We start from the raw sequence: 54,061 nt of genomic DNA on the forward strand, positions 1-54,061 counted from the left end.
CAATCCTTATTCATCAATAGACAAAACATCAGTGTGTTATCAACACTGTCATAGTCACAAATCCAAAACATAGCACCATACAGGCTGCTGTGAAGAATGTTAACTCCATCCCAGCCAGACTGAGTACAATTGATAAAGAAAACATTGAAAAGGAAAGGTTTTATCTATATGTATACAGAGATACCTGTACATAAGTGTGTGTTCTAATGTGTCACCTAAATAAACTGCATTCTTCATCCCTCTAGTACAGCTATTTTTATGATTTTCTTAGAGTCCCAATACAGGAGCCTTTATAGAGTCACAGAGAGATTGGAAGGGACACCTGAAGATCATCTAGTCCAACCTACCCACTTAAGCGGGGTCACCTAGAGCACATTGCACAGGATTGTGTACAGGCGGGTTTTGAATATCTCCAGAGAAGGAGAATCCACAGCCTCTCTGGACAGCCTGTTCCAGTGCTCTCAAATGCATTCTCACAGTAAAGTTTTGCCTCATATTCAGATGGAACTTCCTCTGTTTCAGTTTGTGCCCATTGCCTTCTTATCCTGTTGCTGGTCACCACTGAAATGATTCTGGCCCCATCCTCTTGGTGCCATCCCTTAAGACATTTCTATGCATTGATAAGATCCCCTCTCAGCCTTCTCCAGGCTAAACAGGCCCAGATCTCCCAGCTTTCCTCACAAGAGAGATATTCCAGTTCACTAATCATCTCCATAGCCCTCTGCTAGACTCTCTCCAGTGGCTACAGGTCTCTCTTGTATTGGGGAGCCCAGAACTGGACCCAGGACTTCAGGTGTGGCCTCACCACAGAGTGGTGAACAGAGTGTGAGGATCACCTCCCTTAACCTGATGGCAACACGTTTCCTAATGCAGCCAATAATACCATTGACCTTCTTGGCCACAAGGGCACATTGTTGGCTCATGGTTAAATTCTTGTCCACCAGAACTCCCAAGTCCTTCTGCTCAGAGCTGCTTTCCAACAGTTCAGCCCCCAATCCATACTGCTGTATGGAGTTATTCCTCCCTTGGTGCAACCACTCGTCCCAGTTTTGTATCATCCACATACTTGCTGAGGGTGCACTCTGTCCTTTCATCCACATCGCTGATACATAAGTTGAACAGGACTGGACCCAATATTGATCTCTGGGGGGCACTGCTAGCTACAGACCTTCATTGAGACTGCACATCTGATCAGAACCCTCTGAGCTCTGCCAGTCAGCCATTTCTCAATATTTATACAAAACCACAGAACTCACCTAGCCATGTGGGCTTAAAAGTCTGAGTGTGTTGTTTCAGATAGAGGACTGAGGCCAGTTTTATATTATTCTTAAAAAGAAAAAAAGGAAAAAAAAAATAGACCATCTGATTTATTGGGCATTTATTGGTATTTCATAAGAAACAGAATCAACATAGAGTATGTTTAACTATAGATTTATACTAAGGTCTTTTTATTTACATATGCAATCATTTCAGAATAAATATACACCTTGTATTCATTTATTTTTTAATTACTAGCAGCATTAATTACATGCCTTAGTATGTTTCCACTTAGAAATAATAGGATATTTTTTAAAAGGCTAGAAATAGGAATACTTAGAAAATAAATAAATAAATAAATAAACTTAGAAATAACAGGATAACTTTTAAAAGGTGATTTGTCTATAGATTGATTGTTTTTGCCATAATTTAAAGTAACATTTGATTTTGCTGGGATTTTACTTATATATCTCAGTTGGCAATGCTTTCTCATAAACAAGGACAAAAGTACCCAGTACATTTTTGTGATACTCTGTGATATCTTTTCATTGCTCTTTCAGAATGATGTTCATATTTCAGAGGCATTTAGGGTGATTTCAGAGGTGAAGGGTGATTTAATCCCCTGTCCTTTCCTGACAAGCTAGTTCACGGCTTGTTGGTGTGCCCATGATTTAGAAATCTTTCATATAAACCTAACAGTCTTTCAGTTTTAGGAGTATTCACTTGATAAAAACCTTAATTCAGCTTTGGCTGCTGGGGATAAAAATTAGACTTTTCAAACTGAGGTATGTGCTGATAAATTGGTACTGTAGAATATGTAATCATATAACCATTTTTGTAATGCAGAGAAAGTGTTTTGCTTGTTTTCAACTGTTGGGCATAAGAACTGTGATAGCTCTCTGCACCCATGTATGTTTTTTCCTCTGCAGAGTATATAGTACCTGGAAGGGCAGCGATATTTGGAAGTCTCTTAAATTAATGGAATATTTCACTAGAACGCAACAATCTGATACGTTTTACTAAATTTAAAATAATATGTTCCCATAGTAATGGCTGTTTTTAAGCAACCTTATGCTTGGATCAGCAGTATAACAGTAACTGTTGGAAGACCTTAGGTGTGCTTACTCTACCAAAAAGCAATTTATTATATCTACAAATAAGTATATCAATATTTCTTTGTGCTAATTTTGCAGGAAATAAGACCATATTCTAAAATTATGCTTGGACAATACTACCACATCTATTATGTGAGCTGTAATAAATATATACCTGTGTAAAACATATGATTCAACACTCAGCAGTTCAATTGTTCATGCATTTTTTTTTTATTATTTTTTTTTAACAGTGCATGCATATGAGTGGCCCTTTGCAATACATACAGACATGTATAAGCCAAATATTTCAGGATAACCTGATGAATTTAATGTCTGTGTTTTTGCTGCTCAGCTTCCAGAATCCTTAAAAAAGCAATGCTCAGCACTTGCTCACTTTCAGGACTCTCTCTGATGCAGGACTCTTCATCATCCGGGCAGCCCTGACTGTATATACAGACAGTGAGACAAGAGGCTAGAGAGAAGCCCCATGGTCAATGGCAAGTTGAAGACAAGCCAGCAGTTTGCCCTGGCAGCCAAAAGGGCCAACCATACCCTGGGGTGCATCAGGCCCAGCACTGCCAGCTGGGCGAGGGAAGGGATTGTCCCGCTCTGCTCTGCACTGTGTGGCCTCATGTGGACTGCTGCGTGCAGTTTTGGGTGCCACGATATAAGGACTTAAAATTATTAAAAAGTGTACAAAGGAGGGCTACAAAGATGGTGAAGTGTCTAGAGGGCAAGGTGTATGAGGATTGGCTGGGGTCCCTGGGTTTGTTCAGCCCAGAGCAGAGCAGGCTGAGGGGAGGCCTCATGGCGGCCTGCAGCTCCCTCACGAGGGGAGCGGAGGGGCAGGCGCTGAGCTCTGCTCTCTGGGGACAGCGACAGGACCCGAGGGAACGGCATGGAGCTGGGACAGGGAAGGGTCAGGCTGGGAGTTAGGAACAGGTTCTTCACCCAGAGGGTGATCGGGCACCGAAACAGGCTCCCCAGGGAAGTGGTCATGACACCAAGATTGACAGAGTTCAAGCAGCATTTGGACAACATTCTCTATATGGTTTGTTTTTTGGGTGGCCCATGGTGGAGCCAGAAGTTGGACTTGATGATCCAACTCAGGATATTCAGTGATTCTAATATATTTTCTCCTGTGTCAAACTGAGCATACAAAAATGAAGCACTTAGAAACACGTCACTGTGGGATGTGGCAGTGTTCAACATAGGACTGAACCACCTCCATGGCTTCATACTTGTGTAACATCACTGAGATATTTCACTGGTGAGTCAGGGATGCTAGGAACTAAGGGGTCAGACAGCCCTGTTTTTCTGTCTACTCCTACCTTTCTTCAGCCAGGGGCTTTGCAAAGCAGACCAAGGTTTGTTTCAGCTCATTGCCTTCATTTATGTCTTGCACTCCAAAATTGAGATGTTAGTTTTATACTTTCCAACCTGGTTTTCCATCATCTCTGAAGGTGGCTTCTTTAACCTTTCTCCAATGATATCAGACTCACAGTCATTAAATTCACTGTCTCCTCTCCCACTGTCCTTCACACTCAATTGATCCAAAGCTGAATGGGCACTAAAAACAAAAGGAGACCATTAAGGTTTTCTTTTCCAGGCACCACAAGAATACGAAGTACAATATTTCCAAATGTTAATTTGGAGAAATAGGCATATTTACCTTAAATTGGAAGCAAACTTTTCCTCCAGCTGAAGAGATGAAGGATGGAAAAAGAAAGAACTTGACGTTGTTAGATGAGAAAAATATCATTTCTTATTCTTTTGCATAATTTAAATATCAGTGTGGCATAAACAAGTATCTCAGATTTAAAAAAAAAAAAAAGGTTACAGTACAAGAAATAAAGAAAAGTTCAATAGTAAATGTAAACACGGCACAAATATATGCATAATACTCAGCTGCAGTATAACCTGCATATTTACAGGATGAACAAATCTGTTTCTCAGTTTACAAGTAGAGAAACTGAAACACAGAACAATCAGTCATTCAAATGCTCAGGTGGGGCGAGGGGAGTGGGAATCATGACTCAGAATCGATCAGGAAGGATCAGTCCTTTATGAGCCACTGTCTTCTACTCCTGGCATACCCAGGGCAGACTGTACCAGTTGGGTGTTCAAAGCAAAGAGGGAACAAGTGACCAACCCTTCTCTTCACCCTCTGCTTTACTGATCACTGAGAATCTCTTGGGAAAAACTTGGAAGATTAAAAAACATCAATTAGTACTGCCAGTTAAGGATGCATGTGGAAGAGATTTGCAGAGATATCAAAGAGGGGAAGTTAAAGGCTATGTTATGAAGTCCTCTCTTTTCCTTCTCCCCCTCACCCCCCCTTAGAAAGCAATATGAAGTCAAAAATATTAAAAAAAAAAAAAAGATAAATAAAAAGATGGTATTAAAAGCTAGTGTCTCTCTCAGAGGCTGCGCAGTCACCACCCACCCAAATGACATGTTCCAGTCCTGCTTCTGAGGTCACCACTCAATTTTGGCAAAGTGGCAAAACATAAGGCCCACAAAAGCAGCACAAAAAATGCAGAGAAGCTTTCAGCCTACCCTGATTTCAAAGACAGCTCTCCTTTTGTTTGAACTGAAACACAAACAACCTATAACCAATGGGACTGAAGAGACCAGTCAAAGCCAGAAAGTGGCAGAAACTTTGCTTTATGAAGGGAGGCTAAAAGGAGTTTTGCAGCCCCTCCGTATTTGTCTGCCTAGTTGTGAGTCAGCCTGATTTTATGCACTAGTGCACTTACTGGGAAGCAGTTGCTCTGCTCCACTTGCCGGTCTCTGGTCCTAGCAACAGTGGCAAAATTATCTTTGAACAAATCCTTTTTATAGGAATCATGAATATTTCTTTATCCTATAAGCTCTGTACAGAAAATCTCCCATCTGTGAATGATTTGATTTTCCAATACGTCTTTTTTACTCGGCAGAGACAGGAAGGTTCTTTCTAGCCCACCAGGGCTGACAACTACTGTAGCATTTCAAGATATGCTTTTGACAATGATGTTTTAGCAATTAGAGGCCAACAGTGCATGACTTATCTCTTGGTCTTACTTTTTCATAAACTTAAGGCATAAAGCCTGAGGTAACAATGTTTGCTGTTAACAATTCTGGTAATTTCTTTGATTCTATCCAGGATCATGCTTGCTCTGAGAATCATGCAAGAACCCCGAAAGGGCTGTAGGTGCATGGTCATCCTGTCATTTTCTTCCATGTGCTGTGACCCACCATCTCAGAACAGAGCAGCGTGCGGTAATGAAGGACATTCAGAGTTAAAGAAAGACATTTTCCGAGGCAAGATCAATGCTGCACCCATGAAATGACAGGCAGGCTAGCACAGACACTCTAAATGTGTCCCCTGGGACATCTGACATTGGCTTGATGTGGTTCACACACCCTACAGCTTGCCAGGCCTGCTTTATGCTCCAGGGTGGAACTCCCCATCACAGTCCTGGAGAAGACAGATCTGCTGCCTCTCCCCATGGGGTCATCAGGGAGCTCGCCAAACCCCCCCCCCCCCCGCTCCCCCCCCAAGGTTGTTGCCCGTCTTGCGGGAAGGGTGATGGTCCAGCTGGGCAGAAACAAGGCATGCACACACATAAAAATTATTATTATTATTTTTATTAATAAAATAATAATAAAAAAACACGAGATGCGATGGGAGCAGGGGACAGGGCGATGGATGCCCCTCGGACCGACCCCTCTCCAGCCCCGCCGGCCGCTCGCCCTCCCTCCCTCCTCTTCAGACGAAGCAGCTCCTAGAGCTGTTTCTATTTCTCGGCTTGAACTACAGAGGGAGCCCGGGGCTCTGCTTTTGGAGGGAGCGGAGGCGACGTGAGGTGGGTAGCGAGGAGGGCGCCCGGAGCGGCCGTGAGCTCTGCTCAGCCCCCAGGGATGCGGGAGAGGCTTCACCGGTGCCAACGCCGGGCCACCTGCAGGCACCAGTGGCCAAAAGCCAGGCCCAGGTGGCACCTAACCCTCGGGAACTCAAGCTGCCTTCCTCTCCTCTCCGTTGAAAATTAATAATAATAGTAGTAATAATAATAATAATAATAATAATGAGGAGGAGGAGGCGGCAACATGGCTCCCTAGGCACACCCTGTGAGGCTCCCTAGGCAGACCCTGTGAGAGGCAGGAGGGAGTTGTGATTTATTGTTGATCTGCTGCAGATTTAGTTGTCTCCCCAAGTCTTCTCCAGATCTCATTTTACACGTTTCATAATTGCTACATCTAATCGTGAAGCCATCATTAGCATGCTTTGTGAACAAATGAAACCACAGGGAGGCTGCTTCAGACTCCCCAAATGTGATGCAGCGAGCAGTGAGGACGTTTGTTTTAATGGGAGCATAAACTTTTACAAGACCTTGAAAACTTCTGCTATTTCACTCTTTTGTTTTCCCTATGAGGTAAACAATTTCTGTTTGATTTCATCCCTGTTTCAGACTCCTGTAAAGCCTGAAAACAATCTGCATTTCTCAACTGTCTGCATATTTTGTAGATTTTATGGCAGTGTGTTATCATGTGCAATAGCTTCAAGATTTAAACACGAGGAAATGGAACCATTGAGAAGGCACTGATATATTTGAGAAATAAATCTGAAGGGTAGATTTTGTGGGGTTTTGTTTTAATTTTATAATTGCTCCTTGAAACAGAACCTAAATTAATAATCTAATCCAAAAGCATACAAATGAGATACGTCTTAATGTCATGTTATCTCATATTTTTATTAAACTCTTGGATATTACATTATTTTGTGAGTAAGACCAGAGGGTTCAGACTGCTGAAAAGAAAGATATCAGTAAAAATACTCATCTCTTAATAAAATCTATTCCAAGAAGATAATTCAGGATCACACAGAGCTAAATATGCCATACAGTCAGTACCCTAGTGGCAGGTTAAAATATAGTTGAGGTTACTGAAGCGCAGCAGAGTAGAAACAAATCATCTTTATCAATTCAAAGCCATCTTTTCCTTAACCTGGTAGAAATTAAAGAAGAATCGGAATTAATTGATTTCTCGACTAGATGCAGAAGACTATTTATTGAATTACATCACCTTCCTCTTATCTCTAATCTTTTAAGCCGTTTTTCCCCAAAGCACCTTCTCAGACACATGTTAAACCAACAGCATTATAAGACTGCAACAAGACAATATTTGTTATTCAAATGATTTATAACCAAATACTTTTCTTATTAACAAAGACTAAAACTGGATCCATCAGTCTGGACACAAGTAAATTAGCCATTAACTTTCTGACACCTAGCATAAAACAACCAGTTAGGTCTGGCCATCTAAGTAATTAAAGTTCTCTTTGAGGACACCATGGGGATTATAAGGTGGGCTGAAACTACTCAAGTATCTCAGCTGACTAATTTATATTAAATGCCTATTATTTAGAGTACTGAAGCTAGGGAAAATTAACTCCCCATCATTACAGCATAGTTACAGTTGGAGCCAGTTCCACAGTGTAGGTACATGTCTACCTCCCACTGGTTTCAGTGGGAAGTTAGAAAGTTCCTACAAGCTCCTACATAACACTTTTCATCTTTCAATTGTAAATTATTTTACAAAGGAAAGCATGGACTTAATTTACTTATGGAGAAACTGAGGTACGAAAAGAAATGAAGTCCGCAAAATCCTGGGAAAGTGAATAGGAATTGATTGCTTTCCCTTCCAGGACAGCAACTGGAGGGCATCCAGGGGAACTGGCATATCAGAGGTCCAAAATAGACTGAGGGGGATGCTGCTAAGGAGCAGCAAGTGCTGCTGCACAGCTGAAGGGGAGCTGGAAGTGGAGGGTTGCAGTGAGACAGGCAGGAGCAGTGTTCTCACTGTCAAGGGCACAGTCCCTCGACACCCAAGCAAGATCAACAGAGCGGGTCTAGGGACCAAGGCAGAACAAAGTGCCCAGTGACCACCAGACAGGTTTCCATTACGAGGTCCAAGATAAAGCTGGAAATCTAAAAGCAGCAAGCCAGGATCAGGGAAGAAGTTCTGGTCTTGCACTGTTAAACACTGCACTCCCACCTTCAGTGCACAAAGTCCTGGCACTTTGAATTGGTGTAACCTGAGTCAATTCATTTGGGAAGATGAGTTGCTTACTCATCTTAATACTATAATTTTCCCTAGACCCCTGCCATCAGCTAATCTCAGCAACATGCTGCTGAACCGGTTTGACTGGGCAGAGCCACGACATGGTAAAGCCAGGGGTATGTTCTTTGCACACCTTAGAGGTGGTTGTGTCATGACTCGTGGACCATTATATTTGTCTTCTCTTAAAGAGAACTGCATCGTCAGCAGTCTGCAATTGGGCTTTAATCTTTGTGTTTGCAGGATTTCATCTATTCTACATGAATAATTATAATAATGAAGACGTAACCATAAGTTTATCAGTAAGTATAGTACTCAGGTACTTGAGTACTTCATATGGGTCATTTCAGCCCATATGAATATCTATATGACAACATCTCCACTGAAATAGTATTGAGGGTGTTTCCGTTTTTTTTTGGTTGGTTGGTTGGTTTGGTTTTCAGGGTGTGGCTTTTTATTTTTTTTATTATTTTTATTTTTTTGGTGTTGAAGACTGTTCTGTATGCCTCTGGTGATGACAATTGCACAGACAAATTGCAAGGCCAATATATCTAGAAAAAGAAGGTATATGTGTTTTTTTTTTTTAACCTAAATAAACCAAGTCTTTTTATAATTATGTTCCAATAATACTATCTGCCCATGTAAATACATGTAAGCTGATCGTGGGTGTAGCTTGTCTTTTTGCATTAATTTTATATATATTTTTAGTGTGTGTGTTCTTCTGCCCTTTTCCAGTCCCTTCCAAATCCATTCATCAGTTACAACTATATCTGAGAGCCAACAGACATTATATTCTTATAACAAATAGCGTCTATAAGGACAACTTGAAAGCAGGGTAAAGGCTGCAGTACGAGCATATACACTATTGCACACTAGAGAATAGACCTGGGAGAGCACCATTATGAATGCCCCAGCTGCTGGAGAAGCTTCAGTTGGTGCTCACTCATTAAACCCCAGAGAATACAACTTCATGGAACAAATCCTTTGGAAAACAAGCTTCATTTGCTCTGTTGCTCATGAATTGTCCATCGCTGTTTTAAGCCACCAGAAAATAATCAAAAGTTTGCCTTTGCAGCTTGCTAAACCAAACATCAGTTAGTGTAATCAGCTGAACACCAATGGCTGTAGCAGAGCCATAATCAAGTTGGCTCATCCATCAGTGCTCACAGGGTTTTGGTTCAAGTACGCAGGGCCATAAGGGAATGGGAGAGAAGAAGGACTTTGTCTTCCTTAGTGCTGATTGCCTCATTGCTTCTCTGGTGGCTCTACATTTTTATGAATTTTTGTCATCTAGCAAGAGTAATCAGGGTGTGGTTTTGGTTTTGGTGTTTTTTGTTTGTTTGTTTTGTTTTGTTTTGTTTTCATAGCTTGCCTGATCAAAGGATATTCTGTGTTAGTAAATAGAGATGGAGATTGTAGAGATTGTTTGTAGATGGAGATTCTGCTCCACTTCCTCTCCAGTCACACTAATTTGATAAAAGGTCAAAGCTGTCTTCCTCAAGAGAGACATAATTAACAGAAATCTAACAGATTTAAGTGTTTTATGTATTGTTTATTTCTGAAATCAGAAGAAGAAGAGCTGTTAAAAGATACCTAAGATGCTCTCATCCATTTTGCTGCCAGGGCAAGTTTATTTCCACCACATATTTCCTAGTGCAGTGGTACTCAAATGACAGTGCTTGAAGCCACTTCTGTCACAACCAGGAAACATCAGTCAGTCTTTCAACAATGACACCTTCTGCTCCTTATAGCCCAGAATAAGGCTCTTTCAGGGTTCCCAATGGCTATTTTAACCAAGTAAAATCAAAATAAGTATTTGTCTGCAACACGCGCAGATGCTTCTTGTCTTTTTCTGGTGTTTTTTGTTTTGTTTGATTTTTGTTTATTTTCTGGTGGTTGGTTTTTTTTTCTGTTTTGATTCGTTTTGATGGTTTGAATGGTTGGTTGGTTGGTTTGGTTTGTGGATTTGTTCGTTTGTTTGTTTGTTTGGGGGGAAAAGGTTGGTTTGGGTTTCTTTGAGGTGTATGGCTCCAGTCATGATCAAAACTGGGGATTAACATACATTCTGCAGGACCAAACTTCAGAATGGCCCCAAAAGAGTACATCTAAATGTATGCAGGCCTTAGAGAGAAACAGAATGTTAATAAAATCCTTCACCTGGAAAGCAAGCATATCCAACATGGAACAACAAACTACTTATGTGCTATCCCAGAGTTCCTTTTGGATGTAGAAATGGCAGTATGAATGTTTAAGAATAATACCTAGAGAACACACATGTTTAATAAATGAACATATTAATCTAGTCATGCTCATACTCATAGGAAACCAGTGTTGGTTACCTATGTGTCTTTGAATACTTGCTGGTTTATTTAGAAAATGTTTGTGAGTTCTGAACTTCACATTATTCTTGTTTCTCATTATCAGTTAATTGCCATCATTAATCATTGTTTTCTTGATTAAAAAGTAGCAGTCAGTTCAGTACCATGTGATATGGATGACTAATCACAACTCAGGAGTAATAAAGAGTTGAAATAAATGTTCATGAACAAGTTGTCATCTGTAATTTGTCCTCATAAACTAGTTGGCAAATACTTATGTGCAATGAATACTTCCATACAAATTAAGATGAGCTTGAAAATGATTCATAAACAGGGAAAAATGGTTGAATTCATCTCCTATTTTGTTTGCAATAAATAATTTGGACAAATACAGTTATCAGAGGGGGGGGGGAGGGGCAGAAGACCTTTATGTAAATTGGGTATCTACAATGCAAATGAGTTGAAAATCACCATTGCTATTGCTTTCTGCTCTCAAAATTTTAAAGTGCCAGGTGCTGATGTGATTTCACTCAAAATACTGTTCCATAATCCTAAAATCATCCCCTCTTCAGAAAGTTTTATCAGAATTTTCATTTTCTTAATTATTTAATTTCTCTTTATACAACTCTACCTTTCCCTCATAGCAATAGGGTGGTAGATGCAGACCATACTGCTTGTTGTTTCTATATTCTTGATTCCACCAACCTTAAACACATTTTGAGTAGGGTTGTCATCTATATGAAACCGTCATCCATGGCAGTTTGAGTCACCCTAACATACTCAGGGATGACAGAAGTGATGCAGAACCTGAGGAGAACTCATTGCTTTTTGACGATCTTCATTGTCTGTTACAAATCTCAGGCAGCCTCACCTGCATGCAGAAGCCATCCTTATAAACCTAGAATTTGGTGTTTTAATCTAGAGGTGAACCTAACCAAATTAAATGACATGAAACTCATTCAGAGTTTCTCCATGTTCTCCATGTTCATTCATGTTTTCTCCATGCCATAGCCATTATTCTCATGCAAAAAAAAAATATATATTATTATTATTATTCCATCTTTGCTCTCCATTATCAATATCAGCCAAGTAGCCTCAAGATTATTTGTTACACCTAAATTAGCCATCTAATTGCATCAACTACATGCCTTTTTATTTTGCCTTGAACTAATCACTCTGTTCCATTTTGTCTTTTTCTTGCCTATACATCTGTACTCTCATTTTTCCCTCTATCCACATTCCCCCTGACCACATTTCCTTTCCCATGCTGGCCTGACAAGGTACTGTGGAAAGAGACTCTGTATGTAGTTTCTCAAAAATCTAATGAAGCTATTAAATAGGAGTATGGATAACTGTGAACCAGATGATGCATGGTGCACATCTCTGAATTACAAAAGGAATCTTCTGAAAGCTTTTCCAATATAATATTCTACAGTGAACAAAATAAAATAATTTTGTTGTATGGAACTATGGAATAACCAAGGTTCCATAGCAAGTCAAGGACCCATCTGAGTATTATGATTTTGTAATAGGAAGTGATTTAATCCCATCTGACTTGGATGTCTCAGTTGTACTAATATTTTAATCTTCAGGTGAAGTAGTTTTTTCCATGGGAATTTTCTGTATTCCCCAGAGAACGTGCCAGTTAAGACCTCTAAAGGGATAGCCTTTCCTCCATATAAGCAATTCATTTGGCTGGACTGGATCTGCCCCCTGAAACCTTCAGAGACACTGACTTCTGTCCCTGGAATACACGCAACTCTTTGGAAACATACTGTACCACAACTGAAATAATCACCAAAAAAAAAAAGTTGTGTTGAATTAGAGCATAAATCATGCAAATTCTGTCCCACCTTTCACCTGTGTCTCACAGAGCTTATTTGTATTTACAGTGGGCTGTTATTATCTAGGGAGCAATGGACTGATTTCTCTGAATACATTGGTTTCATTATTTTCACCATTGATACATTTACCATCACAAAAATCAAAAAGTTATGTGATATGCAGCTTTGACATGTTCTTCTCTATAGCATTTGAATTTTCACAAATATGTGTTGTCATTATGAGAGGAAAAGTGTGTGTGTGAGTGTGGGCACAAGTGAGAGTGTGTGAACACATCTGTGTAATTTGTCTAGTTACAAATACCCTGTGCAAAGCTATCCACAGCACCAGAGATTACAAATACAATCCAAAGCATAAATCAAGAGATACAAATAGACAGACACTACCTTGCCCACTTTGAATAGGTACTATAGATGATCTTTTTGTCAGCCTACAAATTACTCAAGTATCCCTAAGGGGATGAGATATATCATCTTTTACTATTAGCTATTATTGTTACATGCCTGAAGTGATGGAGTAGTGTGCTTCTATTTCAATTACAAGGTTTCTTTACTGGATATGGATTGAGCTGATTTTACCCTATAAGAACAAATGCTGTTATTACATTTAATGATTAAAATCCTTCTTGCACTCAGCTAAAATATAAATCAGTAGTTTGGAAGAACAGGCTTCAAGCTAAATAAAATTGCTTTGGGAGACCAAATAACTCAGGGAATTACGAATGGGCTATTCAGGTTTTCACCTCTATAGCAGGTCACTAATTGGATCTAGACCAGGTTCATAGTAGTGACCTGAATTTGGAACCAAAATTATTATGTCTGCTGTGCAGCCTTCAGTGCCTCGTGTCTTCATCCAATTCCTAGAAAGTATCTGTACAGAGATGGACATGACATGAAATGAGTCACCCAGCCATGTTAGTTAGCATAGTAGGAGATGTGTCACATTTATATGCCTATTTCACTCCATTAAATAGGGAAAGTATCTACATTACTAGCCCAGAGTTAAACAGTTTATTTTCAGATAATTGAAGTTAGGGAAAGGTACAGAGCAGTTGGTTGATGAGGGAAATTTTGTTACAGTTATATGAAGAAATTGGCTAAACATACTTTTCCTGGATTTCTAGAGATCACAATTCAGAAACTCTTCACAATATGGAGAAAATAACTGTATGTACAAAAACAGTAATACTGATGTTCTCCTTGTCTCCACAGAAAAATAAATAAACAAATAAACAAACAGATAAATAAATCTGATTCAAAGGCTTTGGGTACTAGTAGAACGATAATATTATCAGACATAACCTTTGGTTTTCATTTTACTTTTAGGCTACATTTAAAAAAAATGACTTGGGGTAGAGATGAGGGCAGAACTTGCCCCTTCAATATTAGAAACACATTTACAGCAGGAGGCAGGTTAGTCGATAATACTAGAAGCTTATTACTTCTTCATCTGTTTTATCAGCAGATATGTCCTATTTTCCTCCTTCAAATCAATACAAACTCATGAGTCAGGAAGAGCCCTGCAGGACTATTTTATCCCAGGGGAGTGCCAGGATTTCATATCATATCTCTTCAATCTCCTTTTGATTATAATTGCTTTGTGATTTCATGCAAAATTTTAGCTCTAATTCTGTATAGTTCGTCATATGAACTTTCATTGGATCTAACCAAATGTATTGTTGTTTGTTTGTTGTTGTTGGGGTTTTTGTTTTTTAACTATCAATATCAACAGCTTTCCTTGGAGGTTTGCATCTTGGATACATGCACATTTCATACTGTGGCAAAAAGGTTCGCTGGGTAATCTGAGCTCACAGGGTGAGAAGGGCACAAATATCATCTGAGCAATACTTAAGTGGGAAACATTTGGTCAATGGCTTGTTTCCTCTCCACAGTCTAAGTCTGCTACTTTTTCCTGCCAGATGGTGTGTGAGATTTATTTCTGAGCTTCTAGACAGAGATGAGGCATTTGAGCTGCTTTGAGGCTGCATCTCTTCTCCAACACTCTTAAACAAGGATTTCGAAAGTCTCTGTTGTAAATTTTGAAGTGGAAGTTTTTCAGAATTCATGCTCACAGAGCATTTTTTTAATTGTCATCCCAACCAAAATAACTTACATTCACAAACACATAAAAAGTACGCTGCACAATGTAAACAAGCACATGTGCACAAGTTCCATGCACATACCCAAAACTCAGTAGCTAGATTGCAGACAGACATTAACTTCTGAGTGAAGAGGTCCAGCTATAGACAGCATCCTGTTCCAAATAAATACAACAATACAGTTCAGCTCTATACAAACATGCCAAACTTTCCTCAGGACTTCTGACAGCAGGGAGCCAATTACTTTGAAAAGAATGGGTTCTGTCTCATGACTGCAGCAACACAAATGCATCTCCCTTGATCCCAACATCAAGGTAGAGCTTTGCATTTCCGATATTTTAATTCAATACAAAGCAGCATTTTCAATGTTATTTATTTATTTATGGTGGGTGGCAGTTTATTGGTTTTTTTCTGCAGTCAGATGTAGCAGCAGCAGGGCTAAAAGAGGCATATAAATAATAGATGGTTTCTCTCACTTAAAGAGGGATCTGTCAATTCTTGCCCTCCTTTTAATTTGGGAAGGGGATATCATTTAAGAGATGACAGATTCTTTCCCATCAAATTAGAAAAGGATAAGGCCTCCAAAAGAACAATGGCTGATGCCACAGCATGACTATCTGACAGGCTTGAAAAGTGACTATAAAGTTGCCAACACAACAAGCCTTTTATCTTTGATGTTAGTATTTGAAGCTTGTGATTTTCATCCAAGGAATAGGAGGTATATGATGTCCTCCCACTACCTCTTTTCATACTGTTTTAATTACCATTATTTAAAATATATAAATATTCACCAAATAGACATCCCTTTTTAAAGAAAAAAAAAAAGCCTCTAAGTGAGTAACAGGAATATCTTCACTACGTTACTGAACTTGACTTTATTCCTTACATAAAACTACATAGCTCTTTTTAAATTGATTTGCCTTTATGTTCATTTTATGGATAAAAAGGTAGCCTTACATCAATTAAATTTGTTTGGAAGCTTAGTTGCAGGTACATTTAATTACTGGGAAGACTAGTTTCATGTTTCTAATACAACTCAGGTTTTGCTATGTAAGATGGCAACCATGGGGGTTTTCCTAAGCAAACTGTAGCCTTCAGCTCTCCAGGGGTTACACTCAAGACCCAATTAAAACCTGCATTTGGGAGTTACAGTAGCTGGAATCCTGACTCATCAGCTGGAGAATTTAGAGGTTAATTCAAATTCTTCCATCCTTTCTGCATGAGAAACAGACCCACGTTGGAAGACCGTACGCGTGTGCATCCAGCTGAGGCAGATTCCATTTGTTCCAAGAAGAGGTCCCTCACAGGAAGCATTGGTAGGGTAAGACTGATGAGCCCTTCCCCAGTCAGATGCATCAGGTGCTTAAATTCCTTCCAAGTAAAGCAAGAGGTAATTTGGTTCCTTCACTGTAGCCAGCTGTGACAGACAAAGCTAAAGGGAGGGATGGATACATTCCAAACATTGCCTCTCGCTTAGACTAGAGCACTTATCTGAAACACTGCTGTGAGCATGCGATTCAGAGCCTGAAACCTGATCCTGGCTTAAGCATTTGGATTTCCCTTGAGGAGAAGACTGACAAGGCAGCTCTCTTTTGCACAACATCTCATTCAGCAAGTGGGAAAGCAGAGTTCAGCGTCTTCCTCAAACTAACAGGGTTTGAATATATACCTCCCAGAAGTAGCGGAGGGTGCATGAACTGCCATCTGTAGGCTCACCTGGGTAGAAAGATGCCTCCACATCTGTTCAAACTGAATTTTTGTACAGCCAGGCATGCAGAATTATGGCACCCAAAAGAAGATCAGCAAAAGAGCCTGAACCTGTACCTGAGAATAGGGACAACAGTATGTACGGCCTTGGTTACAGGACACTGTGTGTGCATCGTGCACATCAGCATTGGAAGGAAAAAAATCATCCAGGGATAAACAAAGAAGCTTTTCTGTTCCCTGCTGACTCTGTAAATTTTTCACCCTTGCCTTAAACAGGAAGGATGTAAGGGATCTTCTTAAGGATATGTCCTTGACTTGTAGCAAGGATATCCTTCTCGGAGGCACAATCCTCTGCTTTAATCTGAACAATGTGAACATTAATTTAAATCCTTGGTCTTCCATTTCATGACCAAGTGCTCCACACAGTAAGTACTCTATAAATGATCATTAACTCCACATGTTCTTAGCTGAAATCAATGTCATCCAAAAAAAAACCACCTTAGACCAAACATGCTTTGTAATTAGATCTTAGGAGAGATTGTGTATATGCTTTCACAAGTGGTCTAAACCAATAGGAAGCCTTGTTGCTCTCAGAAATAGCAGGTTTATCTCATGCTCCACATTTCCGCCCATTAGCACTCAGCCATATGGTTATCATCTTGCTGATCTAGCTACCATACAGCCACATAGATGCTTGTGCTTGCCTAGAGATGTCATGGGACCATGTGCTCAGGATTGGAGTGGGTAGGAGTAGGAACAGACTTCCTCTCGTGTCACTCAGATTCGTTTAAATTGCCCGTGGCCTGTCATTTACTGTAAGACACCAATTGTAACTGCCAGACCTCCAACATAAGAGGTAAGCCCCTAGGGAATTTGCTACAAAATATCAGCGACACTCTGGGGACATATGCAGGAACTTTTCAATCAACCCCAAGCAGCTTAGAAGGGGTTTTCTCTGACTGCTTTCCTGTATTTAGGCTTCCTACATGATATTTTAAATGCCTGGAGCTGTTGTCTTGAATTTGATCCCTCTGTGGAATAAGGAGAGCTAGACGGGATTATTAGCACACGTGGCAGTATGCTGTACTATGTGGTAACAAGAAAAATATATGAAATCTTCCTTTTCCAGTATTAAAAATAACTATTCTCAGGATTAGCTATGATTTTGGTTAAGAGGACATAAGAGTAGTGTCACTGAGTTAGACCAAAGGTGCATCTAACCTAGTCCTTGTTTTTGACAACAGCCAATAGCAAAGGCTTTGCAAAAGGCATTAGAAAGGGAGAAGTACATCAATAGCAAACCTTCCCTGATCCCTCCTGTCAGCAGTTTAGGGTCTTCCTCAGCCACAGGTTATACCAGATCCTCATGTTTAATAGATTTTTCTATTAGAGCTTGAGTAGGCTGTAATAGATAATTTCCCCAAGAGTCTGCCCCCCACCCAATTCTTACTTAAATCTGCGTTCTCAGAGTATCCAGTTACAATGAGTTCCATAATTTATTGATGTGAAAAGTACTTAATGTGCTTGCTAGAAGTTCTCCAGAAAACTTCACTGGACACACCTCCACCTGTGTTATACTAAGTAATTATATTTAATTCACTTTTTCCATTGTTTATGTTTTACTACATCCCTTTTGCCAGTCAGTCTCTCCCCAGACAGAAGTATCTCATTCTACAAAACAGACTGGACAGACCTTTGGTTACCGCAGTCACTCCTGTGAATGTTTTCTACTCTCAACCTCTTTTGCCAAGGGCTGATCATAGTCATTATGCATGAGGAAGGAGCACCATAAACTATCTAGAAGTGAAGCCTCACAATCAAGAGTCCTACCCATCAAAACACAAACTCAGGCTTTCTTTTCTTTTCTCTTCTTTCTCGACCCATGGCTCTTGGATACAAACATTATAAATGCCAGAGAATTTCCCTCTTCATTTCTCTCCCAAGGCCCCGAATGTCTACGTGTAGAATTTAGGGGGACCCTCCTTTGGAGTGAAACATCTTGTTTCCTCTTAAACAGCCTGATGAAGACCTCAGCAGTGCTATCGGTCAGGGTACATCAAGTTCAGTGCTCCTGGACTGCCTTAGGTAGATCTCCAGCTCCTTATTTTAGATACTTTGAGTACGAGGCTACAGGGAGACCAGAAGAGCCTGAAGGCCAGCACAGAGGGGATCAGCCCTGAGCAATATGAGTGCAGGACACTGATGCTGGATTTGACTGTGAGCAGTCCTGCATGTAGACGTTGTTGTGGCCTTGGTTCAGTAGAAAGAGCCCTCCAGGAGTGCTAATTGTTGCTTTTTGTCTGTGAGGCAGCATAGATGTTAATCTCCTGAAATAAAAAACTGAATCCAAGCCTAACAATTCTGAAATTAGTGCTCCAATGTCAAGGTTATTTCTACCACTTTGAGTGCTATATTTTGTCTGAAACCCATCCTGTTGGACAGCTGGCTTAGATCATGTCTGACAGATCAGACAAAGGATGCAACTTCATTTAAAAATCCTAGATAGACTGAGGAAGGAGACGGGCATGTGGAGCTTTTTGGCATCTATGTTAGCAGAATTTAAAGCACCAAGGAACACAGGAAAGCTTGCAGCTCCTTAGAGAGCTAAACAAACCAAGAAGGAGATTGAGGGGTGGTTGAAGATCTCTATCAAGAGTTCAGTGTTAATAATCTAAGTGGACTTTTAGGTGTCTTACTGCTCTTTATGTCTTAGAAACCCTAGAAGTCATTTTTAATTTATGGGTTGTACTTACATGAAGAGGAGGGAAGCACATATGTGTATACTAAGTTACTATGCATGTTGAACATTGAAATATTGAATAAATATTCTGTATTTGTGTGCATGTGATGTATATACATACATAATTATATGTGTATGCATATGTATATATATATGTGGTATATGTGCATACATATGTGAACATACATGTACATGAATAGAATATATTTGCTTGTTCTCACTTGGGTATCTAAGGCAGGATTTTGTGAAGGAAAATTAAGTGCCAGAATCCCACTAAGTTGCCTGTATCCCTTCTTTTGACTTTGAAAGCTCAATGCTCGGCCAACAAATGTGTTCAAAAATCCGTCTATATTACATTTCCAGCACCTCCAGTCACATCTTCCTCAAGTTATTACTGTCACCCTTTAACTTTTTGTTCTTTCATTTTCTCTTTTATTTGCTCATTGTTTCTTGAATTTTCCTACAGATATTTTAGCAAGCTATTATTACTCCTCATTTCTTATCCAGATTATTCTTCACGTCTTCCCCAGAACACTTGCATTTGTGGTGCTGATTTCCACACAGCAGTGGCAGTTTGGGTGTAAACATTGAAAGAACAATCAGAGAGAGAAAAAAGATGGCACAAATGAGAGGAGACATCATTTACATCGTCTGCGCTGGGGATCTCACTCCAGTTGTCTAAGTTATGGGCTTCATCTCCTCAAGCCCTGGAGTCAGTGGAGAGCAGTAAATCCCTGCCTGAGGGAATTCAGGACATTTGCTCTCAAAAAGCCTACCTATTTTCCATGCATATATACCTGACTATCAGAGCCACCAACAGAGTCCTTAGACACCTATGGTGGGATGCCTAAAGCAGAGTCTGAACCCCCTAGACTGACATTTTTTAGCTGTCTTGATGACAGTAATTTTTATTCTGAACTGAAAATCCTAGACTGAAAACAGGTTTAATTAAAACAGTGCAAGCTTGTGTGTAAACCAGCCCTTAGGCACCTTCACAGAGTCGTTTAAATCAGAGGCATATAAGACGCGTTATGTTCCTGAATGCATCTGCCTGTCAGTGAGCCCACCCATGCAGGATATATCGTAGCATTTTTATTCAGCCTAGTTTTAAAAGCCCAAATTATTTCGCCATTTATTCCATCTTGCACAATACACTCAGAGCAAATGCCCTTACTACTTAGGGTCATTTAAAAACCCTACAACACTTTACATAAAAATTGCTACCAGCAGTGTCCTGTTCAATTTATAAATGAGATAATTGCAACACTATCTAAATCATCTTTACAGTTTCATCTGGGTGCAGTGCTTTCTTTATTAGTGGTGCTAACATTTTATAATAACACTTGGAATTTAGGTTCTGCTGTTCATCACAGAAATCTAAATATTTTGCATAGGAAAGTAAGTAGCATCTCTCCTTTGCTGAATGGAGCACTGCTGCCGTGACAGCACTGAATGAGAAATTAATATCAATGCAGCAGTATAGTTAGGATTGAGTATGTCATATCTGGACTCCAAGACTCAGCCTAGACCATTTGTGATGGACATTATGAAGCAGCAGCCATGATAGCATATAGTGATGAATAAGCTAAACCATCCACACAGGAATACCAGTAACATGGAACAAGTGGGAGAGATGTTTCCTTTAAATTCTTCTCTCAGGGAAACACAGACCCAACAGCCAACTGCCTCCCAGGAGATCTGCCAGAGGCTGGAGCCATCTGACCTGTGGGTTTAGGGTCCTCTGCAGCTTCCTGAGCTCCCTCGTCTTTCTCCAGGTCATTGCTACTCAAACACAGATGGAGAGGGAATAAGGAAAAAAAATGCATAGAAACCAAAAAAGATAGAAATGCCATAAAATACCTAATCAGGCACAAGTTCCACAGGATGGAAAGGCTTTCTGCTCAGACACTGGTATAAGCTGAGGCAACTTATGCCACTAGTCTCCACGCACTTCTATACATCCCCTTTTCTGATACAGAACCTAATCCCAACGATTTTACTAGTGGGCATCTTTATGCCTCTATACACAAACTGACCTACAGGACAAAACTGGAACATACCGTATTACTTATCTCACAAGAGTGCAACAAGATTCAACAAATTTCCATTTTTTTTCCATTTGTAAAAGCAAATTTGGGAAAAGAAGCACTGGTGGAAAAAAAAAAAATACTGCTACCATTAGAAAAGATTGCACTGAGGAAAGACGGATGTGAGAAGAGCTGTTTCCAGCAATTGCTTAGTGCCTCTGCCATTTATACTCTTCTCTGTCTTCCTCTCTTTCAAGAGGCAGGTGCCCAAATAGATTTGCTCATGCATTCAGATTCCACATTTCTTTTCAAAATGCTCATCATCTGGCACACACTCACACACACACACACAAGGGGAGGGGGGGGGAGAAGGAGAGGGAGAGAAGAAGAGAAAGAGGAAGGAGAGAAACTGCACCTAGATTTGCACTCACAAAAGGGTTTTCTTTGATAGACAGAGAGGGGATGCTGGAGGGGAGTATTTTTTGAAAAGATAGGATGTACTTCACAGTAGGGCTCATGATAAAAATGGAGGCAGCACAGTCAGAAAGCGAAGAGGAGGCTGTCATGTTGGTGCATCCTACTGCACTGAACTGACACAGAAGCCGTCTCCTTTGCAAGCACTCAGAGAGGAAATTATTCTTGAAAATAAACAGTCTCTGAGCCATGATTTAAGACAGCATGTAAGAACGCATATGTTAGAGTGCAGTCACTCCAGATTTTGCTTTAGTTGCATTGTAGCATATTGCGACCCATATTAAATGTTTTCCGTGCACTGACCACAAAACAAACAGGCTCAAATGACACAGCCAAGCATGCAGACAGCTCAGTTTTGTTGCAAGTGTAGGGCAAAATCATGCTACAGCTTTACTATTTGCCATTTTAGAGCAGTGGTATACACCTGCCATTGTACAGACACACTTGGACATTATTAGCTGTAGGCTGCAGCACCATGAAGGCGGTTGGAGCTCTGTGCTCATTGCTAAAGTCCCAGTCTCAGCTAACTGCCATCCCAAAAATGATACAGTGCCTCATAATGCCATGTAGCATATCAGATGCCAGTGCCTGCTTAAGTGTCTCAGCACCCTTTCTCCAGCATACCTGAGCCTATATGGTCCTACATGTAATATAGTCACACATACAAAGCGCTGCTCAGGAGGCAATAAACCTCTGTACCTGAGTTGGCTTTCATGGACCCAGCTCAGAAATCTCTGGGCAAACAAACTAGTAAACCCTTCAAATGATAGCAGAGAGTACATAGCAGTAACAACAACCTCCAGATACTGCTAAACACATTTTTTCCATAGGAGGACTGCGAAGACCTGAATCGTAAATCCCAGTTTTACAGAAAAGGAACTGAGAGGGCTAAAGCTAATTGATTTTCCACTGTAGCATGGATATACCAAAAATGAAATATAGTTCTTATTATGTTTTTATAATGAAAGGAAAAAAAAAAAAAAAGGATGTGGACATGAATATATAGAGAATAAACTGCATATTTATCTTACAGGCACACACAAACAAATGGGTTGAAAATAAGCTTGTATAAAAGAAATGCCTGTGTAAATTTAGAAAATGTCAGGTCTAAAATTCCTCCTGTGACCTTCTAGCACTCTTAGGATACAGTCTTCCATTACAACAGAAAATGCTGGATTTTTCTCAGATGTGAATAAAAGATTATAACTAGGGTAAATATAGATATAAATACCAGATACATGCAATGGGACAGAAATGATATTACAAGAATAAGCTTAATAATAGTGCTGGCTATTTCTAAATGCTGACCTTTCAGTCTTTTTGTTCTTTAAATGTGTGTGTTAAATATAAACAGGACCACCTTCTGTATTACACAGATGTACTTGACACTCTTCTAAGATAAGTGTTTTTTGGGATAGATTGGAAATACAAGGTCACTAGCAGCTATGTGATACAAAGAAAATCGTTCAGCTGTGTTATTTATCCAAGTATAGATCCAAAATCACCTAAATGTGGTCTGTGGGAGAGTTTGGGTCACTTTCATTATCCAAATGGTCCATCTGACATGCTCTCATCACTCAGGATACCGTATGCCAGGACATGCTTCGAGCACTTGGATCAGATGTTATCAAGCCCTCATGTTCAGTTTGCTTCTGCAAGGTAAAAACAAACACCAGCATGTCCATTTGGACTCAGCTGTGGTATTTCTATTTACCACATTGAAGTCAGGCAGCCATCATAATTAGCATCCTCATGAAGTTTGCACAGCATTTGGCTTCCTCCTGCCTGTATGCCTCTGAGCAAATGGAAGGGCATTTGGTGTGACCGAAGCAGACAGGAAGCAGCTGGGAGAGGTGGCTGCATTAACACCTTAACACATAAGCTCAAAGCTGCCTTTCTCCATCCCACCAGCTCAGTTTATGTGATGACACTGGACCAGATATAGGATGTTTGTGTGAATACTACAGCCTTAACCACCTCCTCTCCTCTCTGCAGTATCAGGTCTCATGCACTACCATGCTCTGGACATTATCTGCAACATCAGACATTTGAATTTACAAGTTTGCTATTTTTTTATTTTTTATTTTTATCTTCAAAAAAGATTGGTTAGAAATCATTGTAATACTGGGGAAATTCCCTCCCTTCTGCTGATGTTTTTCATTAGCCTTCTTAGATGGGTAGCTGAGATCTGGCATCTTAGCGTTGTCCTCCAGACAAGGAAAATGAGAAAGGTACCAATAAACCCCATATAAACAAAGCCTCTTGAGACAGACTTTCCTGTTTCAATGGGCTAGTCTTTGCTGTTTTTCTTAGCAAACAACTGTTCTGCTTGTCCACCAAGGAAAGAATAAAAAGAAGGAATTTTCATTTGCAGCAAAGTTCGTTTAATTTAGCTGTTTAATAATGCATTGAAACTGAAAGACTAGTTCCACATCAGAGTTTTCTGCGTGAGGTGGTTGTAAAATCTAGGGTTTTAAACCTAAATCTAGGGTTTAAAACAGCTGAGCAATTAAGGGTTTATAACAGCTGAGTAGACATTGCTCCTTCACCAAAGGTTTAGGTACACCTCATTCTGCCTTACTGCGGTGAGTGGTAATTAGCAATCTCTTGAGAACCTTTCCAGCCAAATATATCTATCATTTTATCATTTTCCTATCTGTGAGCTTTGTCTGTTTAGCTGATCCTAGTGATTTTGTCATGAAATTTCTACTCTGACACCACCCACCCCTTGTTCCATAATACATTTTAGAACAGAACCCAACACAGTTCAAAGTCACCACTAAAATAAAGCAACTATCTCCTACACAACATCAATGTGAGGAGAAGAAATTCCTAATGAATGCTTCCAAACCCTCCAGGGATGTAAGAAGCAACAACATTAGCCCACTTTTCTTGCAAGCCCACATAAAACATAGAGGCTATGGCTCTGCAGGGAAGTAGAATGGATAGATCTGTCTAACAAGGACAGGCAGACAGTAGAAGGTAGAAGTAAGGAACAAGATATGCTAGCGGCAATGCAATTTGTGAGAAGTCTGTGCTGTCAAGACCTTGAAGAACAACATATGGGGACAGCTTCTCCATGATGCTCTGAGAACTGGAGGGTTAATCAGAAGATTCAATGCAGCTGGTCAGCTAATTACTAAGTATTGCATGCATGGGAGTTTGGGACAGCTTTTCTGATTACAAAAGCCACTGTTAATTTTCAGCAGACAATTTTACAGTAGCTTCCCAAATACCACATGGAACAAATCCAGTATAACCATACCAAAATATTTTGTCACATAGAAAGCCTCCATCTCATTTTTTTTCCTGCCACAACCTGCAACTCCTGGATGCAGAAGCAACTGCAGTCAACAGTCTGTAGATATGTTTTACCTTGTTTAGCACAACATACTCAAGGATGAACACCTTTGCTAGGACCTTGACCTTGAACATCAAAGAAAATGTCATGTCGGAATATTTTACTATTTACATAGAAAATTACTGGATAAGATGAGAATAACATTCAGACTATATGCCTTCTGTCATCAGCAGTAACAGGAGAAGCTGGATAATCCTGCAACATATCTTCAAGGTGAACAAAAGATTTTAAATCTAACAGTAGTGTATTATTGCTTATATAAACCACAGGAGTAAATAAAACAGACCACTTTCCCTTCTTATCTCAAAAGCCAAACTATTTACCAACAACTATCCTATCACTTATACCTATACCTGATGCAGAAGAACTCATTAAAGAAGTTAAGACTGGAGGCAGTCTGGGCTGCAGTGACCACGCCCTGCTTGAGTTTGTGATCTCGAGGAATATTGGCCTGGCAAAGAGCAAAGTCAGGACCCTGAACTTCCAAAGAGCAAACTTCTAGCTATTTAAAGACCTAGTAGATGAGATCCCCTGGAACGCTGTCCTTAGGGACAGAGGAACTGACCAGAGCTGGCAGCTCTTTAAGGATGTTCTCCTTAGAGCACAAGAACTCTCCATCCCCCTGCGTAAGAAAGTGGGCAGGGTGGGCAGACAACTGGGATGGCTGAGCCAGGACCTGCTGGTCAGACTGAGGCGCGAGAAGGAAATGCACAGGCAGGGGTAGCAGGGACACGTGGCCTGGGAAGAGCACCGGGATGTTGTCTGGGTGTGCAGGGATGGGGGCAAGAAAGCCAAGGCATGGATGGAACCGAGCTTGGCGAGGGATGCAAAAAAATAATAAGGAGGGATTCTCTAGGTACATTAACCAGAAAAGAAAGGCCAAGGAAAGTGTGTCCCATCTGATAAATGAGAACTGGTAATGACAGACAAGGAGAAGGCTGAGGTACTCAGCAACTTCTTGGCCTCAGTCTTTGCTGCCAGTCAGGTTTCCCACATCTTTCGAGTCCCTGAACCTCTGGGCGAGGTTTGGCTGGGAGAGCAAAGTCCCTGCCACTGCAAGCAATGCCGTGCATCCCAGGGTCCTGAGGGAACGGGCTGATGAAGTTGGCCTCTCTCCATCCTATTTGAAAAGTCCTGGCAGTGAGGTGAAGTCCCTGGTGACTGGAAAAAGGGAATCACTCCCATTTTTAAAAAGGGAAGAAAGGGAACTTGGGGAAATACAGACCAGTAAGCCTCACCTCTGTGCCTGGGAAGATCATGGAAAAGACAGTCCTGGAAGCAGTGTCGAGGCATATGCAGGACAAGGAGGGTCTCCATGACAACCAGCATGGCTTCACTAAGGGCCAATTATGCCTGACCCAGCCGGTGGCCTTTTATGATGGAGTGACTGTATCAGTTGACAAAGGAAGACTGACTGATGTCATCTACTGGGATTTCTGTAAGGCCTTTGATACGGTCCCACGTGACATCCTGATCTCCAAATTGGAGCAAAATAAGTATTCGAAGGGTGGACTATACAGTGGATAAGGAATTGGCTTGAAGGCTGCACCGAGAGTGGTGGTCAATGGCTCCATATCCAGGTGGAGTCCGGTGAAAAATGGTGTCCCTCAGAGATCTGTCTTGGGACCGATGTTTAATATCTTTATCAGTGGCATAGACAGTGAGAACAAGTGCACCCTTAGCAAGTTTTCAAATGACACCAAGCTGAGTGGTGCAGTTGATACAACAGAAGGAAGGGATGCCATCCAGAGGGACCTGGACAAGCTAGATAAGTTGGCCCACATGAACCTTATAAGGTTCAACAAGGTCAAGTGCAATGTGCTGCACCTGGGTTGGGGCAATCCCAGACATAAGAACACACCAGGAGAAGAACTTACTGAGAGCAGCCCTGCAGAGAAGGACTTGGGGGTTCTAGTGGACAGAAAGCTGGACAGGAGCCAGCAGTGTGTGCCTGCAGCCCAGCAGGCCAACTGCGTCCTGGGCTGCACCACCAGAGGGGTGGGCAGCAGGGAAGGGAGGGGATTGTCCCCTTCTGCTCTGCCCTTGTGAGGCCCCACCTGGAGTGTTGCATCCAGGGCTGGGGCCCCAGCGCAGGAAGGATGTGGACATGTTAGGGCAGGTCCAGAGAAGGGCCACCAAGATGGTCAGAGGGTTGGAGCACCTCTCCTATGAAGACAGGCTGAGAGAGCTGGGGATGCTCAGCCTGGAGAAAAGAAGGCTCTCAGGAGACCTCATGGTGGCCTTGCAGTACTTACAGAGGGGTTATAAAAAGATGGAGAGCAACTTTTTACTTGGGCGGATAACGATAGGACAAGGGGGAATGGTTTTAAACTAAAAGAGGGTACATTTAGATTAGATGTCAGGAGGAAATTCTTCACTCAGAGAGTGATGAGGCACTGAAACAGGTTGCCCAGAGAAGCTGTGGATGCCCCATCCCTGGAAGTGTTGCCCTGGGCAACCTGATCTAGTGGGTGACATCCCTGCCTATGGAAGGGGGGTTGGAACTAGGTGATCTTTAAGGTCCCTTCCAACACAAGCCATTCTATGATTCTATGAACTTTCTTGTTAATCTTACACGCCCTCCAACTTCTGATTCTATTCTATCACTCTGTGATTCAATCAGCCTGTGATTCACCATCCAGCAGCAGAGTCCCATGGTACCCAAGGAAGAAGAAAAAAGTTGAACTGGTGACAGTGGCCTGTTCTGCGTTTAGTGATTGCACATCAAGCCTATAAAGTTGAGTCCAAGGTCAAGACAGGAAGTCAATCAGCAACATGAGGCCAGAAGCTGCAAGATCAGAAATCAACAAAATGTAGGGACTACCATTTAGCTCAGGCAAAAATACAAAGCAAGGACTGAGGTTAAATCATAGGGTCACAAGAGAATTCAGTTTAGGAGAGACTTCAGGAGGTTGTTAGTACAACTTATTGCTCCAAGCAGTGTCAGCTGTGGGGTCAGAACAGGTTGCTCAAAACTGTATCCAGTCATATCTTGAAAGCTTCTAGGGATGGAAATGTTAGTCTCTCATCCAGCCTCTGCCACTGCTGGGCTGTCAGGCAGAAAAGAATTTCTATTTATATCCAGTCTGAACCTACCTTTTCTCACCATATGTCTCTTGTATCTGATCATGTTCCCACACACCACTGTGAAGAGCCTGGCTCTGTCTTCACAATGACCTCCCCATAGGCCCTACTGTGACATCCTCCCTCAGCCATGTCTTCTCCAGACTGAACAAACCCCTCTTCCTCAGCCTCTCCCCAAAGGTAAGTGCTTCACCAACAACCATTGTGGTGGCCCTGCTGAACTTGCTCCAGCTTGTCAATAGTCTTCTTGTACCAGGGACCCCAAACTGGTAGCTGTATCTAGTTAGGGTCTGATGAATGCTGAGTAGGTGGGGATGACAACTTCCCTCCGTTTACTGGCTGTGTTCTTGGTCTTATAGCCTTGGTGGCTTTTTCAATATTTTGCTGCAGGGCTCTTGTGCAGCTTGCTGTCTACCAAGTCTTCCTGGTTCTCTCCACAGAGCTTCCCCAAACCTGATAGTACCCAGCTTGCATCCCTGCAAGGATTTTGTTTGTTTGTTGACTGTTTTTTGTCATTGTTGTTGTTTGTTTGTTTTTTTCCAAGTGCAGTGCTTTGTACTTGTCCCAATCAAATTTCATGAATTTTTGTCAGCCAATTCCTCCAGACTGTCTGGGTCTGTCCGGTTGGCAGCTCTGCCCTTGACTGTATCTACTGGTGCCCCCCAGTCTGGTGTCATCTGCAGATTTGATGAGTTCATCACCTCCTCTAGGTCACTGATAAAGATGTTACAGAGGTCAGGTCTCAGGAAGAGGATTGATCTCACTGCAGATCTGGTGGTGCAGAGAAGAGCCACTCAGGTCAAGGAAATCTGTTTTAGATGATCCCCAGCCTGGAGAGTTCAGGAACTGACTGACAACCAAATGAGAGGAAAGGAATTAAAACAGGGAAACAGAAGCAGAAACAGAAAAAGAAGAAAAAGGAAAAGGAAAAGGAAAAGGAAAAGGAAAAGGAAAAGGAAAAGGAAAAGGAAAAGGAAAAGGAAAAGGAAAAGGAAAAGGAAAAGGAAAAGGAAAAGGAAAAGGAAAAGGAAAAGGAAAAGGAAAAGGAAAAGGAAAAGGAAAAGGAAAAGGAAAAGAAAAAGAAAAAGAAAAAGAAAAAGAAAAAGAAAAAGAAAAAGAAAAAGAAAAAGAAAAAGAAAAAGAAAAAGAAAAAGAAAAAGAAAAAGAAAAAGAAAAAGAAAAAGAAACAGAAACAGAAAAAGAAAAAGAAAAAGAAAAAGAAAGAAAAACAAAGAAAAAGAAAGGAAAAGAAAACACAAAGAAGGAACAGCAGTCAAGAGGGAAGAGTTTAAACTTAAAACTGATAAGAAGTCATAAATAAAGCAGCAGAGTACTTGAAGAGATAGTCAGCCAGGACAAAGAAAACCACTCAGCTTGCCCAGGGCTTTTTGCACTGTACCTGATTCAGTTTGCTTTAACTGAGTTCATATTTGTCCATCACCATGGCTTAAAGGTAGATACAATTGCAAAGCAGAATTTCTTAAATATTCCTGAAAACTGTTGATTTTCATTTGATGGTCACCATCTGAATATAGAGAAAGTAGTGTAACAGTAAAAGATTTCTAAAAATAAAAATAATTATTTTGTATATACCACTGCATGTATGCACGTAGAGGCTGACAGAAGAGTAGGAGAAAAGTCTCCACTGCTCCCAGGTCCATATGAGCCTTTATTTCATTGACTTTATAAAAGTCTAAGTTGGGGTAAGCTCATCATTTGTGACTCCTTTTACAGTCAATAGACAGGAATCAGTACATCCAGAGAGTGATTTATTAGAGCAGTCTTAAATGATGAATCTCCTTGGAGACTTCAATTTCTCTTCATTGACTATAAAGGGAAGGTCATGTGTCTAGCTTAGACTTAGATGCCTAACTCATGGCAGAAAGCAGTAATCCTTCCTCCTGTAATTACACAGACCACTGGGGACACCACCTGAATCTTGCTCAGAACTGTTGATCCTTCTGGGAACAAGAATTTTATTGCATAAGACTGTAATAGGATCTAAATCTTCCTGCCTGCTTTTTCTCATTGCCTTTGGTTGACAGACACTGTTTTAAAAGATTAAGCCTTAGAGACAGTGGAAAAGAGCTTGAGGGGAGATGTTGCTGTGCAAGCAGTGAATTTAGAAAATTAGCAACACAGATCTCACTAAGGCGAAGAAAAAAAAAAATGTTTCTTCATACCACTGCACTAACCTGCTTCAGTCACAAGTGGCATCCTGTGGCTGTGGAGCATGCAGGAAGGCATAAACACTGAAATGACTTTAGAGCTGCTCCAACATGGTTTTCACTTGGTTTTGATTCCGTTTTGGAAGCACCAGAGCACAGACCATAACATGGAGGAGCTGTAAGGCAACAATGCACTGCCTCCTTGGGAACAATATGATTCCCAGGGGTCTGTGAGAGGCGTGTGCCCAGGAGATCAAGAGTGATCCAAATGTGGCATTAAATCCCAGTCTTAGAGCAAGGTTTGGCCACCTAAACAGAAGTGCCTAAATGCCGTAAAAGATGCCACAGCAGCTCCAGCTGCTCCAGAAGAACAAGTGCCTTTCATAAGCTATGCATCACGTCGGCCCCATATGGGCACCTCAGATGGCATTAGACACCTCTGTTTTATAAATTGGGTTGTTTGTTGCAGGCCAACAGAATAACTTCCAGCCCCAGATTACACATAAGCAAGTGCCAGTTCTGGTGTGTATCACTCAGCAAGTGACACATGCTATGTGAACAGCCTGGCACCTCTTCTTGCATGTGCACAAAGGTGAACCATTTTTACAGTGAGCTGCAACAGCTGCAATGATTGTACTCTGACAAGATTACTTTATGTACTCTGCACTAGGTGCTCTTCGCACTTCCATATGCAGTATCACATGGGAGAGGGAAGCATTTGTCCCATCTCATTTTAGAAAACACCAGTACCAATCTGATACAAATATGAATTGTTCACTGGAGAGAAATGGATATTATCTGGGCACGGTTTAGCTTACACATTTTAAATATATTCTTTAAAATGACATCATGCGAACATCAATCAAGATCCAGTCCCACCATTACAGAACACCAGGTGGTAAGAATCTCAGCAGGAAGACTGCCAAGTACATTGTCCATCTCTTGTGGAAATTGACAAAGTTGCTCAGAGAAACTCAGTTTGGAAAGTCTTTAGCAGATAATCTTGCCTATACTTCTGCCACTGCTGGATTGTCCTACAAAGCAGGTCTATCTGCCTCTGTCTGTCACTGAAATGTTTTTACTCAGGTTTTTCAAGTAACACTGTATGAGGATGACAGCTTTTGATGAAGTAATTTGAGAGACAGAAAGATGTGTAATATGTATATGTGTGAACCTGTGCATGTGTCTTCCCTATCACGCCACAGTCCCGCCCTATCGTTCTGCAATGGTCCGTAGTTACAGGACTTTCATCATTTCCATAGGAAAACTATCCTAACATTTATTACTTAAAAAGTTCAATCAATAGTTATTCTGTATCTAGCCTATATTTTATTTCCGTGAGAAATGAAGGTGTACAAGAAGCCAACAGTAAAAAGAGAGGGAAGAAAAAAAAGGGGAGGGGGGGGAGAAAAAAAAAAGGCAAAAAGGTGTAGAGGCATACAAGAAAGAAAGAGCTTATGGCATATGCATGAGCCTAAAACTTCAAGAAAAAAAAAAGTTAAATTAATGAAGGTAGTTCGCTGTTTAAAATTAATTATTTTTGCATTTCTTTTTCTCAGAGGTTCCTCTTCAATATTCCAAATATAAATGGTGGTGGGATTATTTAGAAGTGGAGTACATTATAACTAAGGCCTATAGCAACCTCACTCAGCAGTGAAATTTGTTGTCTCCCTCTGATCCTCAGATTATGGAAATGAGGGGATGAATGTACATCAGTAAGATTCCCTACCGAGATAGCTTTTCACTCTTTTCAGTAAGAAAAAGATCAAAGGCAAAATAGCTAATTAACATACCAAAGGAGACAAAACCCCTAGAGCTTTATCGTTGTTGCAATCCAATAATAAACAGCCAAGTACAAAAAAGATTATTTGATAGTGACACACAGAATTGAAAGCCTTTGAAATGTCAGCTTCTCAAAAAAAAATATTTTTGGAAGGAAAAAATATCCATAATTATACAGAATAGTGCCTAAACATTCGGGAGTAACTCTTCATTCCTGTGAGAGCTTGCTTGTAAAACTACTTTGCTTAAGAACAACAGCTTGGTTTGCCTTTATCTAAAATGAAGTGGAAAGAAAAGGAAAAAAAGGAAAAAGAAAAAAAAAAAAACATACAAAAGGCTTCACATCCCTTCCTGAGTAAACAGTGGACTCTTTTATAAATTAAAAATTAAGTACTGTTGCTCTTGTTCTATGAGAAGATATCGTCAGTCCCCATTCCCAGACCAGCTTCCAGCTTTAACAGACTTGGGGACAGTGGGAGACCAAGGTTTTAAACTACGTCTGTCTGTGCTGGCTAACTTCTATGCCATGTTACAAGTTCTGGGTTCTTTTATAAAGCCAGATACAAAAAGTCAAAACTGTGTAGCAGTAACTTGTATGAAACTGTTCTGTGGGGAAAGCAACTGTTCAGACAACACAGATACATCAATATCAGTAAAAGAAAGTGGACTAGGGAAATGAGCCCAAGCATATTAAACTGTATAAGCATTTTCTCTGGCACACTTTTGGCTCAGAGCAGCTTTTGTTTCACAGCGCTGTGAAGAGATTAACAGTGCTCTGAGGCCATTCCCAACAGATATCTGGCACAGCCAGCCTGGCTTCAAGGGTAGTTGTAGATGTATGGGTGCAAACTGTGACATTCGCAGGGCCAAAGGATGGTCGCTGTTCTGTTCCGCTTACAGGTGCTGACGTAGCCAATCAGCCTGTGTTAGAGAAATATTTATTTCCTGGGACATCAGAGTTTTGAGTAAGGGAAGCTGGGAAACATTGTAGTGAATGGCTTTTTGGCAAACAGCACAAAGCATTGCACTTTTATCCTACCAAAGACAGGTTTGCATATTTGAAAATTCTGGCATAATAGAAATGATTTAGAAGAAAGGCTAGTCCTTGCATGGATACTATAAAGAATATTCAGGAATCTGTTTGAAAATGTCCCATGGGATAAGGCGTTAAAGGGAAGAGGATTCCAAGAAAGATGATTGCTATTCAAGAATCACATCCTCCAATCTCAAGAGCAGTCTATCCCAAGAAGTCCAGCAAGGATGAAAAGGGAGTTCCTAGCAAAATTCAAACATAAAAAAGCAAGTATACAGAAAGTAGAAGCAGGGATGGGAGAAATACAGAGACACTGTCCAAGCCTGCAGTTAGGAAAGCCAAAGCCCAAATGGAATTCAATCTGGTGAGGTATTCCAGAGACTACCAGAAGAACATAAGTGACAAAAGGGAGAGTAGGGAAAATGTGGGCTGCTGAATGGGGCAGGGACCTTGGTGACACAGGACATGGAAAAGGCTGAGGTACTGAATGCTTTATTTTACTCTGTCTTTACTAGCAAGACTGGCCTTAAAGAATGACAGGTCCCAGAGATGAGGGGGGAATACTAGAGCAAGGAAGAGATACCCTTCATTGAAGAGCATCAGGACAGAGAGCGTTAAAGCAAACTTGACATACATTCCATGGGCCTTAATAGGATTCACCCATGAGTACTGGAGGTGCTGGCTGATGTTATTGTGAGGCCACACTCAATTATCTTTGAACGATTATGGCAACTGGGAGAGGTGTCTGAGGACTAAAGGAAAGCATATGTCACTTCTATCTTCAAAAAGAATAAGAAAGATGGTCCAGTGAACTGCAAGCAGTCAGCTTCACCTCAATCCCTGGGAAGGTGATGAAGCAACTAATCCTGGAAACCATTTCCAGGCACATAAATGAGAGGAAGGGGATCAGGAATAGCCATCATGGGTACGCCAAAGGGAAGTCATGTTTGACCAACCCGATAATCTTATATGATGAAGTGACTGGCCTGGTTAGACAGGTGAAGAGCAAAGGATATTGTCTACCTAGACTTCAGTAAGGTTTTTGACAATGTGTGTCATAAGATCCTCACAGAGAAGCTGAGGATGTATGGAGTGGATGAGCATACAGTGAGGTGGATTGGAAACTGGCTAAATGGCCAGGCCCAGACGGTGGTGATCAGTGGCACAAAATCTAGTCAGTAATTAGTGGTGTGCCTCAGAGTCAGTACTGGATCCAGTCCTGTTCAATATACTCATTAACGATCTAGGGATGTTGGGGCAGAGTGTACCCTCAGCCAGTTTGCAGATGACATGAAGCTGGCTGTTATATCCGAGGGTTGTGGACCTGGACAGGCCAGAGAAATTGGCTGACAGGAAACTCATGACGTTCATCAAAGGGAAAGTCCTGCACCTGGAGAGGAACAACCCCCGGCACCAGTACATGCTGGGGGCCACCCAGCTGGAAAGCACAAGGTCCTGTTTCAACCAAATTGAACATGAGCCAGCAATGTGCCCTTGCCACAGTGAAGGCTAATGGTATCCTGGGATGCATTAGGAAAAGCATTGCCAGTAGGTCAAGGGAGGTGATCCTTCCCCTCTGCTTAGCTCTGGTGAGGCCACACCTGAAAGTACTGTGTCCAGTTCTGGGCTCCCCAGTACAAACAGAGACTGAACCACTGGAGAGAGTCCAGCAGAGGTCCACAAAGATGAGTAAGAGACTGAAGCATCTTTCCTATGAGGAAATGCTGAGAGAGCTGGGACAGTTCAGCCTGGAGAAGAGAAGCCCCAGGGGAAAGCTCATCATTGTACATAAAGTTCTGAAGGAAGGATGGAAAGATGACAAAGCCGGGCTCTTTTCAGTGTTGCTCAGAGACAGGACAAGAGGCAATGGGCACAAACTGAAACACAAGAGGCTCCATCTAAACACCAGGGAACACTTTTTTACTGTGCAGGTGACAGAGCACTGAAACAGGTTGCTCAGAAAAGTTATGGATTCTCCCTCCTTGGAGATCTTCAAAAGGTGCCTGGACATGATACTGGGCAACTGTGTCTAGATGGCCCTACTTGAGCAGCGGGCTTCAGCTAGATAACTTCCAGAGGTTCCTGACAACCTCAACCATTCTGTTACATCTTTTCACATCCAAAGTATTTTCCCTTTGTTAGGGCCACCATTACTCTAGGAGAAAATTGAATTTCTGGTGTTTTTACTCCACCTACTCTCTGAAGATAGTGTCAATTTCCACTGGAACCTGTTATTACAATAAAATAATATTCTTCACATTTCAGTTCATTAGTTGGTTCATCATATTTGTGATTGGGTGCCTAAATGTTAATCTGTACTTCTCATGAAAATAGAACCAATGAGCCCAGTCCTTGAACCCTGTTTATGCAAACCAGGGATGCAAAAGAGACAAGAGGCAACACAACCCACTGCGTGACTCAGCCTTTGCAAGCACAGTGTTAATATACAATTATATTATATATAATTATATAATATACAATAAATATAGGGTGTTAATATACAATGTCTATGTTTTTTATATTTTAGGTCCCAAATAAACGTATCCATACTGCCAGCACTAGAGGATCAGGAAGCAAGTGTGAGTGGAGAACCCTGTCTTTTTGACAGAGCATTGCCCAGGTCTGGGTTGTTCCAAAAGCAAATCTGTTAGAGATGGGCTCCTCCCACGAGCCACATGGTGCCACATAAACTACAGGCCATAGATAGATCTCTAGTTGTCTTTCAAAAGACAGCAAAGTAGACATAGTAATAAATGGTTCTCTTGGATAAAAAAAAAAAAAATGGTGTCTTTAATCTCAGTTAAATCACAACAGCCATACACTCAGATGATACTCTAAATTAAACATGATGGACCCAAAACTAAACAAAAAGACACTTTCAGAGGCCCAGTCTTCCACTTCAGCTGTTCCAAGCTTATCACACCAGCTAATATGTATAGCAATAGCTTTCCATTCCAAAGACACAATTATCGCCAATAAATCCCCAAAAGATATTTAGTACATGGCAATTCATAGGATACATTGCGGTTTAGAAAGACCTAAGCACTTCTTCAGTGCAGGGCATTCTGGCCTGAATAACTGTCAGTTACCACATAAAGATACAGTCAGCAGAATTGTTGCTGCTGCTATTCTGATTTACATGTCAAAAGGGTCCAAAGTACATACCACTGAGCTTTTCCTGACAGGTCTGGAAGCAAAAGGTTTTGCTGCATTTTTCCTCAATAACGGCAAATCCAAGCATGAAGTACAATTTTCCCAGAAATTCCAAAACTACCAAAAATCCATACTACTCTTCAACAAGACAAACTTCATTGTGTAGTCAATGCAACTGCTAAACCCAAACTGATCCATGACTACAAACTGGATCTCACAACTACCTGCCAGGTATGGCTGAGTGGTAATCCCCTTTACAAAGTCAGTCAAGAAAGAACTGAGGAGAAACCTTGTACTCACCTAATAAACAAAATATGTCTATGGATTCCTTGTAGAGTCTGTGTTTTGGACAGATTGTGGACTTGCCTTTACTCTTCCAGGGTTAGTCTTTTCAGTGTGAGTGAGAAAAAAAAAGTATCAAAATTTAGTCCCTGTTGTTCTTCTGTTTCAAAAGGACTTCAAAACACTCCCAGAACACCTGCAGGACAGCAAAAAAATCATAACAATATTGGGTCAGGTGTCTCAAGTCACACAAATGTCACATTTAAAAGCACCTTTGCTAAAGTGGAAACAAACATATATTGTAGACTGCAAGAAATATTGTGCCACACCGACTCCTTGGCAAGCTACCAAAAGATAAAAGTCTTCCAATGAATCAATATAAAAAGTCTTTCATAAAGCATAATATTTGCTTTAGCTACAAGACACAATTTTTATGTCCTTTATCTTTTCACTCTAAACCATTAGAGAATTTAGCAATAGCATGTGTGTGTTTTCTTGTCTGACTAGTCTCATTCCTTGTCTCATATTTTCCTAAATGTAACTTTTTTCTCAGTCATTAATCACTAGTACTAGGCTAATATTTAAGAAAAACAAAAAACACCCAGAGTCTTGTAGATGGCTAAGTGAATTCACTTTAGTTCTTGTTGTGTTTACTTTCTCTGATTACTATAAAAAAATGTTTCCAGGGAAGGGAGAGAAGGGAGAAATGTTAAGATAGGCTGTGAGTATCAGAAAACAATCAGAGAAATCAAATTAGAACAGAATATAGACGAATATGTTGTGACACATTGGTACAAATATTCGTCTATGTTCTGTTCTAATTTGATTTCTCTGATTGTTTTCTGATACTCACAGATCAGTCAAAACTATTCATATTATGAATAACAAACACACAAAGACTTGCTTATGAAATGGAGAATTATTTCCATAAATTAATTGGGAACAGATTTCCTCACCAGATTTCCTCACGTCTATTCACATACAGCAGCAGCTTGTTCCATAGACAGGTTTTTCTTGCTTCACTATGAGTAACCAGGAAAGAATTTGACCCTTGACAAATGATTTTGAATAACGAATATGTTTTTAAAATATTTCAATCTGCTCCTGGGAAAATTCATCAGCAGAGCAGCAAGCAAAATTTGCTGTCTTTATTACTTTTTATTATTTAGCCATCTACTCTAGCTGTTTCTCCAGACCTCACCCTTTAAATGCTCCCACCCTCTCCTTCTTTAATTTCAGCTGTTGTAGTAGACGTTTTTGTAAAAACCTCCTGTTGGTAACATTCATTACATGTTAGTCTGCAAAGTTATGAAGTAAAGAATGCTTGGAATGAAAATGAGGAAAATAATTCCTACAGAGGAAATGCAGTGGTAATAATTATCCACTACACTTAGTTTTCACTGTTTGATTATGATTCTCAGCCAGCTACCATAATTTCTTATTCAGAGGCAATTGTGGCAGAAGAAAAAGGAATAGGCTTTTTAAGGTCTTTGTGAGGCTCACTCAGTTCCTTTTTATGTTAGACTTATCCACACAAAAAGATACACTGAAAGAATATTGCTCAGATTGCAAAGTCAAGCACTCCAGTACTAGTAAATGCCAAAATTAAGATCTCCTGAAAACATTAATTCAGTCCCTTATGCATATGCATTGTGCCATAGTCTTTAATTACTTGATGACATACTATTTTTCCACCCAGTTCTTGCCTCATTCTGTGTTCATGCTGGATGGTGCTCGCTTAATGAGTAAGCTATTCAGCATTTTCTTTTATCCTCCACATTCAGTGTGTGGCCCCAGTGCTTTATTTACGGTACACTGTTCAAACCCTGCTATGAAGACAGAATTAATTTTCTCATGGGCTTTTCTATGGCTGTCATCACTATCATATCTTAAATATTCATTAGGCCAGAGAGAGGGAAATGTTGTAGCTTGGTGGTTGGAAGACTCACCTGGGAGGCTTGCTCTGATGCAGCCTCTGCTCGAATGAATACTTAAATAGCCTGTATCAAACAGAGCAGCTTTGAGAGAGAAGACGCTAACCGGCCAGTACCTACAGACTCCTGATTACAACATTCATCAGAGAGGTGGGTAACTTAGGTTGAAGACTTCATAGATAAAGACAAAATCTGGCCCCTGACCTCCAGATGATTAACTATCATGTATCAGACTGCTGCTTTATTTTCCAGTGAAATGCTACTGGGGATAAGGGACTTAGCTATAGGAGGTGGTTTATCACTCTGTGATGGAGAGAAAAACTGGCTTCCCTCCATTTGGAAACACCTCCTAATGCTTCTCTTAGGAAGTTTCTCACTAAACTTTCTGACTTCTTCAGACTCCTTTCTTGGGTATCCATTTTTTTCCATGCTCTGTGTTGGTGCCCAGAATATAAGGCTGTAAGTCAAAACCACATTGCCCAACAAAGGATCTAAGCACATCCTAGTCCATAAGGAACCTAAAACAGACTACTTCTTCTTTTGCATCACGTTTCCTAGTAGTCTTCTTATATGGTGTTCCACTGGTACCTGTGGCAGAAAAACTCTGCTCCAAGCAGCTCTGCACCCACCTCTTTCTAAAAGTGGAGAAGCTGGAGTTTGAAGCCCAGTCTTCAGAAAGCAAGGAACCAAAGTAGGCTCTAGCATTCCAGTGCTACCTGCCTTCTTTGCTTAATCACACCTCTGCTGAACCAATGGCAGAGTTTTGAAAGGAGGAATGAATAACATCACTCAAAAGCACTTAATCTCCTGGCTAGGGTAACTTCCTGCTAAGTTTAGTACTGGGTCACAAACTGCAGGGTTTTTTTAGCTGGGAGGTATATTCACAACTTGTTAGACTGTCTGTGGTTGAATGCAGCTGTCTTTGACTTTGAAATTTATTCTCAGCTATGACAGCAGTAAACATCAGTTTTTGCAAAACAAGAGTCAACCTCCACCCACTTTAATTTAATTTCATTCTAACTCAATAAAACTTGATTGTATAATGCCTGCCTTCTTCAAAGTTTCTTGCTTGTTTGAGGACTTGGTTTCTTAATTGCTGGGGGTTCAAAATTAGAAGTAATTTTTTTTTTCTGCTGCCAAAGATTTCTCATAAGCAGGTTTCTCTTAGTCGTTTGTTCTTTTTTTTTAAAAAACATCCTATATCTGTCTGCACTCTGTATAAAACATTCTTGTGGATTTCAGAGGAATTTTCATAGGATTTTTTCCCTTTCCTTTTAAATCATCTACTTCAGAATCTCAACTTCTTTTTTAATCATTGGAAGACATATAATTTGTCACAGAAACACAAGCTTTCTCACATACAATACACTCCAATTTGAATTTAAATGAACATTGATGGAGACAAAATGATCTAAAATTCCATCTTTCTGCTGGGAATGTATTTGAAAGATTAAAAACACCTGGAAAAAAAAACTTCTCTAAAATTAGCTATAAACACAAAAGCAATCATTGACTCATTTCACCTTAGCCTCCCAGGTAGCAATCAGGTGACGACAATATCTAATGACTATTGCCTAAGGTCAGATTTTAACTGATGTCATTAACCCTTCAAAGTTTATACCAATCCTTTGAACTATCTAGATGGTTTAATAGGCTCTTTAATTCACTCACATCTAATTACTTGTCTCACATAAATATTTGGTTTTGATTCATTAGAATACTTACTCTGTGCTCACGAAGCACTAGTCAATGCATAAAACCCTTAGTGAGGATTACAATCATTAAATAATTTCTTGCAACCTCACCCTAATTTTCATCTGTGGGTCCTGTTTCCTTTAACAGGCCAAGGGCCAGCATCAGTGAAGGATGAAGTTACAGACTACACAGACCAGAAAACCAGAAAGGCTAATTATTGTAACTCTGCCACTGAAGGGCATCTGGGAATTGCTACTGATTAGCAGCTAGACAATAGCCTAACAAGCAGTATGTCTGCATTTCATCAGAGGGCTCCAGAAAACATATGTGGTATTGTATAAATAGTGTGTAGGGACCAGAAAACAACCAAATATGGCACTCAAAGATACATAGCTTGAACTGAACACATGGTGATGGTAATGATTGGCACCCGAGTGCATGCTGAGCACAGGGCTAAAGTAATGAGCCAATTACAAAAATCATGATAGAGGCATGGGAAAAGATCATTAGGAATACATGCCATGATGTATAATGAAGTAATTACTTGTATACAAAACTGAGTTTTGTCTGACTTTTTAGATGCAAACTGTGGGATCCATTGTGTGCTGCTCCACCAAGAGTAGAAAGTGTTGTGCTTCCTACTTGCCCCATGACCTCAGTAAAGGAACCTGTGTTATCTCTCCAGTGCTATGTCAAACTGCACCAGAGTCTTCATGGTAACTGCATAAAATACCAAGGTTGGAACAGGTGAATGTGGCCTGTGGGTAAGACTATTTACTCGGAACAGCCTCCATTGTCATGAGGTCCCTGAATTGAATGCCTGAAGCATATGAGCATATGAAGTATGGGAGAGCCAGCTGGAGCCAGACCAAAAAAAAAAAAAAAAAGGCAGATGTTAGGGAAAGCAGCCTCCTAAACAGTCTAATTTACCTTTGTTTCCCCCATCCATGGCTGTGTTGAGAATGAGAACCATGAGGTTGTTCTAAGTCATGCTTATTGTCACCATGCCTTATTCTTAGTTACTGGAAGAATAGAAACCATTTCATTATGGGCATAAGGACATTTGAAGTATCTACATGAAAACTGCAATCAGAAAAATAACTAAAAAAATAAACAAAAATGGATACTTTCATTTACAAAGTGCCTGGAGTTAGACAACAGCTACATCCAGCTGATGGGTACCTCTCCTTCTTTCCACATCCTCCTTTCATCACTAGCAGCCACAGACATCTTCTGCACAGCCCTGCCTAGAGGTCCTCATCACCTCCTCCAGCCCTGCTGCCATCACCATGAGGCAGCTGGGTCTGCACACATGAGCAGTGAGGAACAAGAAAGCCTGTAGAGAGAGACAGGAAAAAAATGAATCCCTTCACTAGCTTCACAGACAGCAGCAACAGTCAATAGGAAATGATGATTTGTCTTCCCTCCATCTTCTCAAAGACTGGTTACCTGCTCATGTCACCCTCATATCTCTAGCAAGACTCACACAGCCACTGGGATGCAGGGTGAGGATGGGGCTGACTCCTGGAACCTTTTCCATTTGTCTCCTCTTGTGCTCTGGTGAAGTCCTAAGTACGTGAGAGGCCTCTGCCTTCATACAGCATGAAAACAACCCTTCAGGGGATATCATAAGGCAAAGAATTCAGCATAGACATTAATGTCAGTACTTCATCTCCTGCCATCCTTAGAATGCCCTAGCTCTGGAGTACAGACTTGTCAGGGTGCTGGGTAGGTGTCACAGAGAGAGGGATTTCTTCAACCTGCAGAGTTCAGAAATAAATAAAATCTTTATGCAGGGTAGAGGAGAGGAAGAGGGAAGAAAACAAGACACGAACTGTGTAACCAAGCTGGTAGGTAGCTCACCTGCATCCAGAAGCATTTCTGGGTTATGGCCTGTTCTCAGGACTATTTTCTTCTTCATTTACATCTAGAGTATGGTTAAATGGTGTTTATCCACAAACATCACCAGACATTATTCATTATAGTCGGCAACTCAGTTTACACTTTCCAGATCAGTGGAAGATGTGTGCTGGACTCCTTCACATAGAGGTGAGCTCTGAAAATGTCCTTTTCTCCGAGTGAGTAATCTAACAGCTACAATAATGTAGAAAATTGGCAGAGATAGTGCATCTTCTGACTGTTTTTTTTGTTGTTGTTGTTGTTGGTTTTTTTCCCTCAACACAAGAACAAGGTTTTTATAGCTATAAGGATTCCAGCTCACTTCACGGCAAAGTGAGCGCAGGGTAATCCCCTGAAATCTGCAGCTCCGCTGTGGGAGCATGGGGAAGGGCACAAGTTCATTTATTTGCTTAGAGTTTCCCGACTCAGTCCATGGACAGGTTTGGACTCCAGCCCGAGGCACTTTGCTTTGCTCACACACAGAGAAGGGAGCTTATGTATCCACCTGGATTCTGTAAAGGACAGAATAAGGGACAAACACTTTATACCTAATAACATCTGGCTTCTCCTGTTTAAGCGGTAGTCTTTCAGCATCTGATGCTAACAGATCATCCAGACTCTCTGAGTATGGAAAAGAATTACAATCATACCTGTCTACCTTTGGGGTCATGATTAGTAATGTTGCTATTTTTATTCCTTTGCTGATGTACATGTAGATATTTCACAGACACCTTTAACTTATTTTGTCAATAGTCTGTTTCCTTTGCTAATTTATATATATATATGGCTATGAACTTCTCTATTTTCCTTTCATTTTTATAACATCTAAACTATATTTATGTCTTCTTTTTCCATCTAGCAGATCTTCCTTCTTGATATTGGAGGGTACTGGGTGGGAGGAGGGGAACATCTACAGAAGTACTCAAACATTTGTATTTTTCCTGTACAACTTTACACTGTAGATATGCCTGTACCAAACCTTGTACCTTGCTGAGCCTGACCTGCTGACTTGACTTCCTGTCTTGGCCTTGGTGTTGCCTCATCACTGCAGGTATGTCTGGTGGTCCCTGGGCTCACAGACAACCCTTGATCCCTGTCCCTGCTCTGCTGGCCTGTCATGGGACACCATGGAACTGTGCTTTTGTCAAAGAGGACGCTCTGCCAACCTTCATCCTGGCTTCTCTTCCCTGCCAAGCATCTCTGGTTGCACCCTGACACTAAGACATTCATAAAGCCCTTTTTGCCCTAGCATGTTATTGCCTGTAACGTTCAGATCTTCTGATCTGCTTTCATTTAGTAAACCTCAGCATGGGTCCAAGCAGCAAGAGTGCACAGAGAGCATCCCGCAGTCCTGTGTGAAGAAATGCTTCACAAAGGAAATGCAGAGATGCTTCTGCCCTCAGGCACAGTGGGATTTTCACAGCAGTCAATATGCTCTAGGATGCCAGTGACTTTTCTTCAGTGGGACTTCACAGCAAGGTCTGCTGTACTGCCAAGAACTAGGGCTGCACCCAGAGCAGGCAGTGTGAGTAATTGATTTCTCAGGTCACTCAGCAAAGAAAACAAAACTAAAAAAGGCCTCATTTCCAACTGTTTGGAATGTCTTTCAGTTCTTCACCCCAAGAGGAACTAAAAATGAAATGGAAAATGCTTTTTCAGTGTATAGTATTCCACTCAACAGAGAATAAGAGTGCTTTGGACACACCAAATGAGTATGAAACCCTCTGCCACTGAAGGGAGAGAGACAAATTCACAAAATTGCCATGTGACATGGATTTTCCTCTTACCCATTAGCACAAAGGCCTGAAGCCAGGATTTGGATACGAGTCTTCTATTGCTAGTAGTAGTTGAAGCCACATCTCCTAGACCCACAGCCTGGATCAAGTTAGGATTTAGAGCTCCATTGCAACATTGTTCCATGTGTTGTTAGCAGTACATCATCTTAATGTCTGCTTCATAAAGTGGAACAGTTCTAGAAAGGATATTAAACTGCACATCCTTCCCCAAAACACCGCTGGTGAGGGCTATCTAACCAGCAAGACAGTCAAAATCAAGGCCATCTTCTGACTGATTTATCATGGCCAAACAATCCAGGACCATCTGTGTCATCAATGTGTGTCATTTGTGTCATCCCCTTATCACCAAGTGTCAGAGTCTCCTGCAAGGTTTTCCTCCAAGCCACAAGAAGAATTATCTTCTGTCCTAGAAGTTACCGCACTTGTATACTGGGAGGATGATATAAAAAATGTCACATTATCTAACAGAAGACAAGAACTCCCAGCCCAGACCCAAGTAGCTTACCAGGAGGGACTTTCCCTGGGGGCATCAGGAGAAATTGAAATTGTTTCAGTACAGCTCAGGTACTCAGTCCTGTATCTCCCAGAAACTGAGCAAATGCTGCATGACTCTATACTGCTGAGGAAAAGCTGTTTCTCTGTTTTGCCAGATTATCACTCTTGACCCAAATTTATGCTAACTTTAGGAAACTATCACGTATTTTCCAAATAATTTAACTGGTAACAAAAAATAATCACCAGTTATCACCTATGATTTCTACTTTTTCCGTTTAAGCAAATTATTTCAATTCTACTCCACCCTTTTCCACTTTTTATGCAAACTCATACCAGTCCATGTAAAACAGACTGTAGAGATTCTTTAAAACCAGTCCACCAACCCAAATCATTTTGACAAATTCAAAGCCAGTACTAAATATTAATAATATGAATTAATAATATTTTGTAGCTATGTAAGTGGAATATGGATTACAGGAGAAAGACTCATCAGACATTTATGACAGTAAAATTGTCTGGATGAGAAAGTACTCACCACCCTCTTCTCTTTCTTTTTTGCCATCTCTCTCAGTCACCAGCCTTATCACAAGCCATCTCTTCTTATTTCCCTAATACAATGATCTCTACATCTGTCTGTCATCCAGCCTTGAGTGAAGTGGCTGTTTCACTCATCTGACAGAAGTAGAGTTGGTTTGCCAAATTTCCATCACTATCACTGCATGGCATTACTCTGGGATATTAATAAATAATTTCTTACCTAGGGCCACCCAGCATGGATTACTTTGGAGGCACCTCTTATCTTAGTGCAACAATTATAACATTTAATAGGCTGAGGGATACAGCGTATGTAAGATTTCAGGAAATCCCTTCGCAAGATTTTCATTCCTTAGTTGAGATGCAGGGCACAACTATTTAAGGATTAGCTCTTCCCTCTCCCAACACATGCCTCTTTGATGATACCACATCCTTCTAGCTTCTTCTGTAGAACAGAAATGGAGAATAGACATGCTGGGGGAATTGTTAAGCTCAGGGTCCTTTACACCTTTAAGGCAATTACATTCCAAGACAAGAGTATCTAATGTGCAGCACTTTCAGCATGTGTAATGGGTATTTTTATGAAGTCACGAAAACCTCCAGATATATTCCCTTTTTAAAGACTGTCATATGTTATAAACCTTAAGCCAGGTTTAATGCAAGTGTGTAGGGTTTTTTATGTTTTCAAAGTGGAAAATGTTTTCTCATAAAATACATGGGCATTTTTTACTCTGTAAAACACTCTGTGAACTTTTTTTTCCCCCATGGTGGGGAACTAAAGGCAGAATTTGGTAACAACCAAAGATAATTAATTTGCTTATTTGTGTGTTTTAACGTACATTCAAACAGACACTCAGCACCATACTATCTGAACATAATATTTCTGCAATGGAGAAGCATACAAAATGGTTTCCAGGGAGTGTCAACTGCCAGAGCAGTACTTCAAAGAACAAATACTATATACAAGCGTCCTTTGCATAGTACCCTGGACTGAGCAGATGATATTTGTGTCATAGGGAGGGTAACTTCTTCCAGAGATGTTCCAGTAAAGTTAATTCCACATGATTCATAATCAAAATGTATGGAGGAAAGCAGTTCACATATTTCTGAGCAGACGTCTCTGGCATCATTGCCTACAGAAGTAGAAGGCTGGGCATAATAACAGGCACAGAAGGTGTTGATGTTCCTCTCTCTTAAATTAACCAGGCAGAGCTTGTTGAAAATATCCCATCAAAATGAGTTTCTGAAGGAAAAGGTTGTGTCAGATAGACAAAGGAAAATCTATCTATATACATTTTTCTGCTTCTGTAGGCCTATAGAGGTTCTGCAGGCTTGTGCAGCTGTTTACTGTACAGCTTCGCATCTGCTCAGAATTGCACATTTCTCTCTCATAGGTAGAGTTTCTCAGACTCACACCTCCAGTGCCACAACCAAATTTCCTCTTTCTTGGCACCCAAGGTATGAAGCTAAGCTTCTCACTTCCTTTATCCCTTCACAAGTTGTTTGTTTGTTTTGTTCGTTTTTGTCCAGTGTTGTTCTGCCTTTACAGGCAGTCATTGAAGTTTGATATAGCTCTGTTGTTATTCCAGCACTAGGAATTTCCCTGTCACCACCTCTGAACTTAATTCTAATAGTGAGAGGAAGGCAAGTCAGAGATGAGAACAAAACCATACACCCAAAACATATTTTGTAGCTGAATACTTGTACACATAACAAATTCCTGGTGTCAAGCTGACTGCATTTGCATGTAGGCAGGATGACTCCACTGTCACAAAAACTGTTTCTATGTAAAATTATCCCTGTCCTACATGACCTATCACCACAAAAAAAAAAAAAAAAAAAAAAAAAACACTTTCATTTCCCTCCTCAAAATAAATCTGTTCTTGGTTACAACTTTCTTTCCTATCAGGATTTCTCACAGGAAAAAGACTTCTCTCTTGAGCTGTTGTATACTTGAGGCTTGCAAAGTCATAAATAACTCTGGTTCACATGGTGTTAAACTGGAAATCAGAGTGAAATGCCAGAAGAGCAATGTTGGAATAATATTTAGTGACCACCCCAAAAAAGATGAGCTGCTGACATTCTCTTCTAGCAGACATTTATAAATCTCTTTAAAGCAGAACATGTTGCAGAAATCTTGCTTAGAATGACAAAGACATGAGTAAGTGTGACAAGCCCCTCATCAAAGAAAAAATGTTTCAGTCCTCTGTCCAAATAGATTTCAAAAGACAAAATGAGCTACCAGTTTTGTCTGTAAATGGACACAGAGTGACAGATCAAGTATGGCTTTTAACTGATGATCATATAGTAAATAAGAAGAGAATGCCTCCAACAGATAATTCAGGCACTGTTATTATCCAGCTCTCCCGATACTTCCATAACCATTTCTATCTTACCTACTTTGCTCACCCCAGTCAGTCAGGCTCAGGAAAAAAAAATAAAATAAAATCATCAAAGGAATAAAAGTACAAGCAGCACTTCTATTTTCACTGCTGACATCCCTTATGGTTCATTACCTAACCTGGCGGACCACTTCAGACTGTGAATGGAATGAAACACATCTGACCTCCCAAAATCTAAGCAGCAGAATACTCCTTTCCGAGTGAAGCAGGTGACACAAATAAAGCACCCATACACACACACACACATCTATGTAGTCCACACTGGCAAACTTTCATGGGACTCCAACCACTCTGGCTCTGCCTGGAATGTGGGGAGTATGCACATCTAAACCAGCTTGCTTGGAAGCCATCCTGGCAGTACCCAGCAATGTAGCACTATCCTTATTTTCTTATTGAATGGTGAAATCTCTTCCTTTTTCCAGCCCCTGATGGAACAAGGATAAGAGAATTAGCTGACAAAAGCATGGGAGAACTCGGAAGAAATTACAATGAAATAGAGAGTAAGTGCTGGAGATGGGGAAGTCACTATTAACTTCTCCTGAGAACCCTGCTTCTGGTTACTAAAGGCTCAATTCAGTCACCTGAACATAAGTTTATATTGTCACATTACACCTTGAGGGTATCTATCTCTCCAGCTGCCACTCCAAAAGCTCTCACATCTAAAAATCCTGTGGAATATGTATTATACCTCTGCAGATGTCAGGGTTACCCTAGGGTATCTAACATGAAAGAAAACTTATGTTTAAGGTAACTGTATCACTCCTTTGTGGTATGACTCAACCTGAGACTAAGACATCTAAATTTAGGACCAGGGTGCCGTTGACTAAACAAAAGGACACAGTGACATTTGAGGCAACCTACAGTATCCAGGACAGTCAGGTCCTGAATCCTAAGGCATCTCAAATGGCAGTAGACTCGAATGTTTAGGTACCTCAGATGTCTGCCTGTGACCTGTATATATCAGTTTCACATATGGTCAGTGGAGATCTTGACTTATTTTAGTTACACACATACAAGGAGTTAAGTTTAAGATGCCCTATAGTGTGGAAGACACATGGAGATGACAGATAGGACAGAGGACATACAATAGAGCAATAACTTTCCATAGTTGTACATGAAAACCAAGGAAGATATTTTGGGGAATCTAAAACATCAGTGAGTCAATGTGTGGGCACCTGAATTCACTTCCCAGCCATTGCATTCAGTGGTGCCTAGAAAGTGCCTCAGATAGTGCTGAAGTAAATACCTGCAATAGGACTATAGTAAGATTATAGCTGATACCTTCATTTAGACACCTACAGTTAGTCATCTTTAGCTGGAGCTGAATCTCATTTTACTGATCAGATAGATGTAGTCAGAACAGACACAGGATCAAATCCATTCACCGTTCAACAGCAGGTCTGCACACCTTAGTTCAGAATGGCATGAGAAATTCTGGATTACTGCAAGGGCCAGTGCACTTGGCCAGCTAGGCTTTAAGATGTCCTTGTAAAGGGACAAATAGGTCAAGGATCTAGGATCAGCTCTGTCAGAGTATAGATACAGCCGCTGAAGGCCCAGTTGCTTAAATAGCTCTGTACAAAACTACTAATTTAGGTCATCTTAGGGACTGCATAGTGATGACCACTTACATGGTCACATGGCTGACCACAGCATGTTAAGAGTTGTTAAAAGGAACTAACGGAGCAAATCATCCCATTGCTCAGTAAAAGTGACAGGTTCACGATAATTTTTCATCTTGAACTGGTTAAAAAAAAGTCAGTTTATGACCCAAGTATCAGAAGAACATAATTTACCTTCCTGTTCTTATTTTACTATTAAACTACATAGGTTGGAAGTTACTACATGGGCAACAAATACATCAACTCTACAACAATTCCCACCGTGACCTCTGTGTGTTCATGTGTTAAGCTTGGAGGGATGGATCAGACTAAGCAGAGAGGATATTAGGTCTGCTTAGTTTCTGTAGACTTCATTGAGATTCAGGTAAAAGAATATGTCAGATATTTAGCCTGATTTCTTTCAAAGAAGCCAGAGAATTCCACCTAGTACTTTTTGTCGAGAAGACATTACTTCTTCCATTGTGGTGGTAGATATTATTATTGGTTTGGATAGGAAAGCACTATAGCTGGTCTAGAGTTCCTATTATTAAGATAACTGCCCATGGCCAGATAGACACCATGTAATATCATCATCATAGCATCAAATCAACAGTAGCACCATAGCTATCTAAAAGTTTCATATTGATATTGCTTTGACCTAAATTTACAAGATGTCTGAGGTTACTTTCAATCTTGCTGGATTTTACTGTATTGGGGAATGTCAAATGTTACGATGCTATTTGGAATTTGGGCTTCTGTAAACTCTACTGTCATTCTGTCATTGCTGCCTCTGTGCCTTCCCTTTAGGTGATGGGTAGAGCTATAATCTATTACATTTTGCAAATACACTGCCATCTTATTGTCACTTGCTAGTCTACTTTTAGAACCTCTCTTTCAACAGTAGCTGACAAGGACTGGGCAACTAGACAAAGCCACTCCACTTTGAGGTCTAGGAAGGCTACATGTAGGAGATGTGAAAGGAAAAGCCAAATGGCATTGTCCTCCTTGCATTTTCTGGCATTAAGATAACAATTAAAGGAAGGAACGTGGAAGAGTTGGAGTTAATGCAATAAACCATTTTTATATTAGTTTTAATCACTAATTCTCAAAATCATAAGCATGAAAAATAAATATGCATATATCCAGATTAGAGCAATGGAAAGAAAGAAAAAGAGAGAAAGAGAGAAAGAGAGAAAGAGAGAGAGAGAGAGAGAAAGAAAGAAAGAAAGAAAGAAGGAAAGAAAGAAAAAGAAATAGAAAGAAAGGAAGAAAGAAAGAAAGAAAGAAAGAAAGAAAGAAAGAAAGAAAGAAAGAAAGAAAGTAAGTTAAACTCTGCCTATTACTACATAGTAAAAAAAAAAAAATCAATTAAATCATGTCAAATCTTCTGAAAATCCTGAAACACAGATAGTGTCATGGTAGTAGACATTTCTACTCTATATTCATTATAAAGTGAATATATTTATTGCTTATGAAAAGAGATTATCTACTTTACTGCTTAGCCATTTTAGGATCTTCCCAACTAATTTAATATCTTTCAAGTCTAACCTTGATGAAAGTTGCAATTTTTTTATTCAGTATGTCTTTAAGACTTGTGGTTTTGCCAGCACTGTGAAAGGCCATTAAAAAGAGATGGTTAAACACAGGTTAACTAATGGGATACTGAATTTTAGTACTCAAGGGAGACAAGCACTGCTTTGCATAAAATCACAGTTCGGCAGTGATTAGCTGGCACACTCCTAAACACAGCAGTGCTCATCTAAAGTAAACAAGAGACATTATGTTAGATAGCAGGAGAAAAACACTTACATGATACAGGAGCCAAAGACCTACTCAAAGGACTCATGAAAGTGTTACCTCCCTTGTCGGGTGCCAATCCCAACAAGCTTTTGGTCAGATTGCCAACCAGACAGAAGCCATTTGTCCACGACTGGGCCGACAGGACCAGGAAGGAGTCTCAATGCCCTGTTGTTTCACACAGGATCACAAACAGCCAGTAGATGGTAGCAACTGTCGGTCACTCGTAACCTGAGCTGGATTCCTGCCGACAACCTAGATATAAAAAACTCGGCATTTCATTATCAACTGCATGAGCCTGCCATGAGAAAAATTTCATTAGCCTTTGCAACTGCTAATTTTAGTTGACAGATGAAAGTGTTGTCAGAAATAACACTATAATGCACTATAATACACTATAACTCCTATATATGGATTTCTTAAGCTACACAGTCCATTTCAGGCAACATACAGGGGAAGAGTAACACCAGGGCAGGGCAGAACTGCATCTGCAGGGTCTGTGAAAATGGTCTGAACAGATGGAAGGGTAAGGAGAGAAAGGCTGTCTTATCTATCCATAAGGCTCTGGTTTTGGAAGGAGGAAAGTTAGTTGAACAGAATAGAATAAAGAACAAAGGAGTTATTACATGTATGCAAAACTTTCCAGACTAAAATCTACATCTCCATGTTTTCCAAAAACTGTCAAGTGTCTTAAATGTTAAGCATCCTCCTTTGTGTGGAGGATATCAAAAATGCAATCATCATGCTTATGAGAAATAGATGAAAGAAGCAAATGCCTCACTGTTAGAAAAAAGAATGTACAGATTTCTTATTAGAGGAATACTCTCCGGCCCATGGTAACAGTTACTGACAGAAAATTATTAGCTTGAAACTATAGGATGTGTCCTATAAAAAGAATTTGTAAATTTAATAACATAATTTCTGCATAAATTAAAATATTTTAATAGAATGTACTTGCTAAATAGTTGAAAAAATGCTAATTGAGGGAAACATCTGCTCTGAACAAGAGCGTTTACCACAGGCAAAGTGCTTGTCTGCAGTGGTAGTTTGCATGAGGAATAACAGGATGCAAAGCCTCAAACTGTATTTTTACTCTGACAGAGAGTTTAAGGATATGGCATGTTGAGTTTGACATTCGTTGTGTCCCTGATTTCCATACCATGCTTGCTCAGTTTTCACAGGAAAAATGGAAGGAGGTGGGAGGAGGTGGAGAGGAGACGTTGCAAAAGATAAGAGATGACAATGAAATGCTTAAACTGGAATATTTTTGTTAAGCTGTACTTTTCTGGGGCTCTCTTTTCTTTGTTACCACCACTAATAAAGGATCTCACAGCTGTGCCTCCCAGTTTGCCCCAGAAACACCTTTGTGATGCTCACCTGCAGACTGCGAAGAAGGTACAACCTGCTTAGTGGTCCTGCAACCAGATTTGCACCAAAAAGACTGGCATGTGATGCAAATGCAACATAAAGAGCCTCTGTCAGCTTTCCCAGGCTAGGCTGGTTTTACAGAACTGCCAAGTAACAGCGGTTTGGGACCTTTTTTTTCTTTTTTTTTTCTTTTTTTTTTTCTTTTCCTTTTAGAAAATTAGCATCTCTGTCCCTGAATAGGCCCAGAGAGCAGAGCTGCTGAGTAAGAGGGCAGAGAGCTGGTACAGATAATAGCAAAGCTCTGCCTGCCATTTTCACATCCCTGCTAAGCTGTCTTTAATAAGCATTACAATTAGCTTCTGATAGCTGCTCAGAGGCCTGCACGAATCAAGCCGGTTGTCTGAGTATGTGTCTTATTAGTGAGTTGTCTCCTCACAAAACTGCCTGTACAAGTGACACCCTTCTCAGCGGTCTCCACGGAAGCCAAGGATTGAACCCATTCAGAGACTGAACAGCTTGCAAAGCCCATTCCCTAAAGGACACAATAACAGGAAAATAATATAACGGAGAATAAAGGCACAAGAACAGGACGACAGAGAAGACCCTACGCTGATGGTAAATTGAACTTATTTGTCACAGAGGGTTTTTCGACCTCTGAACTATCAACCCAATCTTTTTCTCTCAGACTAAATATACTCATAGCTAGTTTTGGCAACAAGCAATTCCACACCAGCATCTGCAGTTTTAGATACAAAAGAATAGCCTCCCTTTAAAACTCCAATTTATTTTCCACACTAAAATTAAATTACTATGTAGCTGAAAATAACAGCAGCCCACAGTTTTCAAATACCCAGTAGAAACAATCTGGCTGGCTGACCCCTTGCCTGAGTTTCGTGATTGTAATGTCACTAAAATCTAGTTATAATGATATTTTCTTTATTAAATTATGTGCTTCTGGCAGGTATGTTTTCTTCTGCAAAGGACAAAGAGTATAATGCATGATCTCAATGCAGTTAAACATCTAAGATGTCTTTAAAATATACTTTGTGTAAAACAGAAACAATACCAAAATGAAAAATGTACCTACACTGAATCAACTAAGTTTAAAGAATGTGTTTTTTGTTTTGTTTTGTTTTTGTTTTACTATTATTATTTATTTTCTCTTGTCATTATTATGTTATGCTGTATGCTACATTATTCCAGACATTATCAAGGATTCAACACAAAATTCTGCATTTATGGAATCACTTTTTCTAAACTCCAGCTGAGAAAATGCCTTTTAGTTAAGTTTAAATCTGATCATTATTTTCCTTCCTGTTTTGCATGTGCACTCCTCGACACAAAATCTCTTAACAGAGAAGTGAATAGATAGGTAATTGCAGAATTTTTTTTGAAGGCTTATGGTACATAATTCAAGGTTTAATTTGACTAAATGGCAAAAGTGACCAGTTTCCATTCTTTCCCATGCTGAAAAATCAACCTTGTTCTCCAAACCTAATCTCTATTATAGAAGCATCTAACTGAATATGATTTTTTTCCTACAAATGTCATGTATTCTTTAATTTTTTTTATAGATCTACATACACAGATGTGGAAATATAGCTAGACTTCTAACCATTGCAAATGCTTGCAGTGCCATTGTTTTCAGCAAAGTTATGAGGGATACATCAGCTAAGATCCTGACCTGTAGTTTTGCGTAATGCAAATTCAATACTCTGAAAATGCAATGATGCAGGCACTTCTAATAGGAAATAATTACATCGTCAGGCCTGCTCTGAATAGTAATGTAATGATAGTCTCATTCTGAGCTCTGTGAGAACAGTCCTTAGGGAACGATCAAGGATTCACAGCAGCATAGACAAAATCAAATTTTTCTGTCCCAGGAATAAGGACAAAGTCTTGCACTCTCACTGCTGGATGTACAGAAATGCAGTTTCTCGGTAGCTTTCTGGTGCTCCAACCCTGCCACCCCATTTCTGAGGATGCTTTCCATCAGCAAAGTACTTGGTGCAGCAAAAAGT

The 54,061-nt window shown here is 40.4% G+C and overlaps 2 long non-coding RNA genes across 4 annotated transcripts; one reads left to right on the plus strand and one right to left on the minus strand.

The window, feature by feature from the left end:
• Positions 1–1,685: 1,685 nt before the first annotated feature.
• Positions 1,686–42,677, minus strand: LOC308184546. 2 transcript variants are annotated; one of them, XR_013942699.1, is made up of 3 exons: positions 41,079–42,677; positions 36,538–36,715; positions 1,686–3,921 (listed from the first exon to the last, which is right to left on the minus strand). It is a non-coding gene; the product is annotated as an uncharacterized lncRNA (long non-coding RNA). The 2 variants fall into 2 exon arrangements; XR_013942700.1 differs by lacking the exon at positions 1,686–3,921 and adding an exon at positions 21,366–23,308.
• On the plus strand, positions 38,469–41,089 carry LOC308184541. 2 transcript variants are annotated; one of them, XR_013942696.1, is made up of 3 exons: positions 38,469–38,603; positions 40,296–40,478; positions 40,728–41,089. It is a non-coding gene; the product is annotated as an uncharacterized lncRNA (long non-coding RNA). The 2 variants fall into 2 exon arrangements; XR_013942697.1 differs by having other exon boundaries at positions 40,296–40,436.
• Positions 42,678–54,061: the final 11,384 nt, after the last annotated feature.

The sequence above is a fragment of the Anser brachyrhynchus genome (genome assembly GCF_964034855.1).
Source record: "Anser brachyrhynchus genome assembly, chromosome: 1".
Lineage (NCBI taxonomy): Eukaryota > Metazoa > Chordata > Aves > Anseriformes > Anatidae > Anser > Anser brachyrhynchus.